We start from the raw sequence: 72,089 nt of genomic DNA, 5'->3' as shown, positions 1-72,089 counted from the left end.
TCTGCGCTGAAATTCTAATCAGTTGCATATCTCATCGCTGCAAACCCATGGTGTAAATTTCACTTGATTCGGATGCTTCCTTCAGGGTGTTGCATTTACGGTGGCCAGCAGTGTATTATTTGAAGTCTCCTGAGCGAGCGCGCCAAGTTTCGGTCACTTCCGACAGGTAGCGTTGGTACAGAGCAGTTTCAAAATGGCGTCTGTAAGTTATGTACGTTACAAGAAACGTGCCGTCATTGAATTTCCCACTGCAGAGAAAGAAACTGTGGGGAAGATTGACAAACGCTTGCCAGAAGTGCAGCTAGTCGCTGGGCACGGAGAGAGAGGTGGTCAGAGGGCGGGTCGGCGGAGCTCCGCGATTTGCAGCTGGGGGGGGGGGGGGGGGCATTCTGGGGCGTCACACCTGACTGGCCCCATCGCACTTGCACCTGTTCGGGCGACGGTGAGGAGGAGGTCGCTGACGCAGTGAAGCACTGACTGCGCCACCAGGACACGACAGGGCGCACACGCCCTTGCTTCGCGCTGGAGGAAGGCCGTAGAACGGGATGGAGATTACGTGGAAAGGTAGTGTGCAGATGAAACACCATTCTCTCGTGTGTGTAGCTCTCATTATGTTCAATAAAGAATTGTTGAAGAAAAAATAAAACGCTATAACGTTCTGGGCAACCCTCGTATGTCCATTCGCTTTCGGATTTCGCACGAATTTTTGTCTAGAATTTCCAGTGACAGCACAGGAAGAACGTGCAGATAGACCATGTTCTGTTCAACGTGAGGAGGTAAAAAGCAGATCTGGCAGTTTGTATTAACATGGCCACAAAACGCTTACTTCATTCGTGATGTCAGCCACATCACGTAGCCCGGTCGAAATTCCGTCATAACTGAACTGGAAACGAAACACGTTATTAATATTAGCCCCGTGCTTGTCAAACGTTTTCGCTCGAGAGCCAATACTGACACTGCGGGGCGGACACTCGCGCCACGAATGTATTTGATGTTATTTTTAAATGGTAATCAACATAAATTAGTACAGGGCTATTACAAATGATTGAAGCGATTTCATAAATTCACTGTAGCTCCATTCATTGACATATGGTCACGACACACTACAGATACGTAGAAAAACTCATAAAGTTTTGTTCGGCTGAAGCCGCACTTCAGGTTTCTGCCGCCAGAGCGCTCGAGAGCGCAGTGAGACAAAATGGCGACAGGAGCCGAGAAAGCGTATGTCGTGCTTGAAATGCACTCACATCAGTCAGACATAACAGTGCAACGACATTTCAGGACGAAGTTCGACAAAGATCCACCAACTGCTAACTCCATTCGGCGATGCTATGAGCAGTTTAAAGCTTCTGGATGCCTCTGTAAGGGGAAATTAACGGGTCGGCCTGCAGGGAGCGAAGAAACGGTTGAACGCGTGCGGGAAAGTTTCACGCGTAGCCCGCGGAAGTCGACGAATAAAGCAAGCAGGGAGCTAAACGTACCACAGGCGACGGTTTGGAAAATCTTACGGAAAAGGCTAAAGCAGATGCTTTACCGTTTACAATTGCTACAAGCCCTGACACCCGATTACAAAGTCAAACGCTTTGAATTTTCGGCGCGGTTGCAACAGCCCATGGAAGAGGATGCGTTCAGTGCAAAACTTGTTTTCAGTGATGAAGCAACATTTTTTCTTAATGGTGAAGTGAACAGACACAATGTGCGAATCTGGGCGGTAGAGAATCCTCACGCATTCGTGCAGCAAATTCGCAATTCACCAAAAGTTAACGTGTTTTGTGCAATCTCACGGTTTCTTCTGCGAAAAAAACGTTACAGGACACGTGTATCTGGACATGCTGGAAAATTGGCTCATGCCACAACTGGAGACCGACAGCGCCGACTTCATCTTTCGACAGGATGGTGCTCCACCGCACTTCCATCACGATGTTCGGCATTTCTTAAACAGGAGATTGGAAAACCGATGCATCGGTCGTGGTGGAGATCACGATCAGCAATTCGTGTCATGGCCTCCACGCTCTCCCGACTTAACCCCATGCGATTTCTTTCTGTGGGGTTATGTGAAAGATTCAGTGTTTAAACCTCCTCTACCAAGAAACGTGCCAGAACTGCGAGCTCGCATCAACGATGCTTTCGAACTCATTGATGGGGACATGCTGCACCGAGTGTGGGAGGAACTTGATTATCGGCTTGATGTCTGCCGAATCACTAAAGGGGCACATTCGAACATTTGTAAATGCCCAAAAAAACTTTTTGAGTTTTTGTATGTGTGTGCAAAGCATTGTGAAAATATCTCAAATAATATTGTAGAGCTGTGAAATCGCTTCAATCATTTGTAATAACCCTGTACTTTATGGGCCCCAATAGACTAACTATAGAAAGGGCCCGACAAGTTGGCTGCCACCTGCCAAGTACTGATCGCTGAAAGTTGCCACCATTCAGACCACTGTGTGTCGCCTGTTCTCTGTTGCAGACACACCGAGCGCGATGCGGCAGTGGTTACCACACTGGATTCGCATTCGGGAGGACGGCGGTTCAAACCCGCGTCCGACTGTGCAGCTGGTCCCGGTGGAGGTTCGAGTCCTCCCTCGGGCATGTGTGTGTGTGTGTGTGTGTGTGTGTGTGTTTGTCCTTAGGATAATTTAGGTTAAGTAGTGTGTAAGCTTAGGGACTGATGGCCTTAGCAGTTAAGTCCCATAAGATTTCTTACACATTTGAACATTTTTTTCGAACCCGCGTCCAGCCACCTGATTTAAGTTTACCGTGATTTCCGTAAATCTCTGAAGACAAATGCCGGGATGGATCCTTCGATAGGGTGCGCTCGCTTTCCTTCTCCATCCTTTGCTAATCCGAGCTTGTACTCAGTCTCCACTGACCTCGTTGTGGACGCGACGTTAGAAACTGATCTCCTTTCCCTCCCTCCCTCCCTCCCTCCCTCCTCCTCCTCCTTCTCCTTCTATTCCTCCTTCTCCTCCGCCTCAGACTGGTGTCTCCTTCAGCGATCCCAGAGTTTTGGTGCAGTAGTTGCCAGACGATGTGTATATGAGTTGTCTCTTTGAGCTGATCGATTAATTAAACAGTACTTGTAGTTATATTTAAATGCATTGTGCAATATGTGACGCGATCAGAAATGTTTTATAAGTATTTTGCATGGAATTTTTCTTCTACTCATTGTGTTGTATTACATCGACCGTAATTTAATTTCATATATCTCGGTACAAATATGCAGTAAAGATGGTCGCCTCTGTAATGCACATTCACGAGTCCGTGCTACTCATATTAGAAACTTGTACCGTAGCAGCTGACCGGTACGAGTAGCGCATGCCGGCGAGGCGCAGACCAACTTCACTTAGTTCACGGCCAAATTCACCAATGACAGAATTAAGCACCACTTTAAGTATTATTGTTTCTGTAAGTATTTTTCTTTGTTAGTGAGCAAAAAAACTACACTATTAAGAAGCTCTTCACGTTAATTGGCGTTTATGGAATCGGCTATCAGTTGCTAGATGCACATTATAAAATTATTAATTATTACAATTATCAATTTATTGGAGAATACGGCTGAAGAGCGCGGTCCACACGAATATCTAAATTGCGGCCACGTGCGTCCCGTGGGCCACTGTTCGACGATCGCTGCCCTGGCCAGACACCGGGCCCTCGACGACGCCCGTGACCTCTTCATACGGCGACTCTCAGCCGGCAGATCGCATCCCGCTAGGTGGACGTCGTCACACTGAATGACGACAGCGAGCCTGAAGAGAAACAAGTATAAACTAAGAAACTGATTAACTTGCAGAAAGGAAATCAAAGCAAAATACATATTAACATAATAAATGAAAATTCAGATTTACACTGATACAAAAAACTGCGCTCAAATTTCCGTACCGTGAGAGTGCCCTGGCACATTAGTACCCATAAAACCTCTCTCTGTCTTCACTGCAGCATGCATTTAATAATTAACATCCCAGACTGACGCTCTCCATTCTTTTTTATCTGTAGCTGATTTCTGTATTTTGCCTTCACAGCAGCAGCGCAGAAAACCCTGTTTCCCATGTGGTGTCACCGCCAGACACCACACTTGCTAGGTGGTAGCCTTTAAATCGGCCGCGGTCCATTAGTATACGTCGGACCCGCGTGTCGCCACTGTCAGTGATTGCAGACCGAGCGCCGCCACACGGCAGGTCTAGAGAGTCTTCCTAGCACTCGCCCCAGTTGTACAACCGACTTTGCTAGCGATGGTTCACTGACAAAATACGCTCTCATTTGCCGAGACGATAGTTAGCATAGCCTTCAGCTACGTCATTTGCTACGACCTAGCACGGCGCCATTACCAGTTACTATTGATCTTGTTAATCATGTACCGTCAAGAGCGACGCTCATCATTAATGGATTAAAGTTAAGTATTCCACCAGCTACGTCCGTTTTTCTAAATTCTAATTTCCTTGCCCTGTTCCAGACCTCACGCCAGCCTGCGTGAGCTAAAACGCGTGCCTTTCGGCTTCCTCTAATAATACGGTGTTGGCTCTCCTGCCAACCCACAACATCCCAACGGTAGGATATTCACAGTCGCAATACTACAGGAAAATCTGTTGGTCTTAGTGTGAAAAGCTCATCATACAATCCTGGGCAAAATACGAAGAGCGATTTTTCACTTTATCACCTGCCGCGAGGACTATGAAGATTTCTTCTTCGGCAGTTGAGAGGCTTTCGGGACCCTAAGAATGTCATCAACTTTCCGTGCGCTACCTGTAAAACAGAGAGCAGCAGGCGGCCATCGAGTCAGTTTTTTTTTTTCTTTTTTTTCTTCAGTTCACTAATCGGTGTTGCGAAATAGCAATAAATTTTCTTATCCTTGTGGGTTTGTTAAGTTTGTAACTTTGTAGCTCTAGCGTCAAGATACGTTATTATACATCTAGCGTTACTGTACGAGCAAGTGCGAAGGGTGTGGGCGATGAAAATTATGTCGCCAATAGCGAAAAGTTGAGAAAACGGCCTTAATGCCTACAGAGAACGGTGATGTAGTGACTGATATTCCATTCGCATTGGGAAGAACTGGGCTCAAATCTCTGTACGGTGATAGTGTCCTGGCAGTTAAGCGCTCACTACATCTCTGTGCGGTACATCCAGTTCTCTGAGGCTATAGATACTCGCTAACAAATAACTCATTCAACAGTTCAATTGAAGAGGAATGAATATAAAAAGGGCAATCGCAGATATTGGAAAGAGAAACGTAAGTACTAGTAAGATAACTGCGAAGAAAGCACGGAAGACCGGACAAATACATCAGTTCATCGAAGGGAAAAGGAGGCACAAAACTGTTCAGGGACATTTATAAATACAGAAATGTAACTCACTTATGAATGAAATCAATAGGAATTGTAGGGGCAATCCCGTCTCCGGCCATCCTGATTTAGGTTTTCCGTGATTCCCCTAAATCGTTTCAGGCAAATGCCGGGATGGTTCCTTTGAAAGGGCACGGCCGATTTCCTTCCCAATCCTTCCCTAACCCGAGCCTGCGCTCCGTCTCTAATGACCTCGTTGTCGACGGGACGTTAAACACTAACCACCACCACCAATTGTAGGGAAGTTAAGGTAAAATGCGGCATGTCAAACGTAAAGAAATCGAAAAACAAATGATTATCGGAAGGACTGACTGAGCATACAAAGAATTCATAACAATCTTCGGTGAAATGAAAAGCAACGGTCGTAAAAAATTAAGAGTGTAAAAGGAATTCCACTGTTAAACGCAAAGGAGAGGGGGGGGGGGGATAGGGGTAAAGAGTACATTGAAGTGTTCTAAGGGGGGGGGGGGGGGGAAGACTTGTGTGATGGTGTGTTGGAAGAGCAAACAGGAGTTGACGGGGACGAGATTGGGATCCAGTATGACGATCGAGCTTTGAAGGACTTTAAATCAAATAATGCAGGAGTGGTAGGTGATATCTCATCGTAATAGCTAATGTCATGGGGAGGGAAGTGATCGAGAGGGGTAGCGCAGTGGTTAGCACACTGGACTCGCATTTCGGAGGATGACGGTTCAAACCCGCGTCCAGTCATCCTGATTTAGGTTTTCTGTGATTTCCCTAAATCAATTAAGCCGAATCCCGGGATGGTTCCTTCGAGCGGGCACGGCCGCTTTCCTTCCCAATCCTTCCCTAATCCGAGCCTGCGCTCCGTCTGTAATGACCTCGTAGTCGACGGGACGTTGAACACTAATCTCATACGGGAAGTGGCAACAAAACGACTATTCACGATATGGTGTAGGATGTATGACACTGGCGACATACCGCCAGAGATTTGGAAAAATCATTCGCCCAATTCCGAAGATTAAATGGGGCGATAAGGGCGAGAATTATAGCCCAATCAGTTTAACAGATCATACATACAAGTCGCTGATAAGAATAATATAGAGAAGAATGTAGAAGAAAATTGAGGTTATATGAGGATCAGGAAAGGTATGGACACCAGTGAGGTAGTTATGAGATTGTGGTTGATAAAGGAAGCAAGGCTGAAGAAAAATCAAGGAATGTTCACAATATTTGTTGACCTGGAGAAAGGGTTCGACAATTTAAAATGGCACAAGATGCTCGAAATCAGGGGGAAAATAAGAGTACGCTATAGTAAAAGACGTGTAATATACAGTATGTTAAGAACCAAGAGGGAACAATAGGAGTGGAAGACCAAGATCAAAGTGCTCGGATTAAAAAGAGTGCAAGACAGAAAGTAGTCTTTCGCCCCTACCGTTCAAGCAATAGTTGGAAGAAGCAATGATGGAAATAAAAGAAAGTTCCAAGGGTAGGATCAAAATTCAAGGTGAAAAGACAATTATTAGATTTCCTGATTAGATTGCTATCCGCCGTGAAAGTGGAGTTACAGGATCTGTTGAATGGAATGAACAATCTAATGAGCACAAAATAAGAATTGAGAAAAAAAAAAAACGAAGAAAGATGAAAGTAACAAGATGTAGTAGAAATGACAACAGCGGGAAACTTATGAAAATTGGTGACCACGAAGTAGATGAAGTTAAGAAATTTTGCTACATAAGCAGCCAAATAACCTATGACGGACGGAGCAAGGAGGATATAAAAAGCTGACTGGAACAGGCAAAAAGGCTTGCTGGACAAGAGAAGTCTATTAGTATCAACCATAGACCTTAATATGAGGAAGAAGTTTTTCAGAATGTACATTTGGAGTACAGCATTGTATGATGCCGGCCGGTGTGGCCGAGCGGTTCTAGGCGCTTCAGTCTGGAACCGCGCGACCGCTACGGTAACAGGTTCGAATCCTGCCTCGGGCATGGATGTGTGTGATGTCCTTAGGTTTGCTAGGTTTAAGTAATTCTAAGTTCTAGGGGACTGATGACCTCAGAAGTTAAGTCCCATAGTGCTCAGAGCCATTTGAACCATTTTGAACCATTGTATGGTAGTGAAACATGAAGTATGGGGAAACTAGAAAAGAAAAGAATCGAAGCATTTGAAATGTGCTGTTAGAGAAGAATGTTGAAAAGTAGATGGACTGTTAACGTAGGTTACAACACATCCAGGGACGTGTAGGCCTGCTGTAACTGCCACGCTGTGATGAAAAGGTTGGCACAGGTGAGGAATTCGTGGCAGGCCGCGTCAAACCAATGAGAAAACTGAGATCTCAACAATGAAAAAGGTACTTCGCAAGGTCGGAATCTGTGTGTGTCACAACTCGGTGGTGCGCTGTTGTTGCCTTTGTGCTGCGTTGTGGTCCAGTCGTTTACTCAGACTGGGCGCCACGCTTGACGTTACACTGACCGAGAGCTGCAGGGGCGAATCTATAAAGGCCGCCCAGTGTATGGATAGTAGCAAGTGTGTGGCGTCACGTGGCTTCCTGGACGCGAAATAGAGCCAGCAGTGTTCGGTGATCGCGACACACTTTTTACTGCAGTGGACGGCGCGGCGAAGACAAGTAGCTTTGACTGCAGTCACCTACCTGGACGGCAAGCCTCAGGGCAGTGTGCCGGAACTTCAGGCACCGGTCCAACAGGCATTTCTCTACCCTTAGGAGAGAGACGGCGAAGCCATCTAGGTGGCCTTAGCGAAGGCACTAGTAGCTGAAGCCTTTAGAAGTCCTTCATAAAAGTCAAAAGACATAAAAAAGGAAAATAACAGAAATTTTTAAGGCAGGACAGCAGAATAGGTACTGTTTCAACGTGATGTAACGGCAGCACAGATCAGAAGGAGGTACTAAAACTACACTCCTGGAAATTGAAATAAGAACACCCTGAATTCATTGTCCCAGGAAGGGGAAACTTTATTGACACATTCCTGGGGTCAGATACATCACATGATCACACTGACAGAACCACAGGCACATAGACACAGGCAACAGAGCATGCACAATGTCGGCACTAGTACAGTGTATATCCACCTTTCGCAGCAATGCAGGCTGCTATTCTCCCATGGAGACGATCGTAGAGATGCTGGATGTAGTCCTGTGGAACGGCTTGCCATGCCATTTCCACCTGGCGCCTCAGTTGGACCAGCGTTCGTGCTGGACGTGCAGACCGCGTGAGACGACGCTTCATCCAGTCCCAAACATGCTCAATGGCGGACAGATCCGGAGATCTTGCTGGCCAGGGTAGTTGACTTACACCTTCTAGAGCACGTTGGGTGGCACGGGATACATGCGGACGTGCATTGTCCTGTTGGAACAGCAAGTTCCCTTGCCGGTCTAGGAATGGTAGAACGATGGGTTCGATGACGGTTTGGATGTACCGTGCACTATTCACTGTCCCCTCGACGGTCACCAGTGGTGTACGGCCAGTGTAGGAGATCGCTCCCCACACCATGATGCCGGGTGTTGGCCCTGTGTGCCTCGGTCGTATGCAGTCCTGATTGTGGCGCTCACCTGCACGGCGCCAAACACGCATACGACCATCATTGGCACCGAGGCAGAAGCGACTCTCATCGCTGAAGACGACACGTCTCCATTCGTCCCTCCATTCACGCCTGTCGCGACACCACTGGAGGCGGGCTGCACGATGTTGGGGCGTGAGCGGAAGACGGCCTAACGGTGTGCGGGACCGTAGCCCAGCTTCATGGAGACGGTTGCGAATGGTCCTCGCCGATACACCAGGAGCAACAGTGTCCCTAATTTGCTGGGAAGTGGCGGTGCGGTCCCCTACGGCAATGCGTAGGATCCTACGGTCTTGGCGTGCATCCGTGCGTCGCTGCGGTCCGGTCCCAGGTCGACGGGCACGTGCACCTTCCGCCGACCACTGGCGACAACATCGATGTACTGTGGAGACCTCACGCCCCACGTGTTGTGCAATTCGGCAGTACGTCCACCCGGCCTCCCGCATGCCCACTATACGCCCTCGCTCAAAGTCCGTCAACTGCACATACGGTTCACGTCCACGCTGTCGCGGCATGCTACCAGTGTTAAAGACTGCGATGGAGCTCCGTATGCCACGGCAAACTGGCTGACACTGACGGCGGCGGTGCACAAATGCTGCGCAGCTAGCGCCATTCGACGGCCAACACCGCGGTTCCTGGTGTGTCCGCTGTGCCGTGCGTGTGATCATTGCTTGTACAGCCCTCTCGCAGTGTCCGGAGCAAGTATGGTGGGTCTGACACACCGGTGTCAATGTGTTCTTTTTTCCATTTCCAGGAGTGTATTAACTACAATGAAGGTAAAAGCATGAAAATAACTGAAAGTGAAGAGAAAGAAGTAAAAAAGGTCTTCCTGGAAAAATACCTCGTGATACATGATCAAAATGACACGAGTTATGCAAATTGGAAAGGAGCAGAAGCAATTTCTCGCAAGTATTCTCATCACGTTGGCGGAATGATTTCCAAATGGGCAGTGGCAGAATAAGGCCGCCCACTTGAAAATCCTTTTGGAAGGGGGTCGGGTAAGGCATAATAAATGAGATTGCATATTTGCAGTGCCGAACATTACGTTCTGTGAAGGCGGACCTGAGTCGGTTACCTCTGCTGTGGAAGCGACAACGGTCCACTTCAGGGTGAGGTGCGAGGGCGGCGGCCGCTGCAGCGTGTACAACAGGAGGCGTCGTGGCGTGGGAGGGCTGGAGGCCAGCTGGAGCGTAACACGGCGGCAGCCGGCGGCCTCTGCTGCCGGTCTCTGGGTACGAGGCTACAACCAGAAAAGTAGACAGAAACGACGACGGAGGAAGGATGCAGGGTGAGTTCCGCATGATGAACTCTGAAGTTTGATAATAAAAGCAGTATTGATTGATGAGGAAATAGTTGACAGGTAGCCTGGAGGAGAGAGGGAAAGAGACTCCTCCGGATTATGCATTTCATCCGCTTCTGTTGGGTAACGGACCGTTTACAACTGCGGTATCGGTTTCTTGGGTTGTTGATCTCGATAGGAAAGGTCGAGTTTCAAAGTTCAGTCAGACGACAAGGAGTAAACTATAAGCTCTGACTTTTCCATTCTGGCAATCAAACTGGACTGCTTGTTGAGCTATTTCCCCACAGCAACCAACCTTTCAGGACATCCGAATGGACGATCACAGAGCTGGTACTCCGTTCGCAAAGAATTCAGACAGTAATAAATTGTGTGTGTGTGTGTGTGTGAGTGCGTGCTCGCACGCGCTGCCACGCCAATGGCGTACTTGTACGTGTGTGGGCGGTGACTAGCGAGTTGGGTTGTCCAAGCTGCCTGCCACACCCGCAAACTCAACACACAAACGACCGAAAGAGCTCAGACAGAAACCAATACAATCGTACTACAGTTCAATGCTAAGTACCATTGTGGGTGATGATTCATTATCCACAACACAACGCTTAATTCAATTCGTGTAATTAAAAAGGACACAGCTAGCGTTCCAGATTAAAAGAAAAGAATATGGTTCTCGTAATTGCGTCATTCGTGACTGCTGCTTGATTGGATTGTGTAAAATTGGGCTGTGTAAAAATTGGGACTTTGTACGGGCATTGATGAACGCGCACTTAAGCGCTCCACATACCAAATCATCATCATCGTAATTGCATTTGTATTACACTGGAAACAGCGTCGCGATGGGACTGCAATTCACTGAGGTAGAATCCTCTGACGATATTTATTTTTAGTGGAAAGGGTCGCCTCGCCAGAACTTTGTGCGAGGAAATGCTGAAATGAGGAAAAGTTACCTTAGAAATACTAATGTATTTGCTATCAGCCAAGTTGAAGTTAGACCAATTTACAATTATTTTCATCAAAAAATGAAAAAAGCAAAATAGGTTGAATGAAAATCTCCCTCTCAGGGGAAGCTTCCAGTATATTTTACTCCTTCACTTTTCGTGTCTCCGACAACAAACCAGAAGTTGGATGCGTACCTGACACGTTATTAGACAGACGGCTGTAACGTTTTCGTTCGTCAGTGGAGGCCTGTACAACCGTATACTGCACAGTGTACATGTGACGTACTGCGACTTTTGAAGGTTTCAGCTACGTACTTAGCGCTACAGCACGATCATAGTGTCACATACATCTTTTCTCCAATAAGACTGTATGATCTTATTATGTGACTTATTACGTGCACATACTGACTAAACATTTGAAAGCAGTTAGCCTACATGAAGTACGATCTTTGACACGATTTTGGCAGTAAAATTACACGTAAAAATATATTTATCAGAAATGCGGAGCAAAAGAGAACGACTTTAGATGCATGAATCGATATTTTTGCTTCAGATTGTCGTCAGAAACGCATTTCCATATGACGGTCGAAACACTTGATCTTGAGACGGCCTACAACTTACATTGATAGCAAACGTTAAAAATTTAGTTCAAAATAATATGAGCCTATCTATTCGGAAAGCTACTTACAAATGCTATTATGCTGCAAAACTACAGTTTGTGTAACGAAACTGAAATGACTGTACGGCCTTATAGGTCGAGAAACCCAATCTGATGTTGTTCGCTAGCCAGATGAAAGATTTTTTTTTTATTTGACGCCACAGCGGCGACTTGCGCATCGATGACGATAAAGGGGTGATGAGGACATCACAAGACTCAGTCCTCGATCGGACAGAACCTCCGACTCGGCCAGGGATCAAAACCCTATCCCCCTGACCTAGAAACTCTAAACCGAGGGCTGCGTACAGTTAATCTACTAAAAATTATCGTAATGTGGATGTGCCTATTCATGGATACAGCTGCGTTGTAACCTACTGTAATAGGCTAATTATTGTTTAGTTCAGTGGTATTAAATTTTTGTCCTTACAGACGTCTACTGTCTGTAGAGGGTACAAAGTAAAACGTATTAAGATAAAAAGACTTATTTAAAGACTTTAACAATGAAATTGGATACTGTTCCATTGGAGAGTCATTGTCCGTGGTTTGCTTGCGCCTTTCGACCACATTTCTGCAGGGTGGGTATGGTTATAAAGGGATGTGGCCCGGTTAGTTTAAGTGGTGGCCGGATGCTAATCACGTGGTCAGCCTGTCAGCCACCCTCTCCCCCTACCTAACCACTACGACGTGGTGCGTGTACCCCAACTGTCTGTGTGTGGAGTTATTCACGTGAAAGTGAGCGGAAGTTTTAGAGAAGTTTGCGAATCCTGCAACTGAGCGAGAAGTTGCGTCCAGCCCGGTATTCACGTAGTGGGTTGTGGGAAACCGGCTAAAAGCCACAGCTACGCCTCCCGAACTCACGACTATTTGGTATAGATGAGAAGTGATATGAAATCAGTGCTGTGGTGTTTCTTTCGTCTTCAGTTCATCGCATTTGTTGAAAGTTGTCTGAGTAAAACAAGGAGCGTCATCATTCGTGCCAAGTAGACGAGGAAATGTTGACAGGTAGTTGATGTTTCGCAATCGCTCAAGTTGTTCCCAGTGTTCAACATTTATTTTGAAGTTTATTGCAATGAAAAGTGATATTGATCACAACCTCTGTTTGGTCGTGCGAGTATTAGCACGATGATGTAACAGCTGACTGAGCGGTTCACGTATCCTACGAATCGCCCTTTAGTACTCGGCGAATATCTAGAAATACGAGGAGCAGAATATATATCTTTGGAGAGGAGGGCTTCCCTGAATACGGTCAGAATTTTCATGAATTTCTGAAAGTCATGAGATAGTTTGACAAAGGGCGCAGAACCTCTGTGTTCCGAGTGTTGAGCTTAGATTCTCACCGGTTTCCTAGAATGTGCTAGATGTGCAGTAGAACAGCACACACACATTTTGTTGGCCTGCGTCGTCATTTCGAGAAAGTTCTCCTCTCTTACCGCTTATCACTTCAAAACCTCCAAAAAAGTTGTATCGTCATGTGTAATCAGAAAGAAATCCATTTAGATAAGTTTGAATGTTTACAAGCTGTAAAAGTACGTCAGGATACAGAATTTAGTTCAGATGGCATGAGCAATTTGTAATGAAACAAAAGGAAAAACTTGTCGTTAAGAAGAGGAGAGGGGAGGGCAGGGGCCACCTGCATTGTCATTTGTCAGCCAAACGTTTCTGTTGCGACTACTATTCCATATTTCAATATGCAGTGTTGCATAGTGCTGTATGTAATCCTATGCAAGTCTCGTCACCTCTACGTTACTGTTGTATTGCTAGCTACACTATTTTCTACCTGTTCACTACAGTCAAGCCTTGGTCTCTCTGTCATTTCTCAACCCCGTACTTACCTCCATTATTAAATAAACTGTTCCTCGATGTGTCAGTATGAGTCTTATTAACCTGTCCCTTTCTTTAGAGTGTGCGATTTTACTTATTCCCACTTTAGAGCTCGTTAGATTTACCGGAATGGCAGCTGTATATGGGAAAAGAACGTTTCACAGCTTAGGTTGTAGAGGTGGATGGCGTCATTGCGTTATAAAATTCCAACACAGGCCGTCCGTTCCCTGCCGTCTACGCCGTGGGCAGCTGGGACACCGCCGCCTGCTGCCATTGGTCAGCCTCGCGGCCAATGGTGGGGCCCTCCGTCTGACGTCACAGCCAGCCACGCGACATTCTGGCGCTCTGGAGCCTGCCTTGAGGCTGACTGAACGCAGACACCGTTTAGAAATCACCGACAGCCGCTCTAATCTCGGACTTCACGGCGCGACGCGGCATATTGACAGCAGAGCAAGGACGATTCTCTGGCCATGTACCTGCCGGCTTGTGGGGAAAAACATGAAATGAGAATTACGTTTAACGTCACTTAGAAGACACTAGAGATTGAGAACAAATTCGACGTGCAGAAAAGTAAAGGCAAAAATGGTCTGAGGTTTAAGAAGCCATCTCAATATCACTACAGAATGATGTAAGTGTAACGTACTTGTTTAATCATACAGTTAGGTTGGCCGATGGAAAATGATTCTCCTGAAGATGGCGAACACATGGATCGCCAAAATATTGAACTGATTTTAGTATCCGGCAGCAAACCCGAAGAGACTTTCAAGACTTATTACGCCGGGAAAGCGTACGAGGTCATGGAAAATTATTCCGTTTTTCTTTTTTTTAAAATTAGGATTTGTTACGAGATATTTCTGGTCGCCACGTGAATTGACCTGACAGTTACCTTGTATATTGGCTTGGAAAGAAAAAGCAATTAGTGAATAGGCCTCAATTCAGGGAAAATTTATGAAAGTTTGATTACTTTGATAATTCTTCATTAATTCTGTAGGAGAATCAGCCTGCAAGATGCTCTTAAGTATATCAAAAAGTCATACAAACGTGAGATAAGCTGGCCTGGAAGAGCCTTGATAGGGACTTGGGTAAATAGCGGGAGAATTAATGAATATCACGAATAGCTTTTGCTATACATATATTTCACGATTAAATCTTTAATAGGGAAACATAGGACCAGACGTATATTTAACAGGAAAAATCTCAACCTACCATGGAGTGTTGGTATTGAACACTGTTGGCAAAACGGTCCGAAACGCATACATGAATAACACTATCGTTTTAAATCGGGAGTCCCGTGAAGAAGATGGATCTCTCTCTCTCTCTCTCTCTCTCTCTCTCTCTCTCTCTCTCTCTCTCTCTCTCCCCCACTCTGCCGCCGTGTGAGGCTCCAGCCGGTCGCCGGCCATCTCGCTTGTTCTGCAGCTCAGAACAGCTCCTTCCAGTATTAGTCCAAACCACCTTCCCAGTGATAATATGCACAATTCCAAAATCTTACGTACCAGTACGAACCTTGGTATGTTGTTATTAATAGCGATCTGTCTAACGGCTATACCTGTCCGCGTGGTATTTGCCATTTATTATTTTTTGAATAAATCTCATGTAAGGTGCTAAAATCTGCCACCTTACAGAATATTTTAACAGAAAATTCTTCCCAAATCTATAAAAAAATTTACACGAAATAGCAATTGAGAACAATGAATAGGAACTATATCCTGTGAACAGTTTTTGCAAAAGGTACGACACACCGAAAATCACTAGTAACCACGTGACTAAACGCTACAAAGAAAAATCGATAAAATATTTAAAAAAGCCACGACGAGGAAGATCATGAATTTCAATCATAAAGCATGAGAATTTATTTAAGCGAAGATATTGGTTCATTTGTCGGTATACGACACTGAAGCACAGTCGAATAAACACTTGGTAACGACTATCAACAATGCACAAACAAAAACTCGCTCAAATATGTACAAAACACAGTGGCTTCTTTTTGTTTTAAATATGACTACCTAATGTTAAATGGTTCAAATGGCTCTGAGCAGTATGCGACTTAACTTCTGAGGTCATCAGTCGCCTAGAACTTAGAACTTATTAAACCTAACTAACCTAAGGACATCACACACATCCATGCCCGAGGCAGGATTCGAACCTGCGACCGTAGCGGTCGCTCTGTTCCAGACTGTAGCGCCTAGAACCTAATGTTAAAATCATACGCACTGCTCATAATCAGTTACAAGATTTAGTCAGGAATCTAGTCACACACACAGATCCACGTGGCTTTATGCCCCGCAATCACAAAGTTACAGAGCACAATTCCAATAATCGAGAAATTATTCTGAATACCTGCCCATGCGAGTTATCCCGAATTATTCTACAATAGCTGAAACCTACTAAGAGATGAATTAAGGATTTAGTTAAGCTGAAACTTGCTCATTCACGAAATTGCAGCACTAAGGGCTAAAACTAGATATTACCTCTTCAGCGATTCTCAGCACAGTCCCTACCCCGGACCGGAACCCGGCGCACACACAAAATGCGCGTTCTGTCCGAGCCAAGTTAACTAAAGCGACGGACCTTCGCTCGCCGTTGTCTCTCTGACACAGATGAGTTTCCCACTGCTACACACAAAAATTGGCTAAGCTCTCCTTACATTCAGAGAAACTTAACCCAAGTCCAAGGACATATACAAAATCCAGCAAACACGCTTCCAGGCAGGCAACCAGAGGGATGGACCAAAAATAAATAAATAAATAAATAAATAAAAAACTGGATGATTTCATTTTCTATATGAAACGAAACTTTTAATATGTATTTAGCTGATGTGGAAGATGATTTAGATTTGAAATACAATTCGGATATTGTAAGTTAGTAGTGAACTATCACTATGGCTGCCAAATGCCTCACCAAGCTGATCGTTATTCTCTCGGTTTGAGTTTGTAGGAGCACCGACAAGTAACGATCCTGTTCAGAAATGTAAAGGTGAGTGCGAAACCGCGAAACTCAGTGAAGCGACTTATACGGAGACGCTTCAAAGGAAGCCAAGGAAAGATCCGGATGGTTGGACAGTGATTTGGACCGTAATCCTTACATCTACATCTACATCTACATACATACTCCGCAATCCACCATACGGTGCGTGGCGGAGGGTACCTCGTACCATAACTAGCATCTTCTCTCCCTGTTCCACTCCCAAACAGAACGAGGAAAAAATGACTGCCTATATGCCTCTGTACGAGCCCTAATCTCTCTTATCTTTTCTTTGTGGTCTTTCCGCGAAATATAAGTTGGCGGCAGTAAAATTGTACTGCAGTCAGCCTCAAATGCTCGTTCACTTAATGTCCTCAGTAGCGATTCACGAAAAGAACGCCTCCTTTCCTCCAGAGTTCCTGAAGCATTTCCGTAACACTCGCGTGATGATCAAACCTACCAGTAACAAATCTAGCAGCCCGCCTCTGAATTGCTTCTATGTCCTCCCTCAATGCGACCTGATAGGGATCCCAAACGCTCGAGCAGTACTCAAGAATGGGTCGTATTAGTGTTTTATAAGCGGTCTCCTTTACAGATGAACCACATCTTCCCAAAATTCTACCAATGAACATATTTAATCGACGTGACTGTATCAAGCGCTACACTACTAATGGAGTATTCAAACATTACGGGATTCTTTTCCTATTCATCTGCATTAGTTTACATTTATCTATATTTAGAGTTAGCTGCCATTCTTTACACCAACCACAAATCCTGTCCAAGTCATCTTGTATCCTCCTACAGTCACTCAACGACGACACCTTCCCGTACACCACAGCATCATCAGCAAACAGCCGCACATTGCTATCCACCCTATCCAAAAGATCATTTATGTAGATAGAAGACAACAGCGGACCTACCACACTTCCCTGGGTCACTCCAGATGATACCCTCACCTCCGATGAACACTCACCACCGAGGACAACGTACTGGGTTCTATTACTTAACAAGTCTTCGAGCCACTCACATATTTGGGAACCAATCCCATATGCTCGTACCTTAGTTAGGAGTCTGCAGTGGGGCACCGAGTCAAACGCTTTCCGGAAGTCAAGGAATATGGCATCCGTCTGATACCCTTCATCCATGGTTCGCAAGATATCATGTGAAAAAAGGGCGAGTTGCGTTCCGCAGGAGCGATGCTTTCTGAAGCCGTGCTGATCCGTGGACAGCAACTTCTCTGTCTCAAGGAAATTCATTATATTTGAACTGAGAATATGTTCGAGAATCCTATAACAAACCGATGTTAAGGATATTGGTCTGTAATTTTAAGGATCCGTCCTTCTACCCTTCTTATATACAGGCGTCACCTGCGCTATTTTCCAGTCGCTCGGGGCTTTACGTTGGGCAAGAGATCCGCGATAAATGCAGGCTAAGTAAGGAGCCAATTCAGTAGAGTAATCTCTGTAAAACCGAATTGGAATCCCATCAGGACCTGGCGATTTATTTGTTTTTAACCCATTCAGCTGCTTCACAACCCCAGGGTTGTCTATCACTATGTCCTCCATACGGCAATTTGTACGAGACTCAAACGGCGGTATGTTTGTACGATCCTCCTATGTGAAAGATTTCTCAAATGCTAAATTTAAAATTTCACCTTTCGTTTTGCTGTCTTCCGTTGCCAGGCCAGACTGATCAGCGAGTGACTGGGTGGAAGCCTTCGACCCGCTTACCGATTTTACGTAAGACCAGAATTTCCTTGGGTTTTCAGCAAGATCTTTTGCTAAGGTATGACGGTGGTAGTGGCTTTATGCTTCGCGCATAGCCCTTTTTACAGCAGCACGAATCTCTACTAACTTTTGCCTGTCCTCATTCTCCCGATCTTTCTTGTACCGCGAGTGCAACTGTCTTTGCTTCCTGAGCATTCTCTGAATTGCGCTGTTAAACCACGGTGGGTCTTTTTCATCCATAACCCACTTTTTCGGCACAGATAAGAGGCGAGATTTTAACCTACACACAGATTATCTGATAATGGTACACAACAACGTGGATCTAGTGCCTTAGCAAATCAGTTAGAATGCGATACCTCCAGAATACGTGTCGAAAGATCGTCAAGAAGGTAGTTTTCTTTATATGCGTTTCATGCAGTGCAAGTCTTTCAGTAGTTCATCACAATGAAATTATTTGTGCTTGAAGCTACCTGTTCCCACTTTTTATTCCTAGCGAAATGAAAACATCAAATAAAACGCCATATTGCAAACAGTTTGATGTAATACGGAGAAAACGCACTTAACATTTCCATACGGGCCTAATGCAAACGTATTAAGTGTTTTTTACTTTTATGAATGTTGCAAGCGAAAAGTTTTGTAGCAGAAAGTGAAAGATGCGGAGTCCTTGTTGGCTTGTGCTGTTCCATTCTTTCTTCCATTTTTATCACTCACTCTAAATGTCATGGGTCTCCAGTGGACTTCATCTAGAAGTTCACCGGTGGCATCCGTGGGGCCCCGAGCTGAGTCTGACATTGCTTCCACTTACTTGTGTCAGATTCCTCCTGTTTCCTTTCCTGTCGGCCTCCGTTGGCCAACTCTTGTTTTTCGACCACAATGGTATTAGGTTTAGAGGCCTGACGGTGTCTTTGAGTTTCCTATATCTCTCGCCCCAGTTCTGCGGGGTTTGATGCAGGAACCTAGCCCGAGGTTGCGGGTGAAGTCCCCAACGGCAGCTGCGGCGGAGGAGGAGATCTCTGGTACGGCGCATATGCTTGGCGGATGTCGCAACGGATCCGGAGTACCGTAGGAGACAGCAGGGTTCAATCTGAACAAGTCGGCAACTCCTGCAACTCACTCAACTCCACACGTAGTGACCCGTCGTCACTCCTGTGGAAACAGTTGTTTGGGTCGAGAGAAAGCTATGAACGCTGGGCAAATTCGTGGCTTTTAAATACGCCCCAGGCGATGCAGTGCCTGTGGAGAGGACACTCCAGCTGTGCCTGCAAAGGTGCGGATAACAACACGGGCAGTCGCAGTTACCGGTTTTAAGCCTCGCACTGAGGGACGTGACTGCGGGCGCCAGGGGTGGCTCTCGTCGGTGGGATCGCCCACTGCGGCTGGCTGACAGCTGGCTGGTTACCGGCCGCCTGTAGCTGGGCAGCCCCCAGCCAGTAAGGCACCAGGCCGGCCGCCGCCTTGAGCTTCTATGGGTGTATGGAGCAGCAAGCATCTCGCAGTGCTTGATACAAGGTGGGTTACTGAGGCACCTGGAAAAAAACAACAATAAACTAGAATGAGATTTTCACTCTGCAGCGGAGAAACTTCCTGGCAGATTAAAACTGTGTGCCCGACCGAGACTCGAACTCGGGACCTTTGCATTTCGCGGGCAAGTGCTCTACCAACTGAGCTACCGAAGCACGACTCACGCCCGGTACTCACAGCTTTACTTCTGCCAGTACCTCGTCTCCTACCTTCCAAACTTTACAGAAGCTCTCCTGCGAACCTTGCAGAACTAGCACTCCTGAAGGAAAGGATATTGCGGAGACATGGCTTAGCCACAGCCTGGGGGATGTTTCTAGAATGAGATTTTCACTCTGCAGCGGAGTGTGCGCTGATATGAAACTTCCTGGCAGATTAAAACTGTGTGCCCGACCAAGACTCGAACTCGGGACCTTTGCCTTTCGCGGGCAAGTGCTCTACCAACTGAGCTACCGAAGCACGACTCACGCCCGGTACTCACAGCTTTACTTCTGCCAGTATCTCGTCTCCTACCTTCCAAACTTTACAGAAGCTCTCCTGCGAACCTTGCAGAACTAGCACTCCTGAAAGAAAGGATATTGCGGAGACATGGCTTAGCCACAGCCTGGGGGATGTTTCCAGAATGAGATTTTCACTCTGCAGCGGAGTGTGCGCTGATATGAAACTTCCTGGCAGATTAAAACTGTGTGCCCGACCGAGACTCGAACTCGGGACTTTTGCCTTTCGCGGGCAAGTGCTCTACCATCTGAGCTACCCAAGCAAGACTCACGCCCGGTACTCACAGCTTTACTTCTGCCAGTACCTCGTCTCCTACCTTCCAAACTTTACAGAAGCTCTCCTGCGAACCTTGCAGAACTAGCACTCCTGAAAGAAAGGATATTGCGGAGACATGGCTTAGCCACAGCCTGGGGGATGTTTCCAGAATGAGATTTTCACTCTGCAGCGGAGTGTGCGCTGATATGAAACTTCCTGGCAGATTAAAACTCTGTGCCCGACCGAGACTCGAACTCGGGACCTTTGCCTTTCGCGGGCAAGTGCTCTACCAACTGAGCTACCGAAGCACGACTCACGCCCGGTACTCACAGCTTTACTTCTGCCAGTACCTCGTCTCCTACCTTCCAAACTTTACAGAAGCTCTCCTGCGAACCTTGCAGAACTAGCACTCCTGAAAGAAAGGATATTGCGGAGACATGGCTTAGCCACAGCCTGGGGGATGTTTCCAGAATGAGATTTTCACTCTGCAGCGGAGTGTGCGCTGATATGAAACTTCCTGGCAGATTAAAACTGTGCGCCCGACCGAGATTCGAACTCGGGACCTTTACCTTTCGCGGGCAAGTGCTCTACCAACTGAGCTACCGAAGCACGACTCACGCCCGGTACTCACAGCTTTACTTCTGCCAGTACCTCGTCTCCTACCTTCCAAACTTTACAGAAGCTCTCCTGCGAACCTTGCAGAACTAGCACTCCTGAAAGAAAGGATATTGCGGAGACATGGCTTAGCCACAGCCTGGGGGATGTTTCCAGAATGAGATTTTCACTCTGCAGCGGAGTGTGCGCTGATATGAAACTTCCTGGCAGATTAAAACTGTGCGCCCGACCGAGATTCGAACTCGGGACCTTTACCTTTCGCGGGCAAGTGCTCTACCAACTGAGCTACCGAAGCACGACTCACGCCCGGTACTCACAGATTTACTTCTGCCAGTACCTCGTCTCCTACCTTCCAAACTTTACAGAAGCTCTCCTGCGAACCTTGCAGAACTAGCACTCCTGAAAGAAAGGATATTGCGGAGACATGGCTTAGCCACAGCCTGGGGGATGTTTCTAGAATGAGATTTTCACTCTGCAGCGGAGTGTGCGCTGATATGAAACTTCCTGGCAGATTAAAACTGTGCGCCCGACCGAGATTCGAACTCGGGACCTTTACCTTTCGCGGGCAAGTGCTCTACCAACTGAGCTACCGAAGCACGACTCACGCCCGGTACTCACAGATTTACTTCTGCCAGTACCTCGTCTCCTACCTTCCAAACTTTACAGAAGCTCTCCTGCGAACCTTGCAGAACTAGCACTCCTGAAAGAAAGGATATTGCGGAGACATGGCTTAGCCACAGCGTGGGGGATGTTTCTAGAATGAGATTTTCACTCTGCAGCGGAGTGTGCGCTGATATGAAACTTCCTGGCAGATTAAAACTGTGTGCCCGACCGAGACTCGAACTCGGGTTCGAGTCTCGGTCGGGCACACAGTTTTAATCTTCCAGGAAGTTTCAACAATAAAGTAGCTCATATGAGCAAAACCAACTATTCAATAACCCGATTTGCCACCTGGAATGTCAGAACTATGTTACCCGGATATGAAACTCCTACAGATGCTGCCCCTATAGTCAGAAAAAGCAGCCATAATCGACAGAGAACTCCTGCGTCTTCGCGTTGATGTGACTGCATTACAGGAAACTCGTCTCTCTGGGGAAGGCAGCCTGCGTGAAGATAATGACACCTTTTTCTGGAAAGGGAGAGAAACTGGAGAAAGACGTGAACACGGAGTTGGCTTTGCAGTGTGAAACAGTCTTCTCAGCTGCTGTGAACAACCAACTTCTGTGTCTGAACGATTAACAACTTTGAGATTAAAGACAACACCAGGCCCCGTCACATTAATCTCTGCATATGCTCCCACTATGAAAGCGCCACCTGAAGTCAAAGACATGTTCTATGAAGACCTGCGGAAAAGCCTGGAGAATGTTCGTGGATCAGATAAACTCATGTTACTGGGAGACTTTAATGCCAGGGTTGGGAATAAACGGAACAACTGGACCGACTGCATTGGCCCATACGGCATTGGAAATATGAATGAGAACGGTCAACGACTACTGGAACTTTTGCACCTCTCTTTCTCTCTGCATCACTAACACTTACTTCCAGAACAGAGACGTGCACAAAGTAACATGGAAACACCCACGTTCAGGCCATTGGCATCAGCTCGACTTCATCGTAACCAGAAAAGCGACCTACGTCATGTCCTTAATTCCCGCACATATCACAGTGCTGACTGTGATACTGTTCACTCTTTAGTTATGACCAAATCACGGTTCACACCAAAGAAGATTCACTCAGCTGAGAGCGTTTGTCGAAGAGTGAAGATAAACACCAAAGCCATTCGAGATGATGCGCTGTACAAAAAGTTCAGTGAAGAAATTGAGATGAAACTGAATCCTGAGCAATTTATAACTGCACAGAGCGCCGAAAATATGTGGCATCTAGCTAAAGAAAATATTATGCAGACAGATATCGGAACATTTGGGATGCAGGGTAGGACTCAAAGTGACTGGTTTACTAAATGTGAAAGTGAGTTGCGTCCATATATATACACAAGAAACGTAATGCTCATATACAGGTTACGAATAACCCTAAAGACCAACGAGCAATAGCTGAATACAAGGCCTGCAAAGCAGATCTGCAACGAGTTTCTCGCCATTGCACAAATAGATATTGGACCAACCTTTGTAAAACTATTCATATCTGCCGAGACAAAGAAGATTATAGTGGCATGTATCAAGGCATCAAAAAGGCCATTGGACCAATAAGCAGAAAGTTCGCTGCAATAAAAGATCTAAATGGAGACCCAATCAACAATAAAAACCAGCAGCTAGATAGATGGGTGCAGCACTATGCTATACTCAACATTTCTTGAGAAGCTCTGGGTACTTTACCAACTTACTCAGTTATGTCTGAGCTTGATGATCTTCCCACTGTTGACGAATTGAAACTCGCACTTAAAAGTCTAAAGCTAGGCAAGAGTACAGGCCGTGATAACTTACCAGCAGAAATCATCAAACTTGACTGCGTTTTGCCGATATTGTATCAAATCCTACTGCAGTGCTGGGAAGAAAGCCCAGTACCTCAAGACATGCGAGGTACAAATATAGTAACAATCTGTAAGGGAAAAGGCGACAGAGGTAATTGTAACAACTATAGAGGAATATCCCTCTTGAGCATTGCTGGAAAGGCGTATGCAAGGATAATCCTGAAGAGACTGCAAACCTTGGCTGCTCGGATCTACCCTGAGTAACAGTGTGGATTTCGAACTGGGAGATGGACAAGTGACATGATATTCACCTCGTGCCAACTATTAGGGAAGTGCCGCGATCACAGAGTGCCATCATATGTGGCTTTGTTGACCTCAACAAAGCCTTTGACACCGTCAGTAGGGAGGGACTCTACAGCATACTGCAAAAAATTGGATGTCCCCCAGCTTTGCTGTCTTTAATAAGATCTTTTCACGACAATAGGCGTGGCTCTGTAATCTTCGATGGCAGTACATCTAAACCATTCAGTACGAACTGTGGCATAAGACAAGGCTGTGAGTTGGCACCTACACTTTTTGGAATTTTCCTCTCGGGTCTGCTCCAAGTGGCTTTCGAGAATTGCAATGTTGGAGTACATCTGCATACTAGGAAAGATGGCTTTTCAATGTCAGTCTTCTGAAGAGTAAGACAAAGCGCTACGAGATAGTCGCTCGTGAACTCCTGTATGCTGATGATGCTGCAACTGCTGTTGATATACTTTCCGGGATGTGAGGTCGTGGTCCAAGAACTTTTCTGCTCCTTACGTTTCGTCCAGAACTGCGCTGGACTTCCTCAGAGGCGCTGCTCCGCTGAGTCTTGCCGACTGACTGGTCGGGTGTCTGAGAGCGACTTATATATTGTGAGAAAGGGGGGGCGTGGTTCAGGTGACACGTGATGAGCAGTGATAATCCATAGCAAAGATAAGGTTGACTATCGATTACCACCTTGTCAAAGATAAAAATTGTTAGCAATTTTGTAGAGCCACTGTCCATATATCGCTAAGTTTCGTAGCCTCCTCTTTCCTATTAAAATTATCGTGATGTTTATAAATTTCGATAGCTTCTCTATATAGCCGTGGATAGTAATTTAACCGCAAAACCGTGCGATTAGTAGACGAAAGGACGTGCCTCTCCAATAGGAACCGAAAACATTTGATCGCAAATTCATAGGTCAACCGATTCCTCCACAGGAAAACACGTCTGAAATAATCTATACGACACTGGTGACGGCATGTGCTTCACATTACAGGAATATGTTGTCGACCCACCTAACTTGCACACTTGGCGAATGGGTAAAAAGTTTCTTCTACCTTGCCCGATTTAGGTTTTCTTGTGGATGTGATAATCACTCCCAAAAAAGTGATGAAAACGTAAGAGTTTGTCACATAAACGGCAACAAATGAATGCAAGTTTCACAGTCGCACAGTTTTCCCTGTGCTCTGTCAAAACATACGTTTTTAATGTTTTCAAGTTTTTCCGTGTGTAGACCGCCAAATCCTGCATGTGTCCAAGCAAATCTGAACATGTCCTGGAATTTTGGAGAGCGAAGTTGATCATGTCTGAGTGCATGAACTTTGATAATTGTCTGAAAATAAGAAATTAAAACTTTTCACTCGAGGGAGGATTGAACCAGGGACCTTCCGTTCCGTAGCTGTACGCGGTAACCACGGGACCACGGTGCTCATTAGTGTACACGTACCTTGATGTGGCTTATCTTGGACACGGACTACTCAGTTTGTATATTTTGCTTATTTTACATAGTTCGATACAACTTCTTCCTGTTTTCTCGATTGATCTGTGTTCAGTTTTTCATGGCCTATCCCTGTGCCAACTTATAACTAAATCTGAGGGGGGTGCGATGGGGAGGTTCCCTTGTTAGTTGACAGAAGATTTTATTCAGAGACTGAAAAACCTTGCTATACTCTACATCGCCGCTTCTCAGAAGATAAGTGTGTGTGTGATTATTCGATTACAGGACTGTCTATTGATATTCTGTAGTGTTCCCAGCTACCCTGGTATGTCTCCTGCCTCCTGGTCTACGAATTACGATAGTGACCATCCGTGATACATCAGAAATGATCCTGTGCACAGGCACGGTCGGAACTTTTGGAGCGTGGAGATGCCTAGGCGCACTACTTATCGTGAGTTTGTGCAGCGAGGAGAGTTTTTCAGGAGTGTCTCACGTGGACCGCCAGGAAGAGAGATCGTGGGCTCTCTTCTGGGCCGCCACAGATTCGCAGATCCCTTTTGTAATCGTCGTCGGAGTAAGTTACCTTTCGAATCAGTGACTTGTCGGGAAATTATCCGAGTTTGCTACTGGCAACGGTGGTCGGCAGTCCTACTTGCAGAGCACCCAGTGCCGATAGCTGTCTATCCGTGACCCGACTTGACAATTTGCTGAAATATTGGCAGCAAAGTAGGAACTTACTGTATTTATTCATGCTGATGCTCTCAGCACATAGGGCCACATCGGAGATTTTTCCATGTGTGAAAGTATAAATGAGTAGTCTTACTCGATCACTATTCCGCAGCGTAGTCGTGTTTTTGATCGACTTGAAATTTCATCTTTATCACAATAGAACGCAGGGAATCGTAGTTACATAGTGGGTCAGTAGGTCCCCCTTTACTTTTCCAACAGCTAAATCTCAGATACCTAAAATCATTATGTTGTATATTGAACTATCTCTATGTCCGAAGATAATAAATCTCATAGTAATACCCATTTCAGTAGTTAAGGTACGACTTTTATCCTGTCCCTGAGCCATACATATTTTGGGGAATATAAATTAATCAGATTATCATCAACATAAATTATGAATCAGCTCTCGAACAGTCCATTCCGGGTCCCAAATAATTTATTGTCCTATGCATCATACAAAAAGCTGCAGCTCAGGGAGGACTGGAGTAGAGGTTACTTGCCTTTCAGGTGCAGGTTTATATGAAATCAGTTGAACATCTCACTTCTCCACCCCAGTACCTCGCCAAACTGTCGAGGAATGTCATCAGTGTTGGAATGGCGCTGGAATGAGTGAACTTATAATAAAAAACGAACATCAGATAAGCCTTAAAAACGTAGAAAATCGAAAAAAAAATAATTGCACAATAATGTAACTACAGAACTGTAGGTACTCTTTGGAGGCATATCTGATTAGGAGTGGAACTATCGTAAATAGGAGGAATGATAAGCAGAGAGAAAATTTCTGAGACCGAAAGGATGGAAATGTAGTAACCTACTAAGAAGGCCGTGTACAAGGTGTAGGTCTCTGTGTAAAGCTTCAGATATCAGATATGAAAAATAAACTTACGAAATTAATACATGCAGTCAGGGCACACGGTAGCACGCCGCTAAATGAACCTGAGGCCCTCCGGTGATGAAATGTGACATCGTGCGATAATTCATTTCCGATGCTGCCGAGAATGGTCTAGTGGGCTAGTGCTACGGCGTTTTATTTTGGCTCTCGTAACGGCGTGCCAGGATTCCGTGGTGCGGGGATCTCAGTGCGTGGTCCGAGTCCACGCACATCCTACACCTTTTAGCAAACAAAAGACTGAACAACACAATAAAACTTTTTTTCAGGCGCACCTCATCACTTTCTCTCTGAAGCGACGTGTGGCTCTGACAAAGTCTACGTAGGCGAAATAAAGGACAGTAAAGCTTCAAGCGCCAACGGCTGACTTGTTTAAAACAATGTGTGAAATGTGCTGCAAAGGATCATTAGGAGAACTACGGTCAAGATACAGATTAGAACAACGCAGATGACGTGTGCTAGGCAAGGAATGCTACATTTATATAGAAGGAGAGTCCGAGGAGCGGTTGAGATTTCTAAGAAAAAGGTTTCTTTCAGTAGAGATCACGGCTGTTGGGTTCCAGCTTCGCCGCTGGCAAGAGTGATATTCCAGCAACATTACTCTGTTTGGCTGCCTTATAAAGGCACATTTGCATACCGAGCGTGAGTTTCCGCGGAAACGCGAAATATTAATTAAATAAATAATCAGTGACTAATAAATAAAGCCTATGGCACACAACAGCAACGCTGTGTCGCTGATAAAGACAAAAGAATAATTACGTTACTCTTATGTTTGATTAAGAGAAGAGAGAGCTCAGGTAGAAGTGGTGCGAGAAGCACGTATTTTATTTTATTGTCTGGCACACCGCCATATTTTCATGTTATAGAAGAATACTGCGAGTTGCAACCACACTAGGCACTCGATTCTGTAATGAATTTATATTTATAAAAGTAAGTAGGATTATGAACTGTAGGCTATTTCATTGAATATATCTGATTTAACTAACTGTGTAACTTTTTTATGTTTAGTAGACAATCACCTCTGTACGACGTATTGGCATGGCTGGCAAATCATTGTAATATTGAGACTAGATCATGAGCCCGTACCTACCGCAGCAGTCTTTGGAAACGATTTAATTACGAAGTCCGATTATTTCAGTTTTTCTTTCACGGTCAACTACGAGTTACATTGCCTTTTCCAAATAGCCATTGTCAAGCGTCTGATACCGAATAATTAAACGTCCACGTTCCAGATAAGCAAATACCAATTACAACCAATCATCATACATACAGAATAATTAATCATTAATATTTTATTCCAAAAAATTTTATTTTTATTTATTTTATATTGGCGACTGCGTGTCGGACTTGTTATTTTGTCATTTGTTACATTGTTCTTTTTGTTTCATGTCAAAAATCAACTTTCTGGACCTGGACGTGAATGTATGAGAGATAATGAAAATCTGAAGATATTTTCCAATTCTAAAGTTTTGCCGGAAGACGCAATGAAGCTTCCAGCAAAATAAGGTAAGACGCAGCATCTTTGCATTAGCAGGCTTGACCAGACGTATAATTCAGTGTATTAGCTTTTCAGTAAATTCTGTAGTGTTTCTTTCGCGCATAACAGTTTTCAGTAACAAATTTCATTCTTAGCACTTTTTCCTAAACAATAACGTATCCAACAATACCAATACACGAGTGTACAATATGGCCGACTTCTGTACGATATGATGTAACATGGCCAGCAGCCATTACCAATAATCTCAAATTCAGTTTATATTTTTAAATTAACGGGACAGCCATTGTTGCTACGAGCGATTCATGCTCAACTGCATTTCATTTTAAAATCAGTGTCAAATATTTTCTTGAAACATAAACCACGTGTGGCATGGTAATGACTAGAAATCAATACGCAAAAATGGAACAGCAAAGACGTACTATTCAGACACAATCCGACTCGGACGAGAGACAAATGTTAGAAAATGACTTTACGACAGCAACCGGTAGTGACGATTTATCAAACATTGACGCAAGTGTTGACGGAAATTTTGACAATAGGCCGTCCACCACAAAAATTTCAAAGTCTCAGTCAGAGCCCATGTTAATGCATGACGTCACGTCTAATGACGCGGCGGGGGCACAGACGTTGCAAACGGTAAACATTGCCGACATGTTACAAATGATAATGAAACAGAACGCCGAAAACATGGCAACCTTACAGACACAAAATGACGAAATTAAATCTGACCTCATAGCACTCAAGACGAGTAATGACACTTTATGTAAACGTGTGGAACTTATAGACGCCACACTGACCAAACAGATGACTGAACTCAGTACTAAATTTTCCCGGCTTAATACGACACAAGAAAAGACTACAACTGACGTAGCACTTTTACAGACACAAGTAAAAAATCTTAATGTCACGTTGAAGTTCTTACTGAACAAATTCAAACATATCCTTCAGTACACGACAACCTTGAAAAACGAATTACTGACGTACAGAATAAATTTGACAATGTTGAACAACACCTGACTGACATCTTACAATCTGATGCTACAGCTCATTTTCAAAACATTAATAAAGAATTTCATGATTGGGTAGTGAACAAAGACAAACATTTTGATAGATGCCTACGTGAAAATTTACCAACAATTGTGCACGACCCCGTAGCGCAATACATTACTAATAACAAACAGCTGATCAGTGACGCAGTACAATCCGTCACTGGACCAATGACACAATTCACCGATCGACCACAGTCTGAATGTAACGAAAATATCAGTCAAAATGTACAGTTCAGGAACCAATATACATTCGAGTATGACACACACATACCGCACACGACAAACACACAAGAACAAAACACACCACGACTACAACACATACCACGATGTACAAACACAAACACAAGCTATTATCATGGTAAACCACAGCAACATTATCGTAATTACTCGCCAGCTGAACATTGCAGTAATTACAGTGGACCAAATCCATATCACAATGCGAAGGAAGAAGAAAGCTTAATGAAACACAGGCAATTTCAGATTTTTATCCCAGAAAAACGAACCATTCATCCGGTGATTTTTCTTAAATCTTTTAGTAACGCATTTCCACGCACTTGGAGTGACCGGAAAAAGATTTCATATATTGTCGGTTACATCCAAGGCGATGCAGCTGTCTGGGCATACAGTCAAGCTGACGTATGTACCACATACAGTGAGTTTGAGCGTGCTTTTCTGAACAAATTCTGGTCGCAATCCGTCCAGGAGCGACTCAGAAGACAAATTCTAGAACCTGAAACTTTTAACAGTAAAAATGGCAACTTACGCAGATATTTTGAAAAATACTTGAACATGGGACACTTTTTAGACGAACCAGTCGCAACACGCGATATACTCCGTGCGTTGAAGGCCAAATTGCCTTTCAACATTAAAGAAAAACTCCTACATATCCCGGATGACGATTCAGATTATTTTTTAACAGCTTTAGATTCGGTTGACATGTTACTTGAAGATCAGCGTTTCGCGCGGCAATACAGCAGCCACAATGTTTACACTAGTGGAATGCAAAACATGCAGGCTTGCCAACTCAATTCTGGCGCGCCCACAGTTGGATACGCGGTACAACAAAAACAGCAAACTCACATGCCGTCTCAATACGGAAATCAAAATCAACACGCGTATTCCAATACAAACAATAGTTACAACAGTAATAACACTTCATGCGGCAATCCATACAAAAGGCACCGCGGTAATAACTACAACGGTAACAACGGATACATAGGCAACAACAAAAACACAAACAGAAACAGAAATAATAATAACTACGAGCCAAGACAGCGTCAAGGCTGGACTCGTAACGATCACTACTTTCATTCAAACACTGCTTTACCACAGCAGCCACCAGGACAAAATTGGAGCATACCTTATGACCGACAGGTAAGTTATAATGCGCAACAGCAACAACAACCGCAAAAGTTTGGAGATCACAATAGGCAATATCCGAATGTGAATATAATAGAAATGACACCTGACACACAACCTCAATCTGTGTCAGTACCTAGTACAAATGCTAATCCAACAAACTAGAAACAGTCACTTCTATGCCCCAGGTCGTGGCTGAGGAATTCTTGGGGGGCGACTTCAATGTTAATCAGTTATTTGACACCACAGTTGAACATCAGAATAATGATATGCCGAATAATTCTAAACAAAAATTACCTGTTTTATTTATAAGATACAACCACAATAACAATATATCAGATGAACTTTTACAAGACAGTACACAATGTCGTTCAAACACAAATGAAATTGTTTTAGCATCTGCCACTGGTGTAGTAGGTGGGATTCCAACTACTATTATTCTAGATACAGGTGCAGCTGTGAGCGTTTTGTCTTTTAATTTCTATAAAAAGATGTGTGAATTGGAACCTGTGCCTGAGTTTCCTGCCCAAAACTGTAAAATAACTACTGCACTAGGTAATAAGTCATGTAGGGTTACGAAGCAAGTTTTTGTAAACATTAAAATAGGTAATGGAACCGTACAATGGCCATTCCTGGTTGTACAAAACCTTGTGACAAATTGCATATTAGGAATAGATATTATGAGCGAGAAGGACTGCATTATAGACTTCTCCAAAGGTAAATGTATTTTAAATGATAGAGGGAGTGTAATTATTATTGATTTGGACAGGAGAACTCTTAAGCATGACAAACACTGTACAGGGTACAAGGTTCAGTTAGTACTTGACAATGACATTCAAGACACGCACACACACTCATTTGACACAGAGCTAATGGACTTGAAAACATTGCTTGATCATAAGATAAATGAAGCTACAGCTCTCAGTGCACATGAACGTATAAAACTACAGGAAGTGTTATCCAAATATTTACAAGTTTTTGCCAAACGAATAGGTGTTATCAACACGTATGCGTACAAGATTGAAGTTAAGCCTCACAAGATCTTCTACCACAAGACATATAACGTACCGTTATCTCAACGACCTGCTGTGTGGCAAGAATTAAAACAAATGTTAGACTGGAAGGTCATTGAACCATCCACCTCACCTTACTGTAGTCCTCTACTTGTTGTCAAAAAATCAAATGGAAGCATTAGGTTAGTGTTAGACGCACGAGCAATTAATGAAATAATTTTACCAGTTCACACAAAACCCGAAAATTTAGAAGAGCAATTACAGAAATTTCTAGATGCAAAGTATTTTTCCACAATAGATCTCGCTAATTCATTTTGGCAGGTGAGTATCACTCCTGATTCTCGGAAATATACTGCATTTATGTTCGGGGGGCGAACCTATCAGTTTTGTGTTCTACCTTTCGGACTGAATGTCAGTTCTGGGGTATTCATTACAGCCCTGGATACCGTGCTTGGCGATGATTTAGTTGAGACAGTCACACACTATGTTGATGATATATTGATAGCTACACAGTCTTGGAATGAACACCTTGACACACTTCAAAGAATTTTAGAAAAATTTGCACAAGCTGGAGTTACAGCCAATCTTAGAAAATCAAAGTTTGGTTGCAGTGAGATAAAATATTTAGGACATATCATTAATTCACAGGGCATACGTCCTGATCCCAGTAAATTAGATGCTATCAGAAACTTTCCTAGTCCTCGAACTAAAAAGCAGTTAAAATCATTCCTTGGGCTATGTTCATTTTTCAGACGTTTTTTGCCACAACCACTTTTGAACAGTAAACATCTGCTAAATCTACTCAGAAAGAATCAAGTTTGGATCTGGTCGGAACAGTGCCAGAATGACTTTAATACAATTAAACATGCTTTAGTGAATGCAAACATATTGAGCCATCCAGATTTCAATTTAGATTTTTGTATGACTTGTGACGCTTCACGTACTGGTTTGGGATGTTGCTTATTTCAAGTTGTAAAGAATAAAGATAAGGAACAGATAAGAATTATTGGGTTTGCGAGTCGTACTCTATCTGAATGTGAGCGTACATACTCCACTACTGAGTTAGAAACACTTTCCATAGTATGGGCATTCAAGAAATTCAATTATTATTTATTTGGAAAACATACAGTAATTTATACCGACCACCAGGCCCTGACATTTTTGTTAACTTGTAAACTTGTACATCCTAGACTATCACGATGGGCAGTTACACTTCAGAACTACTCTTTTGAAATTAAGTACATAAAAGGTAAGGACAACACCATTGCCGACGCTTTGTCTAGACTTCCACAAGGTATGAATGAAACCAACAGTGACTTAGAAAATATAAATGACTACAGGATTCTCTTAATGCAAGACAAGCAGTATCACCAATATTATATTGATATGTGCAGAAACATGGCTAAATTACAAAAATCTGATCCTCACTGGTATAAGATAATAACATTACTGGTAGAAAAACACAATCATCCTTTGACTAAGTATTACAAGTTACACAATGATGTGTTATTTTATCACCGACATCCAAATGCTACTAACTGGTGTGTATGCATTCCCAAAGAGTCTGAACGTAATCTAATTTGGCACACACACTTAGTTTGGGGTCATTATGGGACGAAGAAGTGTTTAGCAAAGCTCAGCACATACTGTTATTTTAGCAATATGAGAAGGAAAATTTACAGGGAACTGAAAACATGTGTCATATGTCAAAAATCAAAACCTCAGAATTTATCCACAAAGACAGATTTACATTCTATTTTACCCAGTAAACCCCTGGAAATTCTGTGTACTGACATCAGTGGACCGCATCCAGCAAGCTCTGGAGGCGTCAAATATATCTTGGCTTTTTACGATATATTTTCTAAACATGTAAAACTTTATGCTTTAAAATCCGCCACTGCAAGTGCTATAATACGAAGATTCTCAAGTGATTACCTGACGCACGTGGGAAAACCTAAAGCAATTCTGTCAGATAATGCAGCATACTACTCTGGGTACAAATGGAGAAATTTCTTGAAGGACAATAACATTAAAAGTAAATCTATTTCAAAGTTTAGTCCACAATGTAACGCGACTGAGAGACTTTTCCGAGAATTAAACCGATTCATGAGGACCTATATTTCATCAAAACATACTAATTGGGTGTCCTACCTAAGTCTTTTCGAAGATGTACACAATAACTTAAATATTTACGATACAAATTACACACCTAACGAGATCATGTTCAATTGCAAACAGAACGATCAGTGGATAGAACCATTACCTAAGTTGTCAGACAAGGAAATCACACCTGAACAGAAAATAAAAGAAGTTTTGACTACGCTGACACATCACGCACAGATACGAAACAAACATCACAGAAACATAATAAAAAGAAAACAAAAATTCGAGGTAGGAATGCTTGTACTACTTCGTACTCATCATAAATCTGTAGCACTCAAACGACGCAACGCTAAGTGGCGTCTGCTATATGAAGGACCTTATATAATTGTTAACATACCGCATCCTGGTGCGTATTTGTTACAACATCGTAGAACTAACAAAATTATTGGGCTATACGCACACCGAGATCTTAGAGCATTTCATGCGGAATAATGTCAAAGTCACATCCATCAAAACATTGCTAAGCAACTCCAAAAAACTCTGTTGCTACAACACAGATAGTAAGTAGTATAGAAATTTTCATTTCAGCGGTTCCAGTGACGCAGTTGAAGGCAGAAGAACTCTTCTTTCAGCGCGCGCCACCACCTGAAAGACGGAATATTAAAATAAAATTTATGTTTACGTAGCAGTGAATGATATATTAATTTTTTCACGGAACATTTGTGACTGTAGGTATCACTGACTTGGTGTGACACCTGACGAACCGACAGACGTCATCTGTGAAGCGAACTTTTACTTTGAGAAATAGATTAGACGCACATCTCTCAACACGAAAAGCATCTATCAGTAGTCAAGGCCACACAGACACTATACACACACGCACAAAACGCGAGGAATCAAACATTTTCTCTCTTACTATTTTGAATATTTATTGAGTAGTGAAAATGCCTGGTCTTGCCTACTGATGTAATGAATGTTGTGTCTAACCTATCTTAATTTCAGATGACATCACAAAATAAACATCGATAAAATCCCAGCAAAACCCTTAAAGAGGACGTAATTATCTGCAATTCATGTAATCAAATGTGACACAATGTAATAACCCATAGCTATGTAATAATGATGTAAACATGTTTATGTGCAACTGTATTATGTTTATGCTATGAAAATATGTGACGTGTGTATGTATGATTACTTATATTTTTTTGCTTCTCTTTCAATGATGTATAATGTAACTGTTACTATGTAAAAGAAATTTGAACAAAACGAGTGCCAAAAGGACATTGCATAGTGAACCATTGTTCACGGACATTAATGAACATTACTAACTCTGCAACTACGCAGAAACCTATGTGAAAGAAACTGTTAATGACATTCATTATGCATCGTACCTATGTAAACGCGATGAACCATTTCTTTGATTAATAACTACGAACATTTAGGTGAGCTATATTCGGCAAAAAACTGAAAATGTGAAGTGCATAATTCGTGCATCGTCTAGTGACAATACTACAGTACCTAACTTCAAGATGTTAACTGGATTAAACGGACACAAAGTGCCTGTCCAGAAAACAACACGACAGGTGGAAGAATTTTGGTTGGAACTTCAGGGAATGAAATGTTCTCGAAATGTGACGGACACTCTTACCTGGACTGTCCAAGGATCCACGCCAGCTATGTACCGTCCGAGGTTTTGCAACCAAGCTTCCACGGAATGTAAAAAACGAACTGCACGTGGACCAATTACTAACGGGTCACGTCAGATCTGTAATAAACAATTCCTTTTTGTCACAACGAACTGCATCACAACAACTATAATGGAAATGGAAATGGACACGCTTATGTTTTAATCACGTTGTTATACAACGATGATACTAACCTGTGAAAAAATTATTGTGCAGCAGATGAATATGAACTGTAATAACGACACGATGTGAATAGGTCGACGCACCTGAAACATACGGACATTTTTCTTTGAAGTATTTCAAAACAATACTATGTAACTAAGAACATTCAACAATCTGAGTTGTATTGTGATATAACAAATATTGTAAATTTAAAACAAAGTTACCTGTTATAGAATGTAGTCTTCATATGTAATCTTGGTTGAATATTTTCTTTGTGCAACGACTAAGATACGCGCGCACACGAACAATATGAACTGCATTACTGTGCCGCGTGATCTAACTGTATGATATAACGGCACTGCCGGAGTCACACAGACGCTTCTGCGCATGCGCGTACTCTATCTGCCAACATAAGAACTTTTACGGCGCACCCGCGTCATTCAAATTTTGTATATAATGTGTATAATGTGTGTAATGTAAATCATGTGAATAGTTGTAGATAACTTAGATTTTTTTGTGCCTTTAGGTGAATTGCTCGCCTGCAGGTGTGTCCTTTCGCCTCGCAATTCAGGGGGCAATATAAAGGCACATTTGCATGCCGAGCGTGAGTTTCCGCGGAAACGCGAAATATTAATTAAATAAATAATCAGTGACTAATAAATAAAGCCTATGGCACACAACTGCAGCGCTGTGTCGCTGATAAGGACAAAAGAATAATTACGTTACTCTTATGTTTGATTAAGAGAAGAGAGAGCTCAGGTAGAAGTGGTGCGAGAAGCACGTATTTTATTTTATTGTCTGGCACACCGCCATATTTTCATGTTATAGAAGAATACTGCGAGATGCAACCACACTAGGCACTCGATTCTGTAATGAATTTATATTTATAAAAGTAAGTAGGATTATGAACTGTAGGCTATTTCATTGAATATATCTGATTTAACTAACTGTGTAACTTTTTTATGTTTAGTAGACAATCACCTCTGTACGACGTATTGGCATGGCTGGCAAATCATTGTAATATTGAGATTAGATCATGAGTCCGTACCTACCGCAGCAGTCTTTGGAAACGATTTAATTACGAAGTCCGATTATTTCAGTTTTTCTTTCACGGTCAACTACGAGTTACATTGCCTTTTCCAAATAGCCATTGTCAAGCGTCTGATACCGAATAATTAAACGTCCACGTTCCAGATAAGCAAATACCAATTACAACCAATCATCATACATACAGAATAATTAATCATTAATATTTTATTCCAAAAAATTTTATTTTTATTTATTTTATAGCCTGTCCAAAAAGCTGGAAAAATTTTACCTTATAACCCCACTATTTCAGAACAAACGCGAGAAAGCTGTCTTTTATAAGTGAACGTGTCACTGGCCTTCGACATTGATCAAATAAGAGGAGACACCGGAAGATCCTGAAGAAGGTACCAACAGAGCGGTCGAAACGTACTCTGTGTAAGAAGAAACTGAAGAGGAATATGACCCTGCCTAACAGCCTAAAAGATTTTACCTTCAATGGAAAAGGCCACGAAAGCCTACAGACTTGCTGAAAACAAAATAATCGTTAGTTAGGTGACATTATTTTCTTCACGGATATAATTAAAACTTCATGTCTGCCTCACGTACGTAGATGGAGGAGGAGGAGGAGGCTCTGCTCGTGTCCATGAGGAGTCCTGTAAGTCCAACTGCGAATATGCGATCTACAAGCGGGAACTACGCTGCGTTTTGTGGAAGCTCTTCTCCCTCGGCCCTGGGCGTGATCATTTATGTTAGATTTTTCATATCAACGGCCTGTCAAGTGCGTTTCTGGCACACCGGTTGGTTATTTTAGAGTTTTACTCTCAACGATGACTCGAACAGTTCTTTAGCAGACTGACCATCAGAAAGTCGGTTGACATTTGGTTTGTCGGCAGTTTCTCGTGTCAGAGCATGGTTGGTACCCATTATGCGAGCACCGCCACAGGGTAGCCAGTTGCCCTTAGGACTACTTGAAGCTGAAAGTCGACCTGCGAGTCTGTCTTCTTGCCCACATAACTTCAGAAATGTGAGACTTTTCACTTTTCATCCGGGACCTGTAGGTCGCAGATTAGCAACGATATGACATTGGAACCGAGGAAACTGTCTGGAAGTTTTCTTTGTAAGAATGTAAGGAACGCTCGCGAGGGAGAAAGAGTTTAATATGAACGACTCCTGTCGGCATCCTATCCCGAACATCAGTTCTAGAGATTCATATTTATCGAAAAGAATGCAGATGGATTTCTGTCCCCACAGCAGAACAGCACGAGTCCAGCCATTCCCTCAACATCACCGGTCTGTTACATCACTTCACAGCGCCTGCTGAGGTCTAGCTCTCGGTTGAAATTGTTTGGTTTCGAAACAGCGGGAGCCACAGCTTATTCAATATAGCAGTGGAAATACGTATACGTTCTCTGTCCGTCGTCGTTTTTGTTTAGTCTTTGTAGTTTCTGAGTTACGGTTTCTTGTAGTTTGTGACAGACAGACTGCTATTCGGATGGCCGCTGTGTCAGTACCGTGGGCGACAACGTAATTCTCTCCTATAATGCTTAGCTGGTGTAACGCTGCGATCATATTCGTCGTACATTCGTTCTTTTTATTTTCTACCAAAGTGTTACTAAAACATGGTACTGAGACGACACAATCCAAATGTTTCCTGAGTGACGCGATAACGACTGAAAGTGGGGGGTAATCATTTCCTGAATCGGTTTTGGAAGTCTGTCTTATGTTGAGCTTACGAGGCGCCACGCAGCTGTACCCCCTCTTCCTCCTCCCACACCCTCCCAGTACGTGGACGGTGGGTATATGAGCGAGGTCTACATCATGTGCTTGCTGGTTCTGTGCCAAAAAGAGGTTTCATTAAAACTTGTTACACACTACTCGTCTTCTTTTCGTTACTCATTTACGAAATTACTTATTTTGAGCCAGGCCAAGATAAATCAGAATATTTCAAGTTTGCATTGATTATTATTAGTTCAGGAACGTTAGTAGGCGGATATTATGAAGCACTTGTGGTATTTTGTTCTTGAAGAATATATGCAATGCGTTTTTTTCGATAACAAGACTTTTATTTTAGGCCTACTGAGAGATATGAGTGACAGTGTGCTGATAATTTTGCATTACCCACACTGCAGTGACGCTTCCATTTTATTATTTAATGCTTGATACATGAAATGGACAGGGATTTTTATTGCCTGGTTGTGGTAAATTACTGCTTAGAGTTGTTTCAGACCGGGAGCGGCGGAGCTTTACTGTTGTTGGTAGCTGGACAACAATCGCAGTCACCTGGTGTATTTCAGAGCCCTGTAGGAGTTTGTGTACTGAATCAGTTACAATAATAACAGATATTTATGTTAAGCGGCTGTTACGATCGACTGCCACAGTCGACCTAGCAGGAATGATAATGTTGCTCAAGTTGAGTGCTCGGGAACTCCTGCTCCGAATTACCACAGTTAAACCCAAGCATTCAGAATAAATACTAGAGCAGAGTCAGAAGTAATCTGATCTGATTTCTTCTGTTCCTGCTGTTCAAGTAAAATTTAATACTACGAAAACAGACGCAACACTGACTTTCTGCTCTCGTTCGTTAGTTAAGCGCAGCCATCACGTCACATCCCACTCAGCAAATCCTATCTGTCTTACACTGTTGTTTCGGCTAAACGTTAACCTATTCAGTCTTCTTCAGTCTCCGTATCCAGGGCTAAGTGGCGATCATTAAATTCACTCAACTCTGTTTTAGGATCTCTCAAAGGTCGCTCTCGGCTGACCTTCCGTTACAAACTCCGTCTGGAGTCTGTAGACGGCGAATATACTGGCAAGACCGCTTGTCGCCGGCCGGAGTGGCCGTGCGGTTCTGGGCGCTACAGTCTGGAACCACGTGACCGCTACGGTCGCAGGTTCGAATCCTGCCTCGGGCATGGATGTGTGTGATGTCCTTAGGTTGGTTGGGTTGAGGTAGTTCTAAGTTCTAGGGGACTGATGACCACAGCAGTTAAGTCCCATAGTGCTCAGAATCATTTGAACCATTTTTTGAACCGCTTGTCGCTTAACATGTCGCCTCTCCGTCAGCAAGTGGGCCAGTAGATGAAAAATTTAGCACACTGCATTCAGGCGAATGTGTGTTAGAGACACCGAGCAAGGGTTTTTTGCTGGATTCCGAGAGAGTAGAAAAGACAAAAACGATCTAACGCATAGATGACGTTATAAAACAAGCAAGACCAACTAGTCATGTGTAGTTGGGTATCTTAACTCACGGAAAACTCGAGAAGAGATCTTCATGCAGCACTGAATACCAGATTGCTCATGGGGATTACAGTTATGTGTGTGTCGATCTCAATGCCGGAGATGATGATGATGATGATGATGATGATGATGATGAAAGGGTGTTCACTGCGATGACGGACGTCTCTCCTATGACACTGTGTGTGACGCGCCTGCAAGGCGAACCCTAGAGTGGCGACAGGCAGCGGCGTAACGCCTGGGACATTACTGGGCCAGTAGACTACTGCGGGCGTGTGACGGGTGACGTACTGTTGCTGCTGAACACGACGATCTGGGCCGGGTCTGCCGCAGTGGAGCGCTGGCAGGAAACTGCTGGCACTGCAAACTCGTAGCGTTGACACTGAACTGTCGATGAGGCCCGACGGAACTGTTGCTATTGCCGGCTTGAAGCGTAGTGCATAATTCACTTGGCACTGTCTGGCGGTGGCCTAAACGGTCGGGAGCGGATGGATGTGTGTGTGGTGCTGCGGCGGCACGTGACCTGGCGCAGCAAACTAGTGCCCTGCCGTCAGCGCTCCCTGGTGCGACAGGCACGCTGCCTATCGGCGAGGCTGGTACTCCCAGACGTGTGACTCCGTGGTAAACAGGCCAGGCCGCACAAACAAAATACCTCTGGTTTGATGAGAGCCGTTCACGCACGCCCCGTTGGCGGGCCGGCTGCCAGCACGGCCTGCCTGGTTTGCGGAGGAAACTACCACCAGGCGGTTGTAACAACAAACTACTCACTTCTACTCGTCCACATTTCCTACAGTACGTAACAATTCTGACTGTCTGCTGCCAGTTGTGGCCAGGGGGGGTGGGGGGTGGGGGGTGGGGGGGGGCTGTTTCTACCGCATTTAAGAGAGAGAGAACCGCCCTTCTGGAAAGTAAAGTATTCTAACAAGGGAACCTCCCCATCGCACCCCCCTCAGATTTAGTTATAAGTTGGCACAGTGGATAGGCCTTGAAAAACTGGACACAGATCAATCGAGAAAAGAGGAAAAAGTTGTGTGGAACTATGAAAAAAATTAGTAAAATATACGAACTGAGTAGTCCATGCGCAACATAAGCAACATTAAGGATATTGTGAGCTTAGGAGCGCCGTGGTCCCGTGGTTAGCGTGAGTAGCTGTGGAGGTTGAGGTCCTTGGTTCAAGTCTTCCGTCGGGTGAAAACTTTACTTTCTTTATTCTCGCAAAGTTATGATCCGTCCGTTCGTTCATTGACGTCTCTGTTCACTGTAATAAGTTTAGTGTCTGTGTTTTGCCACCGCACCGCAAAACCGTGCGATTAGTAGACGAAATGACGTGCCTCTCCAGTGGGCACCGAAAACATTTGCTCGCAAGGTCATACGTCAACCGATTCCTCCCTGACAGGAATATGTTGTCGACCCATCTAACTTGTACACTTGGCGAATGGGTAAAAAGATTCTTCTACCTTGACGATTTAGGTTTTCTTGTGGATGTGATAATCACTCCCAAAAAAGTGATTAAAACATAAGAGTTTGTCACATAAACTGCAACAAATGAATGCAACAGTTTCACAGTCGCACCGTTTTCCCTGAGCTCTCTCAAAACATATGTTTCTAACGTTTTCAAATTTTTCCGTGTGTAGACCGTCAAATCCTGCATGTGTCCAAGCAAATCTGAACATGTCCTGGAATTTTGGAGAGCGAAGTTGATTATGTCTGAGTACCTTAACTTTGATAATAGTCTGAAAATAAAAAAAATTTCACACGAGGGAAGCTTGAACCGAAAACCTTTCGTTTCCCAGCTGCTCACGCTAACCACGGGACCACGGCGCTTCGGAGCTTACAGTGCCCTTGATGCTGCCTATCTTGCGCATGGACTACTCAGTTTGTATATTTTGCTTATTTTTTTCATAGTTCCACACAACTTCTTCCTGTTTTCTCGATTGATCTGTGTTCAGTTTTTCAAGGCCTATCCACTGTGCCAACAACTTGTAATAAAATCTGAGTGGGGTGCGATGGGTAGGTTCCCTTGTAAAGATTATGGGGAGTGATAATCAAACGTGGCGTGTTCCTGCACTGATCACCTTTGCCAGTTGAGCAGCATGTTGCTCACTGCGCTCATGACCACTGACAGCACTTCATTCCGAGGGCCTTCGAAACAGCGTCAGCGCCATCAAATTCTGATGCTTCGAGTCGGTCCGCCTCTTGCGCTGTGTGTGACGCCCTCGAACCGAGTCGTACTGAGGCTCGGCAGTATACTGTGCCATCTGCCTACAACTCTTACGACATCGACGTCAATAGATGAGACCTGAGTCAAAGTCGTATAGGGGCTCGGTGGTTAGTGTGCTGTTTGCCCAGCGCTCTGGCAACATTAACATATAAGCGAATGCAGTGCTCATCACACAATAATTAAACAATTCATTTACAATCTTTAAACGGTGCGCACCAGTACTGCAATGGATACTTCGTGACAGACTATAATATAGATCTGAATTCAAACTTCCTGGCAGATTAAAACTGTGTGCCGTACCGAGACTCGAACTCGGGACCTTTGCCTTTCGCGGGCAAGTGCTCTACCAAGCACGACTCACGCCCCGTCCTCACAGCTTTACTTCTGCCAGTACCTCGTCTCCTACCTTCCAAGTCGTGCTTGGTAGAGCACTTGCCCGCAAAAGGCAAAGGTCCCGATTTCGAGTCTCGGTACGGCACACAGTTTTAATCTGCCAGGAAGTTTCATATCAGCGCACACTCCGCTGCAGAGTGAAAATCTCATTCTGGAAACATCCCCCAGGCTGTGGCTAAGCCATGTCTTCGCAATATCCTTTCTTTCGGGAGTGCTAGTTCTGCAAGATTCGCAGGAGAGCTTCTGTAAAGTTTGGAAGGTAGGAGACGAGGTACTGGCAGAAGTAAATCTGTGAGGACGGGGCGTGAGTCGTGCTTGGTAGAGTACTTGCCCGCGAAAGGCAAAGGTCCCGAGTTCGAGTCTCGGTCCGGCACACAGTTTTAATCTGCCAGCAAGTTTCATATCAGCGTACAGTCCACTGCAGAGTGAAAATCTCATTCTGGATAGATCTGAATTGACTATATTTATCGCTTAAGAGTCGCGTAGTGTGAAACTTTTGTAGGACTAAGAAATTAAAAAGCTACAGAATAAATATCTATTTTAGTAGCAGCAATTTTATTCCATCAATACTCTACTCCTATTCGTCAGAAGATAGGATGACTGTTATTCAGCTATAGCCATACGAATCTTAGATATACTATTTTTGCCAAACAGTTTCACAATAGAAATGTACTCATATCTGATCTGGCTGGAAGACTGTTTAGGATACACAATAAGCTTCCTGTTACCTGCGCCTCACAATCAGGCAAGATGAAACAGATACTAGATCCTTCAACTATAACCCGATTCACTAAGGCAACACCAGTTGCTCACAGATATGGAAAGATGAAGCGGATATTAGATGCTTCAAAATATGATCTGGTGTATGACAGCAAACAAGGTGTGTAATTTTTCACACAAATTGCGTGCTGCATAGAGACTGGGTAGTGCAAGGTGCAACGTGCGACACTTACTCAAACTACGCAGCAAAACACGCCGGGGCAAAGGCGCGTCTCTCCGCGGCAGGGCAGGCAGCGCCGCCATCACCGACTGACTCCTCCCTCATTCCCGCCTCTCCTCCCTCACCTCGACACCCTTCCCATCTCCCACAAGTCTACTTGGAGGGGAAGGTTCCCAACTTTTGCCACAGAGACCATCGAGAATTTCGTAAGAGTCCCCAAACTACAGAGGAAAACCTTTAATCGTTTTATTTATTTATTTACCTCTTTATTTGAGTCCTCAGTCTTCTGATTGGTTTGATAACGGCCCGCCACGATTTCCTCTCCTGTGTCAACCTCTTTATCTCAGAATAGCACCTGCAATCCACGTCGTCAATTATTTGCTGAATATATTGCAGCCTGTTTTCGTCTGCAGTTTTTGCTCTCTACAGCTGCCTCTAGTACCGTGGATGTTATTCCGTGATATATTAACAGATGTCGTATCATCTTGTCCGTTCTTCTTGTCATTGTTCTCCACCAATTCCTTTCTTCTCCGATTCTGCGTGGAACCTCCTCGTTCCTTACCTTATCAGTCCACCTAATTTTCAATATTCGTCTGTTGCACAACACCTAAAATGCTTCGTTTCTCTTCTGTTCCGGTTTTCCCACAGTCCATGTTTCGCTACCATACAGTGCTGTGCTCCAAACGTGCATCCTCGGAAATTTCTTACTCAAATTAAGGCTTATCTTTGATACTGATAGACTTCTCTTGGCCAGAAATTTCCTTTTCTTGCCAGTGCTAGTCTCCTTGCTCCGTCCGCCACTGGCTGTTTTGCTGCGTAGGTAGCAGAAGTCCTGAACTTCACCTAATTCGTGCCCGTCAAACCTGATTTTAAGTTTCTCGCTGTTCGTATTTCTGCTACTTCTCATCACTTTCATCTAACCTCGATTTACTCTCAGTCCATATTCTGTACTCATTGGTTTGTTCATTCCATTCACTTTCACTGAGGACAGCAATCAGCTAGTCGTATCACTGACATCCTTTCATCTTCAATTTCAGTTCTACTCCTGAACCTTACTTTTATTTCCGTCATCGCTTCTTTGATGTTTAAATTGGGCAAAAGTGGCGAAATACTGCATCCCTGTCTTATACCCTTTTTAATCCGAGCACTTCGTTCTCGGTCTTCCACTCTTTATAATTATCTCTTGACGCTTGTAAACGTTTTGTATTACCGTGTCTCCCTATAGTTTAACCCTAATTTCCTCAGATTTTCGTAGATTTTGCACCATCTTACATTGCCGAACGCTTCTCACAGGTCAACAAATCCTATGGCCTGGATTTTTCTTTAACCTTGCTTCTTTTATCAACCACAACGTCAGATCTACGCCTCTCGTGCCTTTACCTGTTCTAAAGCCAAACTGACCGGTTCCTAACACGTCCTCAGTTTTTTTTCCATTCTTCTATATATAAATTCTTGTCAGCAACTTGGATGCATCAGCTGTTGACCTGATTGTACGATAATTCTCGTACCGGTCAGTTCTTGCAGTCTTCGCAATTGTGTGGATGATATTTTTTCCGGAAGTCCGATCGTATATCGCCAGACTCAAAGATTCTACACACCAACGTGAATAGTCGCATTTTGCCCCTTCCCCTAATGACTCTAGAAATTCTGTCGGAATGTTATCTATCTATTCTTCTACTCCTTTCCCTACAAGTGCATTCCCTTCCCGTGACTGTTAGATTTTCATCTCCCTTTACGTACTGCATTATCGATATCGTCGTATACTCTCTCTACCTCTTCATTTTCAGCTTGCAACATAGCCATGAGTGTATGAACTATCGTTTTCGGTGCTGGTTTGCTGTCTGATGAGAACAACCCTATCACTGAACTGTTCACATTAACACACTCTCTGCCCTACCTTCATATTTATAACGAATGCTACTCCCGTTCTATCATTTTCTGCTGCTTTTGGTATTACCCAACAGTTATCTGAACAGAAATCCTTGTCTTCTTTCCATTTCAGGTTACTCACTATATCTAGACTGAGCCTTTGCATTTCCCTTTTCAGATTTTCTAGCTTCCCTACCACTTTCAATCTTCTGACATTCCACGCCCGGACTCGTAAACGGTATCGTTTCGTTGGTTATTCCACCTTTTTCTAATGGATCTCCCCCTTGGCAGTCACCTCCTAGTAATCCGAAGACAAGAAGGGAAATTTTGTTTAATGTCCCGTCGACATCGAGGTCATTAGCGACGGAGCACAAGCTCAGATTGTGACAAGAATGGGAAAGCAAATCGGCCTTGCCCTTTGAAAGGAACCATCTTGGCATTTGTTCGGAGCGATTTAGGGAAATCAAGGGAAAGCTAACGTGGATGGCCGGACGCTGGTTTTGGACCGTCCTCCTCCCTGATGCGAATCCATTGTCCTAACCTGTGCGCCACCTCGCTCAGTTGGAGATTCGAGGGGGACAACTCCGGAATATTTTGCCATTGGAAGGATCATCATGACACTTCTCTAATTACGCGCCACCTGTCCTGTGGATACACATTGTGTGTCTCTAAGGCATTGGTTCTCATTGAATTCGCCATCCTCATGCCGTTGATCATTGCCGATGCTTCCGCCCTTGGGGCAGTTTCGCACCCAAGGGAAAGAGAATGCTCTGAACCTCTGTCCGCTCCTCCGCCCTTTTTGACACGCCCGTTGGCAAAATGAGGGTGATTTCTTATACTGGAAGTCTTCGGTTGCCTTTGCTGATCATTATTCAAAATTTATGCCGTTGACAGGTTTCGAACCGAGGAATGATGACGTTTTGATTTCAAATCAGAGACGTTACCCCTAGGCCACGGAGGTACATCGCCAATCGTACTTCTCCATATAGATGCCTTCAATGCATGTCCACCTCAACTGTCGGGTTCTTCGTGCCAGAGCGCAAATGAGAGTCAAACAATTCGATTGGATGCTCACTCCAGAACTACAAAAGCATTTCATTTTCCCACTGTAAACTGTAAAAATTGCAAGCCTGATATCCGTATCAGCCAAAACAGGATGGACGATTCTCTGCGCTCCACAACACCCCAGTGCGGTTGGTGGACAGACTGCAAAGGCCTGCGGTATCGTGTCAGACGTGCACCCCGGCCTGCCAGACTCTGCGTATCCGTACTTCTCTTTCCCTGTTGGAGTCCTCGTGGAGGACCATCTGAACTTTCTCTTGCAGCTCCGGTCAGTATTTGCGTCGAGGCAAAATGAGGCTCTTACTGCTGAGATCTAGTAGCCACATTCTTCCCCCCGTTAATACTGAAGAAATATGGAAATAAAACTATTAATCGCGACATATCGACGTGTGACAGAAACATCACATAACCCTCTCATCCCTCTTTATTGGAAAAGAATAAAATCTCCCTTAACAGGAATCCTCTATAGTCACTGAATATTGGCGCTCTAAGAAAGCAAACTGTCTCGAATAAGCTCGAAAACCGAATATCCTAAAATTCTTATATTAAACTAGTATAAAAATAGAATGACGCCATAGTATATATGAATTCGTGGCATCAGAATGTAAAGACACGCTCTGCGATATCTCATGTGTACTGTATTATCATTTTCTAGCCTGGGGCACATGACAGGTTGGATTCTTATGAACACTTTCTCGTTTACAGTCTACAGAAAAAAATTCTAAATTTGTTTTTAAATTCACACGATTCCTCATTGGGATGTTACAATATTACAATTATAAAATCGTGTCAAGTATTCATAAGGACAAGGGAATGTGTATTGACGCTACACTACAAACGTAAACGAATACTAAAAACGACTCCAGTTCCCCACAGTCGTTTAATGAACTAAGTAAGAGCATATGGACTATCAGGCCAATTGTGTGATTGGATTGAAGAGTTACTAGATAACAGAACGCAGCATATCATTCTCAATGGAGACAAGTCTTCCGAAGTAAGAGTGATTTCAGGCTTGCCGCAGGTGAGTGACGTAGGACCGTTGGTATTCACAATATACATAAATGACCTTGTGGATGACATCAGAAGTTCACTGAGGCTTTTTGCGGATGATGTTGTGGTGTATTGAGAGGTTGTAAGCATGGAAAATTGTACTGAAATGCAGGAGGATCTGCAGCGAATAGACGCATGGTGCAGGGAATGGCAACTGAATCTCAATGTAGATAAGTGTAATGTGCTGCGAATACATAGAAAGAAAGATCCATCATTTAGCTACAATATAGCAGGTCAGCAACTGGAAGCAGTTAATTCCATAAATTATCTGGGAGTACACATTAGGAGTGATTTAAAATGGAATGATGATGTAAAGTTGATCGTCGGTAAAGGAGATACGAGACTGAGATTCATTGGAAGAATCCTAAGGAAATGCAGTCCGAAAACAAAACAAGTAGGTTACTGTGGTGTCACCGCCAGACACCACACTTGCTAGGTGGTAGCCTTTAAATCGGTCGCGGTCGGTTAGTATACGTCGGACCCGCGTGTCGCCACTATCAGTAGCCACTATCGCCTGTACCTCCACGTACAGCGCAGAAATTCATTCGCTGGTCTATTTTCCTCTCGCAGTACCGCTACGATATCTTGTATCGGTCCACTGCTAAGCACGGAAACGCCGATGCGTTGTCCCGTTTGCCTGTTGCTGAGGATAGAGCATTCGATTCCTCCGAACTTGCTTGCATGTTCATTGATTCGGAAACCGATGACGTGGTCGAATCGTTTCCGATTGATTTTCGTCGTGTAGCTACAGCCACAGCTGCCGACCCTGTCCTTGTTACCGTTCTGCGTTTTGTTGCTACGCAATGGCCCTTGTCAAAGTCACGGATCGGGGATCCGTTGGTTCGCCGATTTTTTGCTCACAAGGAGAGACTTTTTGTACGACGTGGTGTTTTGTTGTTGCGTTCTGATAATGATTAGTCCAGGGTCGTGGTCCCATGTTCGTTACAGTCCTCTGTCTTACAGCTTCTCCACCAAGGACATTGGGGTATAGTGAGAACGAAACAACTTGCTCGTCAGCACTGTACTTGGTTCGGAATCGATGCTGCGATTACGAATATGTGCTCTTCTTGCATGGCGTATGCCGAACAACAATCCGCACCACCGCGGAAATTCTTTGCATGGCCGAAAGCCACTACCCCTTGGCAACGCTTACACATAGATTTTGCTGGTCCTTCTGGAATGCTCGATGGTTGGTTCTGGTCGATTCCTTCAGTAATTTTCCTTTTGTTGTCCGGATGTCTTCCACGACGTCATCTGCCACCATCCAAGCGTTATCTGCTATCTTTTGCATTGAAGGTCTTCCACAGACTATTGTTTCCGACAATGGACCACAATTCATGTCCGCAGAATTTCAGTCATTCTGCAAGGCCAATGGTATTCAACATCCGCGCCGTTTTCGCCTCAGTCAAACGGTGCCGCTGAACGATTGGTCCGGACTTTCAAGTCACAGATGTTGAAAGAGTCGCATTCTCGGGAGGACGCGTTGTTGCTCTTTTTGTTCTCGTATCGCTCTCAGCCCCGAGATGGTCGCTCGCCGGCTGAGTTGCTCCACGGTCGTCCTCATCGAACCTTGATGTCTTTGCTACGTCAGCCGCATCAGGTTCCTGTACAGCGGCAGTCACCTGCTTTTGCTCCGGGCGACGTTGTCTACTACCGCCACTATCGCGGTTCACGGCGTTGGCTCGAAGGGCGCATTCTTCGTTGCCTCGGCCGCGCTATGTATCTGGTTTTGGGGGCCTCTGGCGAGGTGCGTCGGCATCTCAATCAGCTGCGCCTCTGTCGTCGCCTGGGTTCTGCCGCTCCCCGTCTGCTTTCAGCGACGGTGCCGTCCGGTCAGCGCCCTGGGGACCCATCTACTGGCTCGCCTCAGCCCCAGGTGTTACCGACGCTGCCTTCCATTTTGCCCCATGGCGACGCACCGCCGCCGCCGCCGCCGCCGCCGCCGCAGCCTGTTCTCCCGCCGGCGACGCCCGCAGTGGACGCATCGCTGCAACCGCAGGGCGCCTCCCTGGGTCACGCGCCGCCGATCGCTTCCCGTGACCAGTTGTCCTCCGACACGGAACTCTTGCCCGCTCCGGACCACATGGCGTCGTCGCCCGTCGGGTGCTCCGGCCCGATGGAGGTCGACCCTTCGGCCCCTCCTGTCTCTCTGCGGGCGCATACACCGCATGTTGGCGTGCACCCTGGAGCAGGTTTTCAGGCGTTTCCTAGCTCCCCGCGGTCCGAATGGCAGGGTGCGGGTGGCACAGCCTCGCCTGTTGTTAGGCTCCCCACCTCGTCGCATACGTCAACATGGGGTCCTCCCCACAGCGGGCGGAAGCCTTATGCCACAACCGTACGCCGATTTTCGGGGGAGGAATGTGGTGTCACCGCCAGACACCACACTTGCTAGGTGGTAGCCTTTAAATCGGCCGCGGTCCGTTAGTATACGTCGGACCCGCGTGACGCCACTATCAGTGATTGCAGACCGAGCGCCGCCACACGGCAGGTCTAGAGAGACTTCCTAGCACTCGCCCCAGTTGTACAACCGACTTTGCTAGCGATGGTTCACTGACAAAATACGCTCTCATTTGCCGAGACGATAGTTAGCATAGCCTTCAGCTACGTCATTTGCTACGACCTAGCAAGGCGCCATTACCAGTTACTATTGATATTATGAATAATGTACCGTCAAGAGCGACGTTCACCATTTATGCATTAAAGTTAAGTATTCCACCAGCTACGTCCGTTTTTTCTTAATTCTAATTTCCTTGACCTGTTCCAGACCTCACGCCAGCCTGCGTGAGCTAAAACGCGTGCCTTTCGGCTTCCTCTAGGAACACGGTGTTGGCTCTCCTGCCAACCCACAACAGTTACAGTTTACTTGTTCGGCTACTGCTTGAATACTGCTCACCGCTGTGGGACCCGTACCAGATAGGGTTGATGGAAGAGATAGAGAAGATCCAACGGAGAGCAGCGCGCTTCGTTACAGGATCATTTAGTAGTCGCGAAAGCGTTACGGAGATGATAAACTCCAGTGGAAGACTCTGCAGGAGAGACGCTCAGTAGCTGGGTACGGGCTTTTGTTGAAGTTTCGAGAACATACCTTCACCGAGAAGTCGAGCAGTATATTGCTCCCTCCTACGTATATCTCGCGAAGAGACCATGAGGATAAAATCAGAGAGATTAGAGCCCACACAGAAGCTTACTGACAATTCTTCTTTCCACGAACAATACGAGACTGGAATAGAAGGGAGAACCGATGGAGGTACTCAAGGTACCCTCCGCCACACACCGTCAGGTGGCTTGCGGAGTATGGATGTAGAGGTAGATGTAGATGTGGTAATCTGCTCACGGTAGCAGCAAAATTATAAAGAAAAGGAAATAAATTACAAGTAAAAATGATTTTGGAGAGGTTGTAACACCATAGCTCTTATGCTGTACGGATTTATTTTGCTTTTGTTTTATTTAATGTTACATCGTTGAGCTTCTGTAAATATTGTTTGATTGAATCGATAACACAAAATTGTATACTCCTTTCTTTGTAGTGTGTTCAAATATAAGGTAACTTATAACTGAATTCATGTACCTACCTTGATTTTCCCCTATCACAAGACCTTTCAGGTTCCTCTCCATTTGAACTATGAATACCGAGTGACCTATTTTGTGGAAGAAATGAAAGCCTCATAACATTAAATAGTGTTGTTTGATCTTTGGTATGAAGGGAGTGTTTAGATTTACTGTGGATTTAATGAAATTGTGGGAGGTAGTAAATGTAGTCTTGTGAAAGCCTCCCAGGGATGGAAACAGTCTAATTTAAAGTTTAGTGGAGTTTCTAAGTCACCTATTTAATCATTTACTTGAAAATAGAAGACTGTGGTTAGAAAGACAATTTGCAGTTTCTTTTAAAAATTAAAGTTCTTATAATTGAGGCTTATAAAGTTTTGCTTAGTTAATGATCATAGTGCTACCTGTGGTAAATTTCAAAAGGTGAGTCAGTTTCTTGCAATTTTGTCAACATTGTGTTTCACTGTAGTAAACGTGGAAAACTGCAATAGTAGAAAATTATATGTTCATGATTGCTAAGTGTTTGTCTCTCTTGTGTATTGGAAGTGCGTATTAATAGTACAACTGGATACACAGTTCGTCTACTGTGCTAATGCTAGGTAACAAGTAACGAGAAGACCACTACTTATGAAAACCATAATTTCTTTATTCAAAATATAGTGAGAAGCAATCCTGTTAGTGGATTCCAATTAACTTTCATTTTAAATAGTGAAGTATTTAACTGAGAGAGACTTAACCTATGTCCAATTTATGATCCCGTAGTGAATGTTAATAGTAATGTTGTAAAGACCATTCAATTTGAACAAGCCCTGAATGTAATAGTGTGTTTCGGTATCTGTTATATTTTTGCCAATAGTTTGTGCTGCTCTAGCTGTTAGCTTCAATCTTACCATAAACATATGTATGTGTCGGAGTTCATTGCACTCGCGTGTGACAAAGTATAGGTTGTGTTTATCCGTTAAAATTAGTAATAACTATTTTCTTGAACAAGAATGTTAATCATTCTCTTGCCTAATTAGGCTGGCGAACGTTTTATTTGTCCGTTAAACAGTGCAGATAAGCAAAAATTTTGTTTATTACTGTTCGAATATTTACGTAATTCTGACTTTCATTTCCGATAAGCCATTTCCGTTAGGTACAACACGGTCAACCTAGCAAAATTCCTCTCAGAGGGTAACACTGTTCTGTTGCGTTATAGCATAATTGCTTTAATAAGGTAGTTCTATTTCACAACCTGCCTCCAGCTTCGAGGTTATGGTATAGCAGTAGCTGACGGAAGTGTTATAAGGTGACTGTCTCATTTGCCTTCACACGTATACAAAACAAATGAATATCTTAATCTTTAAATTTGAATTAGGAGCACCACTTGGCTGTATATGAAAATGATGGCATGTGCCTGAATTACATCTATTCCAGTGTCCCATTATGATGCTGTGTACTGTAAGTAAAATGGTTATCAAGAACAGTTCGTAAATATCGTGTGTGTGTGTGTGTGTGTGTGTGCGTGTGTCTTAGTAAAAGCGGGGCACTGACAAGGGAACCTCCCCATCGCACCCCCCTCAGATTTAGTTATAAATTGACTCAATGGATAGGCCTTGAAAAACTGAACACAGATCAATCGAGAAAACAGGAAGAAGTTGTGTGGAACTATGAAAAAATAAGCAAAATATACAAACTGAGTAGTCCATGTGGAAGATAAGCAACATAAAGGAGAATGTTAGCCGATGAGCGCCATGGTCTCGTGGTTAGAGTGAGCAACTGCTGAACGAAAGGTCCTTGGTTCGAGTCCTCCCTCGAGTGAAAATTTTGCTTTCTTTATGTTCGCAAAGTTACGATCTGTCCGTTCATTCATTTGCAATACTGTAATAAGTTTAGTGTCAATGTTTTGCGACCGCACCGCAAAACCGTGCGATTAGTAGACGAAAGGACTTGCCTCTCCAATAGGAACCGAAAACATTTGATCGCAAGGTCATAGGTCAACCGATTCCTCCACAGGAAAACACGTCTGATATATTCTTTACGACACTGGTGACGGCATGTGCGTCACGTGACAGGAATATGTTGTCGACCCACCTAACTTGCACACTTGGCGAATGGGTAAAAAGATTCTTCTACCTTGCCCGATTTAGGTTTTCTTGTGGATGTGATAATCACTCCAAAAAAAGTGATGAAAACATAAGAGTTTGTCACATAAACTGCATCAAATGAATGCAACAGTTTCAGAGTCGCACAGTTTTCACTGTGCTCTGTCAAAACATATGTTTTTTACGTTTTCAAATGTTTCCGTGCGTAGACCGTCAAATTCTGTATATATCCAAGCAAATCTGAACATGTCCTGGAATTTTGGAGAGCGAAGTTGATTATGTGTGAGTGCCTGAACTTTGATAATTATCTGAAAATAAAAAAAATTAAAATTTTCACCCGAGAGAAGATTTGAACCAAGGTCCTGTCGTTTCATAGCTGCTCACGCTAACCACGGGACCACGGCGCTCGTAACCCAACTCTCTCCTTGATGTTGCCTACCTTGCTCATGGAGTACTCAGTTTGTGTATTTTGCTTATTTTTTTCATAGTGCCACACAACTTCTTCCTGTTTTCTCGATTGATCTGTGTTCAGTTTTTCAAGGCTTATCCCTGTGCCAACTTATAACTAAATCTGAGGGGGGTGCGATGGGGAGGTTCCCTTGTGAGACGCAGTCCAGTGACGCCGACCTGTTGCCTGACGTCGTCGTTTACAACAGACAAAGGCTGTGCGGCTTGTGGCCAGGTGCAGCCGGACGGCGGCCGCGTTCTACACTGTACCGAGCGAGGTGGCGCAGTGGTTAGACACTGGACTCGCATTCGGGAGGACGACGGTTCAATCCCGCGTCCGGCCATCCTGATTTAGGTTTTCCGTGATTTCCCTAAATCGCTCCAGGCAAATGCCGGGATGGTTCCTTTCAAAGGGCACGGCCGACTTCCTTCCCCATCCTTTCCTAATCCGATGAGACCGATGACCTCGCTGTCTGGTCTCCTTCCCCAAACCAACCAACCAATCTTATTGTTCTGTATCTGGCCTATAATTAAAGGAACGTTTTTTTGTAACTGTAACTCATGCTAAGAATCAATATATCTTCCCTACTTCATAGTTATTGAAAATTGAAATTACTTTGTTATGAACACTGATGTTACAGTTCGTATGATCGTTCAAAAACACAAGTTTGCAGTGGATTTTATTTCTCGGTAAAATACTATTTCATACCACGACTAGCCCAAGAACATGAGACTCTCATTAAAAAAAAAAAAAAAATACGTTGTCACTATAAAGTTTGCCACACCAGAACGGAGCACAGCAAGATTCCTATCAGATTCTGAAGGTACATTAACTTATTTGTACTTGGTACTATATCCTATCAGCAGCCCGCGTCAACCTGCAACACATCATAAAATCTGCTGATCTGCACTGCCAGTCTGGGAGCTAAAAGAAATAATATTATTTTACTATTATTTTACCGCTTCCTTGCGGTATGCTCGACTATATTGTAAGTCGTTTAAATACGCCGCGGCAGCGGCTCTTCGTTCTCCACGCAGCTCAGCACCACAGATAATATTTATATAACTGAAAAATGTCTCAACAGGATGGGATAATAGGCAAGCAAGCTTTAACAATTAATAATACAAGTTTTCATTTAAACAACTCTATTAAAACATTTAAATATCTCAGTGATTACAGACCTTTGTGAATTCACACGTAATGGCGTACATTGCTTAGTCTCGACAAAAGAATGCTACATTAGCGTTCTCTACGACAACACAGGAGATCTTACTCGCACAACTTCCAAATTAAGAAGACAAAGACATTCATATTCAACACGTATTATATACTAGTTCCTTTTTTAATCTCTGTTTAACATTTATCTTCTGTGTCGGTTTTATTACTCGCCGACGCAGACGTTCTCAAAAATAAATAATTAAAAAAAATACATAATTTTATACAATGACACAATATGATACATTTAATTTTCTAATTACTACATAATATGTTGTTTTTGTTTCTTACTAGACGTTACAATGCCCCCTGGCAGCAATTGACTAACGTTGAAAATGTTCGGCAATATGCTGCCACTAACGTCTGTTTGGTTATTGTCTATTACCTTGGTTGGAACATTCACTTTACACTTCTGAGTTCTCTTACACTGTAGGTTTAATTACACTTTTTATACTGTTCTTACACTTTGCGAGGTGACCGTCAACCTAGTCCCAGGGTCATTACATTTATTTGGCTCCCCCATTCGGGCTACGTGCGATCAGAAAACCTGGGAAAACTGCGCCGGAGCCATGGTCATCTCGCCTGGTTTGCTTTAATACCCAGTTTGATCACAAAAAGTTCAGACTCTATCCAATGTTCACATATATAACAAAGGCTATTTGTGAGAGTATGTTAAACCTTTAGTCTCTTTGTTACCAATATAATATTTGTGTTCTGGATTGTAATGAAAGTCACTTATTACACATTTTTATAGTAGTATAATGAATCGTCTCTGCACTTACTCACGACAATTGGTTTGAAATGTCTAGCATTCGTGCGAGTATACTTCATTAACATGACGAAAACATATTATATCTATACATCACTGAACCAATGAATACTTTGAGTCTGTATTGAATAACTCAAGAAAAAAAAAAAAAACAAATGTTTGTCACGTCATTTCGTGTCCCTTAAACCCTATTCATTTTAGTGCATTTAACATATATTTGATAGTTCATTTGAATGACAACAATGTCGTACGGAGCTGGCGGCGCGAAGCAATTGTTGAATAGCGTGGTCTGGAACGCCGCGTGCCGACGGCCGCTGGGTTCGACGACCGGCTCTCAGTAACAGCGACGTCGTGCTGACGTGGCGCCCAAGCAGTCGCGAACCGCGCTGAACCATTCGCCGATGTCGGCGAGTGGCAGTGGTTTACCGCGACCGGCTGGCTGGCGGCACGGCACTCGTCTCTGCTTCTCCGCGTGGCTCCCCGTCGTAGTGCATGAAACAAACATTCCACAACGGTGTACTGTCTTTAAGAACACAGATTACTAGCTGTGGAAGAAAATGCAACTTATTAAAAGCGTTTATTGTTCAGTAAGCCGTCGCTTCACTGGTATGCACAGGATGTTTTGGCGTGATAACAGGTTTCTTGTGGCATTGTGACACTGGTATTCAGGGTTCGTCACACGCACATTGTACTACACATTTTCACTCACTCCCACGGTTGATACACTGCCAGAGCGTCTTGCAACACGCGAAAATGTTTCGTTACACACATACTAAATGTCTCCGTCGAGCGATGTTTGTTTGAATCGACTCCGAACGGATCAATAACTACTGTTTTTATACACTGTCTATTGTTCGTTGAGCACTGCACTAGGACAGTCTATCACTCAACACTAGACTTATCGACGTATATATTGGTGCAGATACAACAGTCATTTTCTGTCCCTACTACACACAATATTCCGTCCTTTCCTCAATTGTTTATGCACACAGTTTATTTTTTAATACCTTTTAACTGTTCTTTGCATAATCACTCTCATCTACATGGCGTCTATTTGTTTTTACCTTATCACAACACAGTTTTCATATTGTTACTAGGCGTATATGGCCCTTTTGTAAATTTTTTTAAAGGTGTGTGATTTTTTTTTTTTTTTACATAGTTTTCCTTTCCTCCTTTCAGTGTAGCTTGCCTGGTTATCACCCATCTAGCAAACAGATTTTACCATGTGCATGACAGCTTGACTTGGGCACATTGCTCAATAAATACTTCATTTAGCACTAGCATTATTTTTAATGATTTTTCCTACATGACTACAGTGTAGGTTCCGCATTGGTTGACTTAATTCGCGTATCGCGTAATGAATATTCAAGGGCGTGTACCAAGTACACAGGCTTCAATTGAAGCATTGCTACATACAAAGCGGAGTTTCCACGGAACGGGCTTGTTTTTAATTAGCTTCGGCTCCAGTGTCGTTCTCAAATCACTACTGGCAGCAAACATCACATCACATAATTGTTGCATATTACAAAGTCAATGTTTGGCTAGTAGAGACTCTCTCTCTCAGGGTTCCTTATTCTAATACAATTACAACAGTTACCTTACTATATAAGATTGCATCATTAATTGCACTTACATACTACACATAGAAAATGGTTCAAGAAATTAATCCTTTGTAAAATGGTTCAAGAAATTAATCCTCACTTTATCAACAAGAAGATTGTTCGTTGCTTAATGAGCATATAGTATTTTAATGGCTTTAATTGTTTTTAAACAAAATCTTTCCTGTGTAAGCTATTGTTCACTTTCTGATTCCACTTCCTCCAAGTTTAATTACACACAAATTTCTTCCTTAATACTAACATACTTATACTCTAAAACATAATTAAAATCTTCTTACAACTATTACTCTTTATGTGTGATATGTCACTGAATAAATAACTTCACATCTTTACGTGGATATAATCCTTTTATCTTCCCCGTATGGGGATGTGCTAACAAATAGCTACATTCGTGGGGCACGCTTATTACCTCAAAGGGCCCTGAATATAGCAATTGCCACTTACTATTCTGTTTTAAGGTGGCTGAGGATTTAGGGTGGTTACGAATAAGTACTAGGTCTCCTACATTATATTTCTGTTCGTTAGTTACACCTCGATCGTACCTCTTTTTTTCTTTGGCCACTACTTCTCTCCTCGACCAAGGGATGGAGTAAGTTGCGCGACAGTATGTTTTGTGGGGCATCACCTCTATGTGATAGTGGTACCCTTTGACTATTCCTGGTCGGTCGGTAAATACCATAGTATATTCCGATAGCAGCTGCGTCAACTGTTGCTTTTGTGTATCGCTTAAACCTTCAGATTCCTTCACTTTGGTTTGAAATGCCTCAACATTTGTTTCAAAATTTCGATCCTCTAAATTCGGGTAATAGAGGTCTGCTGCATGTGAAAAATCATCGAGGTGTAGTACCCAAGGGTTCCTACCTTTGATATTGATTCGATTACAATACGGCACAAGTACCTCCTTCGATTTCATCATAGATAACTCAATCCTCCTACCCCTATTAACTATGCTTAATTTCCCCAAGGAGATGTCGATCAATGCGTCCCTCTCACGGAGAAAATCTACTCCCAGAATGCAGGCCACCTTTAATCCTTTAACAACGAGGAACGAGCTCACTATGGCTTCGCCCTCCTTACAAATCTCCACCTGCACCTGGTATTTAACTAATTGGCTCTGTGCACTAATGGCTCCAGACACCTTACAATTATTAACCGGGAAAGTCGGAATGCTATGTCCTTTTCCCAGTGCTTTAAATAACTCCATACTCATTACACTTACTGAGGCACCTGTGTCGATGATTATATTCACTGCAACATCATTGATTTTCGCTTCGATAATAGCTTGCACATTTTCGTTATTATCCTTCTTACATTCGTGCGGTTCGTTCAGTAGATCTTTATCCATACTAACACCGTCGTTGTATCGCAGCATACGTATCCCAGGTATATTATTGTGACTCGTGTTGCTCTCACTCCATCCCTCGGCCATCGATGGAGAGCATATCGAGGCCGATTCTAGTTTGTTGGATTGTTTACTTGTGAGGTACTTGGACGGCTATTGTCCGCGACCTCCACTATATGTACACTCTGATTTGTAGGCCGCCACTGCTGCGCAATAGGCGCGTTTTGCGGTGGTGGTCTATTGTTGTCATACCGGTCATTCCCCTGTCGCTCTGTGCTTCTTCGCTGATTCTGCTGCCAATTTCGATTACTATCACTATAATTGCTCTGCCACTGACCTCGCGCATTTTTCCAGCGGTTGGTCCCTGACATTCCGGATTCGTACCGGTCGTCAAATCGACGCTTTTTGTTATAAGTTGGTTGTCCATACCCGTTCTGGCCTCTACCATTACTACCATTTTGCGAATGTTCTTGCCGCTTGTTACCACCCCCACCATTTCCATGGTTGTGGTTTTGTGCACTACTATTTCTGTCGTGTTTACATCCTGACCCATTATTCCGCGAGTGATCGCACGCTGATTTTGCGTCTTCCTGGATCAAGTCTATTGAATCTAGAACAGACAGGAAGTTTTCCATGTCGCTTTCTGGTACATGTATTAATTTCTCTTTGATATGAATGGGTAAATGTGATTTTAGTAGTCTTATTATGTCTCTTGGTGATATAGGCTCGTCCCAGTAGCGCGTTTTGTTTATATACTTTTCAAAATACCGCCTCAAATTCCCAAGACGGGGTGAGTACGGTTCGGGATTATATACTTCTTTTCTTAGCCGCTCTTGTATACAAGGCGACCAACATTTCGACAGAAATGCCCTTTCGAACTGTTCGTATGTCCTGCAGCTGTCTGCTACTTCTGTAGCCCACAACGCTACGTCACCTTGAATGTATGACATTACGTATTGAATTTTCTGTGTTTCGTTCCACACACTGGGCAAGATATTTTTAAAGCTTTTTATGAATACTACTGGGTGTACTGATTTCCGTTCAGTAGTAAATGTTTGAAATTGCCTATTTTTGATTAAACTTTCTTCAACTAATATTTTTGAACTACATGGGTTTGCTCCTGGGACATATGCTGTGTGCTCCGAACCGAAGCTACAGCTCTTCGCATTATCGACTACAGATTCCCCATTGTTGTATCGCGTATAAATTTGTGCGTTGCCAAAACCATGGGCTGTTGGCGACATAGGTTCCTGGTCCAAATGCTTTCTGCTTTGTGCTAAACCTTTCTCCAGGTCGGATATCCGTTTGTTAATATTCACTTGCCACTGCGGAATATCCTCACTGAGTATTTGTTTGATGGTTTGCACGTCGTTCTGTACCTGACTATTTACTGCGGTACTGAACGATTCGGAATCTCTATTTGCTATGGCTACTTGTACTTTAGAATTAATATTTTTGTCAATCTCACTCTCCTTCACTTCTAGCCATGAGTTGAATTCGGTTTCGATTTTAGTTGCTTGTTCGTTCCACTTCTGCTCTACAAGCTGTGTGGAATCTATTTCTACCTTTTCTACTCGGTTGGCTAATACACCTATTTCATCTACCATGTTAGTGTTTGCTACTTGCAGGTTGTTGACCTGTTCCGTCAACTCCTGCACGGCCTTAGGTATCGACTCATAACTCTGTTTCATACAGGCAATGTCCTTTTTCATAATTTCTAAAGATTGCACAAGTTGCTGGTCCCGCTCAGCTTGCTGGGCAAGTAAATTTTCTGTTAATTGGCGATCTCGCTCAGCTTGCTGTGCGAGAAAAATCTCAATTTTCTCGTCCTTTTCAGCTTGTTGTTGCGCAAATTTTGCCTGGTAATCTAACACACGCTCTAAGATAGCCTGAAGTGAATACCCACCAGGCAGATTACCACTCTCTGGTTCCTGCTTTTCTGGAGGTGGTGCAATTTCTTTATCTACATCTCCTTGAGCACTAGTGGGCGGTGGCACCACTTCCTGTGCCCCTGCCCCCACATTTTCGCATGTTATATCCTCAAAGAGAGTACTTGTACTGCTTAAGGTACCCGGTTCTACATTTCCTGCACTAACTAATTGTTGTTCCTCAGTATCCATATTGCTCGGACGCTGACTACGCAACTTAACCATATTCCTAAATTGCTTACTAAAACACAAAATCTGACAGTTTTGCCCCTTGCACACAAAATACGTTAATTTAGCTACCCTACACTGCACACTAAAAATTGCTATCTACCATCAACTTTGTCCTGTCACAAACACTAACATCAAACTACGCACAATATGCACACCACTAGCGAAATGAGATCACTTCACTGGAGCTCAACTTCTACAAACAGGACAACTACACTGTAGTCTTACCTTTAGTTTATCTGATCTCGGGGTTCGGCTGCCCCCGGATTACGTAGTCGTTACAGTTTCTCAGTACTATCAGGATCGTCTTCTCAGACTCGCTTGCAGTAGTACGTTTTGTCATGAAAGAGTGTTTGCACATTCATTAATACATGGCATTGATCATGATATACATACATACATTTATCACTAAATACATATATATATATATACATACATAACAATAGACACTGAAAGAAAAATACATAAAATTTTATGTTTGTGGCCACTGCAAATTCGGGCCCCGCGTTTTTGGGCGACAGTTTCACGTAACTCGTGAATTGTAAATTGTTGCTCTTTTGTTTATTTATTTTTATTATTATTATTATTATTAGAGTACCAACGCATATATGAAAAGAGTTACGTGAAATACTTTTTGCGTTGCTGTGCTTTGAATTTCTTTATCATCATTACCTTTTAGCAAAATAATATATATATATATATATATATATATATATATATATATATATATGTATATATATATATATATATATTGAAGTCTTATTGTTCTGTATCTGGCCTATAATTAAAGGAACGTTTTTTGTAACTGTAACTCATGCTAAGAATCAATATATCTTCCCTACTTCATAGTTATTGAAAATTGAAATTACTTTGTTATGAACACTGATGTTACAGTTCGTATGATCGTTCAAAAACACAAGTTTGCAGTGGATTTTATTTCTCGGTAAAATACTATTTCATACCACGACTAGCCCAAGAACATGAGACTCTCATTAAAAAAAAAAATACGTTGTCACTATAAAGTTTGCCAGACCAGAACGGAGCACAGCAAGATTCCTATCAGATTCTGAAGGTACATTAACTTATTTGTACTTGGTACTATATCCTATCAGCAGCCCGCGTCAACCTGCAACACATCATAAAATCTGCTGATCTGCACTGCCAGTCTGGGAGCTAAAAGAAATAATATTATTTTACTATTATTTTACTATTATTTTACCGCTTCCTTGCGATATGCTCGACTATATTGTAAGTCGTTTAAATACGCCGCGGCAGCGGCTCTTCGTTCTCCACGCAGCTCAGCACCACAGATAATATTTATATAACTGAAAAATGTCTCAACAGGATGGGATAATAGGCAAGCAAGCTTTAACAATTAATAATACAAGTTTTCATTTAAACAACTCTATTAAAACATTTAAATATCTCAGTGATTACAGACCTTTGTGAATTCACACGTAATGGCGTACATTGCTTAGTCTCGACAAAAGAATGCTACATTAGCGTTCTCTACGACAACACAGGAGATCTTACTCGCACAACTTCCAAATTAAGAAGACAAAGACATTCATATTCATCACGTATTATATACTAGTTCCTTTTTTAATCTCTGTTTAACATTTATCTTCTGTGTCGGTTTTATTACTCGCCGACGCAGACGTTCTCAAAAATAAATAATAAAAAAATACATAATTTTATACAATGACACAATATGATACACCTAATTTTCTAATTACTACATAATATGTTGTTTTTGTTTCTTACTAGACGTTACAGACACAGAACTATTTGCGAGATCACTGTAAGTTCAAGGATGTTATTCAGAGCTGCTGGTGGAGAAAAATTCGGTAGCTGACGTATCTTTGTGTGTAGTCAACAACGATATGTGTGGGGTTCCATTACCAGTCAGCACTGAACTCTTCGTCATATTATTTCTAGTTCAAACATGCCGACGTGTCGTTGCTGGTCTAACAAACCCATATTTAACGTTCGTTTTCTCTAGAATATAACAGCGATAGGTGCCGGGTTGGAGTTCTGGGAAGGAAAAAACTAATGTTTCGTCTATTCATTTGTAGTGAAAACATCTTGCTACTGCCGAGAAAATGCGATATGTCACAGTTGATTGTGCTTCGGTAACAATCCGATTAGGTTCTGGGTTCGAATCCCTGTCCAACACAAAGCTTTACCTCACGGCATTTCAAGTAAGTTACTTCTGAAGAAGCAATATTTAACATGTCTCGTAGTTCGTTGACAGGGACAATAGATGCTGGGTAGGAATTCGCGTCCGTTAAAAATGTTTACGTTATGTAATTTAAAGTTGATATTTCCTAACTGATACTACCTAAAATTGAGGTATATCACTCTCTGTATGCCTAGTCAGGAATGACTGTTAGTTTCCGTCAGTCACGAAATCTTTGCTTAGTCTGCATGACCTGGGTTTGAATCCATATGCATAACGAGACCGTTCGTCTTGTCATTTGAACTTCATACGTATTCTCAACTAGCAGCTCAAGAAAAACGTTAAATTTTAATGTCATTTTGTGTTAAATAATAAGTACGGTATGTTTATTTTAAGAGGAAATCATGAATAGGACGAACGTATTGTGTGCATTACCTATCTGACGTAATAATGAGAGTGGTAACATTTCAGGTATGTCATTTATTGTAATAAATGTGAACTTACAAGCCTTAAGGACAGTCTCACCTGTGATAAGGTGTTCCCTGATATTTGTAATATCGTGGTATTACTTTACATCTTGAGTTATTGCGATACAGAGCAGTGTTTTCTAGTGGTGATTTGTTGGAACCATTTTCAATAGTCAAACGACGGTACCGAGGAGCGATTAGAGGACCTGCTAGACAGCTGCGTTATGAGGGTTGTATGCGAATCAGGCGAAATGCAATTCAGATCGTTCGGATACTTTTGAGCACGACTGTACATCGTGTCTACCGATTTCCGTCCCATTCAGATAATTCCTTTGTGGTGCGTCGTTTGTCTTTTGCCGTAGAACGTATTCTCTACAGACTTCTCTTTCCAATCCACAAGTCTGCGCAATTGCAACATGCCAATGGAAAAGGCTCTGCTAAATGCAACCAATGTAATTTTTTTAAGAACACAACTATCCCCCCGCACACCCGGGTTCCCGGGTTCGATTCCCGGCGGGGTCAGGGATTTTCTCTGCCTCGTGATGGCTGGGTGTTGTGTGCTGTCCTTAGGTTAGTTAGGTTTAAGTAGTTCTAAGTTCTAGGGGACTTATGACCACAGCAGTTGAGTCCCATAGTGCTCAGAGCCATTTTTATCCCCCTGCATAGCAAAAGGTTTTACAATGTAAACCAATCTTTTCAGTATCAATTGCTCAGTTCTTACACAATTCCAACTCTTCACCTAAGTTTTCCACCTCAGCCGATACGCATTTCGCCGAAATTGGCGTCCTGATTTCCCCTTCTCTACTGTTTTGTTAAGATTAACCAGAGAGGAGCTCTCTTAAAACTTTATAGACAGGAGTGTGCTCACATGTTAACCGGCGCCGAAAATTTGGCCTAACAGTTCCCAAAGGAAAAAGAATTCCTGAACACAATGCAGCTAAGTCGCTTTTCAAGGAACACAGAAATATCCGTCTGTTACTGACTTCGCCCTGCACAGCATTATCAGAAGGTGAACCGTCGGCAGAAATCACAGTTCTTTTGAAATGTGTTTTGCCCAGATGGCACTGCTTGTAAAATCAAGACTGCACGAACAAAGGAGCTCATCACGCTGCTATATAGGACTTTTGTGAATCTAGGCCCGGTCCCCATAGTGTGCAGTGTATGTTATGTGTATCACATGTGACGACTGCGGTTCTACCCTGTCACCAACAAGGGAACCTCCCCATCGCACCCCCCTCAGATTTAGTTATAAGTTGGCACAGGGACAGGCCTTGAAAAACTGAACACAGATCAATCGAGAAAACAGGAAGAAGTTGTGTGGAGCTATGAAAAAAATAAGCAAAATATACAAACTGAGTAGTCCATGCGCAAGGTAGGCAACATCAAGGAGAGTGTGAGCTTACGAGCGCCGTGGGCCCGTGGTTAGCGTGAGCAGCTGCGAAACGAGAGATCCTTGGTTCAAGTCCTCTCTCGAGTGAAAAGTTTAATTTTTTATTTTCAGACAATTATCAAAGTTCAGGCACTCACACATAATCTACTTCGCTCTCCAAAATTCCAGGATTTGTACAGATTTGCTTGGACATAGGCAGTATTTGACGGTCTACACAGGGAAACATTTGAAAACGTAAAAAACATATGTTTAGACATAGCACAGGGAAAACTGTGCGACTGTGAAACTGTTGCATTCATTTGTTGCAGTTTATGTGACAAATTCTTACGTTTTCATCACTTTTTTGTGAGTGATTATCACATCCATAAGAAAACCTAAATCGGACAAGGTACAAGAATCTTTTTACCCATTCGCCAAGTGTGCAAGCTATGTGGGTCAACAACATATTCCTGTCATGTGACACACATACCGTCACCAGTGTCGTATAGAATATATCAGACGTGTTTTCCTGTGGAAGAATCGGTTGACCTATGACCTCGCGATCAAATGTTTTCGGTTCCTATTGGAAAGGCACGTCCTTTTGTCTACTAATCGCGCGGTTTTGCCGTGCGGTAACAAAACACAGACACTAAACTTATTACAGGGAACAGAGACGTCAATGAATGAACGGACAGATCGTAACTTTGCGAAAATAAAGTAAGTAAAATTTTCACTCGAGGAGAGACTTGAACCATGGACCTCTCGTTCCGCAGCTGCTCACTCTAACCACAGGACCACGGCACTTCTCAGCTCACAGTGTCCTTGATGTTGCCTATGTTGCTCATGGACTACTCAGTTTGTGTATTTTGCTCATTTTTTCATAGTTCCACACAACTTCTTCCTGTTTTCTCGATTTATCTGTGTTCAGTTTTTCAAGGCCTATCCACTGTGTCAATTTATAACTAAATCTGAGAGGGGTGCGATGGGGAGGTTCCCTTGTAAGTATCGCCAAAATACCCGAAAAATACCGTGTTAACTAATGCAGTCCAAATCAAGCCGTATCTAAATAAACGTTTCTCCAAATTTTACTTCCCAACACAATATTTGACCGTTCATTTATCCCAGTTTAGCATAGAATAACCATATTAAATAAGATTTAAGGACATTGACAAAAAAATTGTTTCCAACATCAATAAACAAAAGAATACCAAAGTTGAGTGATGAACCCACAATTTTACACGACTCTCATTCAAAGTAATCACAACCCGTGTGGTTTGACAGCTACCCACCTTTGAATTACCTACTATAGAATGTTAGCACCAATAGCAGGCGAGCTACACTGTCATTGGTCGACGTTTACGAAATTAATGGCGGGCGCCCTTGTCCAAGTAGCAAAGCATTACAATACTTCTGGTAAATGCTACGGCACACGAATTTAGACACATACCCTGAAAAAGTTATTAAAAAAATACACATGCAGAGGCAGCGGATTTAAAATGTAAAAAAAAATAAAAATGGAAATAATTAAAAGGGAAATGGCTACTGCCAATGAAAGTCAACATGTCTACATACAACACACCACTTCGTGGGGAACACTTTTATTGTAAAGAAGACAAATGTTACGTGTATGTCAGCCAAAAGGAAATTAAAATTGTTTGCAATAATTTTGAGTCTTTGAGAGGAGAGCGCTGCTTTTAAATCATATCTTGTGTGTTGTGACGATGGTCGCGATATCGACGGCAGCTGGCTGGTCCTGGTGAAACGCTGAGGTCTGCTCCCACGGTCGTGTGATTGCAGCTGACAATTTTTCCTCGTAATCGGGCGGGGGGTGGTATTCATTAAGCTGCAAATCTGATTACAGTGGCGTTCTGCAGGCCACAGGTTGGTCGATGTAAATGTTGTTACAGATGTCCGTATGTGCACAGTATTGTTTCTGGCACACACAATTTAAGTTTACTTATGCCACACACAGTTTATGAAACTTGCCGACGGCGAATTCTATAGAAAGTCAATTCGTATTATGACTGCCGCGATCGCGAAAAACCGTCCTGGGCGGGAATGTACTCACACACAATAGACAGTTAGTATTAAGTTCAGAACGACTGTTACTGATTATAGGCGTCCGACAGTTCATCGAAACGCGAATAAATACGTAAGTTCACAGTACTTGAGTGTACACAGTCAAAATACAAGTGCAGTTCAATTCACAGACACAGAGCTACAATACCGCCCATTCACGGTTGCATTGTCATAGTTACTTCGTCTCACGGCACAGTCTCAGTATTTACTTCGCCCAGTTTCTACACTCACTATTATCATATCACGTACTGGTATAAAACAGTCATTCAAAACGTACATCGCTTGTCACTAAACTCAATCCTCACCAGTTCGTAAAAGTCACAACTCCCACAGTAAAACATGTGTCCGCCTTTCTAGCATTTCTAGCTACCCAACAACACACACACACACACACACACACACACACACACACGCACCCTTTTGAATCGACTATCGATATTGCTCTCTCTCTCTTTCTCTTTCTCAATACTCTCGCCCACAGTTTATACAACATCAAAGTACATTAGATATATCTTCACACAACTATTTTCTACCAAACTTATTACAGTAAACGATAAACGCAAAAAAATTAAAGCTTTCCACAATCAATAAACTCTAAACATTTTTATCTACTTACAAAAAGAAATAATTTCCAGTTACGTATTACATCTAGAAAACAACTTTTATCTCTATATTACACGACAAAAGAAAAAAAAATGCTCTACAACATCAAAGATATATGAGCAGACGGGAAAAAAACAAGATAAAAATGTGTATCTATCGCAAAATAACGATGTCTTCACACACTGCCAGAAAGCAATGCGCAGGCACCCGGACCGAACGAAGCTTGGGCTGTGGTGTTCACCTGTGATGAGCGCATACTCTGCCCATCACACTTGTTTTCTCCTCTGAAAACTAAATTTTGAAGTGTTTATATGACCAGCCTGAAACGGAATTGTGAAATCGGTCTACGAAATCCGGATTTGAGAGCCTCATGTAAACATAGTGAGTGAGCTGCTTATAAATGTTGATTCAGACATTGTTGGTATATCAGGGCACTACAATTGGCTCTGAGCTCTATCGGACTTGACATCTGAAGTCATCAGTCCCCTAGACTTAGAACTACTTAAACCTGACTAACCTAAGGACAGCACACTCATCCATGCCCGAGGCAGGATTCGAACCTGCGACCGTAGCAGCAGCGCGGTTCCGGACTGAAGCGCCTAGAACCGCTCTGCCACAATGGCCGGCTATGTGACATTTCAGAGGCTACCTTTACCACGTTACAGGTTACCAGTCTGTTTTTCAAGGAGCTCTTTTCGGAGTGGGAGAGTGGCTATGTACATGAAAAACGATATTCCATTTGAATCTACTGACGTAGCAAAGCACTGCACTGTACAGGTCTTCGACTGTTGTGCAGGAGTAGCTGAATTTATTGAAACTTAACGTTAAACTTTAATTATTTATAGGTCCCCTAATTCGGATTTCAGGAAATTTCCGTTCAAGCTCAGTTTATAGAAAGTACCAAAAATTAGTTTATGTGGTGACTTTAATATTAATTTTACGTCACTGTGCAATAAAAACAACGTTGAAAGATCTGCTAAATTCATGTCATCTGACGTTGATTATGAGTGCAGGGTACGGTAGCACAACCACAGATAATATTTGTGCATACACAAATGTTAAATATAATCGCAAAGCATTCAGAAAAGTTAATCAAGCGGCAACAGAGACTTTTTCTACATTCATTAAAGAACAAAAGTGGCAGGACGTTTATAGAGCTGATAACATCGGCAACAAGTAAATATAATACTTTCCTCAACATATTTCTCATGGTGTTTGAAAGTTGCTTTCCATTAGAGCACTCTATACTGGATACTAGCATTAACAGGCATTCGAGGTAGCTGTTTAGTGAGATAAGGATATCTTGTAGAACACAGTGGGAATTATATAACGTTAGAAATAGTCACAATAGAATTGCAGTAGCCAGTTACAAACAGTACTGTAAAGTACTTAAAAATGTTATTGGGAAGGCAAAAAGCATGTGATATGCTAATAGAATAGTTAATTCCCGGGATAAAATTAAAACCATACGGTCTGTATTGAAGGAAGTGTCTGGTCGGCAGCACAAGGCCAAGGACATAAAATCAGTATTTAATACAGATTCCGTTACTGATAAGTCAGATTTAGCTACAATATTTCACAATCACTTTCCCAATATAGAAGGTGAGCTAAATAATACCTTAGTTTCCAAGGAGACTCACATAACTCTCTTAGAAAATGACTTTCCAAGACTATTCTCCGAAATATACTTCCGTGATACTCACAAGGGGGAGGCTGAGTCAATAATTAAATCGTTGGAGTCTTAGGGCTCTCATGGATATGATGGGTTACGTGGAGAATACTAAAGCACAGTACTTAGCCACATTTAGAACTTTGCCTTTAGGAATGGTCAGTTTCTTGAACGATTAAAGTACTCAGTAGTGAGACCGGTATATAAAAAAGGAGAAAGGGATAACGTACACAGTTTCAGACGTAATCCTATACCATTGGTGTTAGCTAAAGTTATGGAAAAAGCTGTATACATAATGATAATTAATCATTTCAGTTCACATAATTTGCTGTCAAAAGATCAGCTTGAGTTTAGAAGTGGTTTAATAACTGAAAATAATGTATTCTTTTTTTCTCTGTGAGTCACTTGGATTAAACAGAAACTCGTGGACACCAGGTGTTTTCTTTGATTTAACTAAGGTGTTCGATTGTGTTGGTCACAAAATATTACTGGAGAAGTTGGAATAAGACCAGTAACACGCAACTGGTTCCACTCATACTTTCAGAATATACAGCGGAAGGTCATACATCGACAGTAATGAGAACGGCTAAGACGTGGAGCCTGACTCAGAGACGGTTGTGGAGGGGGGCTCGGGTGTCAGTTCCAGCTTCTTATATGTATAAATGTTATACTTTTTAATATGACAGGTGACTCTGAAACATTTCTGTTAACTCGGTAGTGAAAGATATCGAGTGCAGCATAGGCAAAGTACCAAACAGTACAGTTCGTGGCTTGTAGAAAGAAAATTGTTGCTAAATCACAATAAGACCCAGATTTCACTGTTTCCTACACAGAATTCAACTAAAATTGCTATTTTGATTATACAGGATGAGCATATGATTTATGAATTTGAACAGTCCAAATTCCTAGATATTCGGATAGCCGGTAAACTGTAATGCAATTCTTTTCAAGATCTTGTTCAAAAACTTAATGCTGCTATATTTACCACCATTAGAACAGTATCTGAGCTAAGTGATAGACCAACACGGGAATTAGTTTACTTTGTTTAGTTTCATTCGCTTATGCATATCGTATTACACTCTTGGATAACTCTTTCCATTCTCAAAGTGTGTTTTTGGTTCAGAAATGGGGAGTTCGAGCAAAATGTGATATACCTTCGCGAACCTCTTCTCGGCCCCCGTTCAAGAGTCTTGGAATTCTGGCACAGGCCTCTCAGTATACGTTTTCTCTAATTTCGTTCGCTGTTAACGACATAAGCTTATTCTCTAGAAGTAGCAGCTTTCCCTCAGTTAATACTAGGCAGAAATCGAGCCTGCATTTTATTCGCACCTCCTTTCCTCTTTGTGAAGAAAGGCGTTCAGTATTATGGTGCATCCATTTTCAATAAGCTACCATGAAGAATTTTCTCATAGCTCACTCCTACCGTGACAGGAATTCATGTGTTATATTGTTGATTATGCCAGTTTTTACTCATCAGTTTGTCAGTTGCATACGCTTCGTGTAAACGTTAACTATTATTTACGTTTCTGATGTTAATTTCATGTACTGACACGTTCCATAACCACGGAGATTTGCTCCTCAGTTTGGTCCTGATGAAACACAAGTATAAAATAACATAAAAATAAATAAATCACTTTCCAGAACGAAATTTTCACTTTGCGGCGGAGCGTGCGTGGGTATGAAACTTCCTGGCAGATTAAAACTGTGTGGCAGACCGAGAATCGAACTCGGGACCTTTACCTTCTGCGGGCATTTTTTTTTTCACCAACTATATTACAGAGGTTGACCATTAAGGGGAGTTAGAACGTAAACAAATTTTTCGCATTGTCGGATTTTTATCTCATAAAATTTGCAATTTTCCGAACAAACTCACATGGGAAGTCTTTTATTTCATTTTTTTAAATATAATCTACACTGGTTGAAAATGTTACAATTGTTACATGCATTATTTCAAGATTTAATAAAATCGCTAAATTTTTATATAGAAGGCTGCGATGTGTAGGTCATATCCAGAACAGGATGGGCACCAGGTTGACGAAGTTGAAACAAAGTTTGAGAGACAAGAACCTTTCTGATCGTAAAACCATAAGAAACAGGCTAACAGACAAAATGATTGACGAACTTCAGCAATATTATGGGATGACCATCAGAAATAATACTGAGGATTTGTCGAAAATGAAGCAGGCAGTATGGGCTACTGTCTTCCACAGACTGTCAACTGATGAAAAACCCTCCGGGACCTAATTCATGGTGCAATAACCGAAATGCCCAGTACTTAAAAAGTTCATAGAGCCGTAAACATTCCAACCCAACAGCAGTCATGGATATCATAAAACCTATTTACAGAGACTTAGCAAATCCTGAATTGCTGAAGAAGTGTCTGCATGGTCAGACTCAAAATCCCAATGAGTTGTTCAATAATCTTACATGGACTCGCTTACCAAAATTTGTTTTTGTTGGAATGAAGACACAAACGTGGGGGTCAGTGATGCTGTTATTGCTTTTAATGATGGCAACATTGGTAGGGTGAAAGTGCTACAGCATATGGGAATTAATCCTGGAGCAAACTGCATCAGAGAACTTGAACGGATGGACAAGGCTCGCATTGATAAAGCAGAGTATGCAGCACAGTTGGCCACTGAGGACTCCAGAAAGAAGAAAAAACTTGGAAAAAGATCAAGAGGATGATATACAGTATGCTGTACGGTGCTTCTGAGTGACTAAAAATAAAAAAAAATGAAGCATATATTGAGTTACAGTCTTTTGAAACTTTAGAAGCCGTTCCTGAAAATTTACATTTTCTGTAGCATTTTCCCTAAATCTCAGATACCACTTCGAGAAGAGTATTCAAATTTTCAGGGAGTAATAAGACACATATCCTGAGTCCACTGAACTAAAAGAAGAACATAATGTTATGTATAATTAAAATTATTTAGGA

The sequence above is a fragment of the Schistocerca nitens genome, chromosome 12 (genome assembly GCF_023898315.1).
Source record: "Schistocerca nitens isolate TAMUIC-IGC-003100 chromosome 12, iqSchNite1.1, whole genome shotgun sequence".
NCBI lineage: Eukaryota > Metazoa > Arthropoda > Insecta > Orthoptera > Acrididae > Schistocerca > Schistocerca nitens.
This window is presented reverse-complemented; position numbering follows the sequence as displayed.